At 46.0% G+C, this 72,089-nt stretch overlaps 1 protein-coding gene and 1 long non-coding RNA gene across 2 annotated transcripts; both read left to right on the top strand.

The window, feature by feature from the left end:
• The first annotated feature begins 47,486 nt into the window (after positions 1-47,486).
• LOC142774419 (uncharacterized) lies at positions 47,487-51,357 on the top strand. Its single transcript, XR_012886391.1, has 3 exons — positions 47,487-47,592; positions 48,557-48,646; positions 51,299-51,357. It is a non-coding gene; the product is annotated as an uncharacterized LOC142774419 (long non-coding RNA).
• Positions 51,358-54,435: 3,078 nt separating this feature from the next.
• Positions 54,436-64,848, top strand: LOC142774265 (uncharacterized). The gene is made up of 3 exons (XM_075874656.1): positions 54,436-54,612; positions 60,426-60,670; positions 63,964-64,848. The coding sequence occupies exons 1-3, from the start codon at positions 54,436-54,438 to the stop codon at positions 64,796-64,798; spliced, it is 1,257 nt and encodes a 418-aa protein (XP_075730771.1). The 3' UTR covers positions 64,799-64,848.
• The last annotated feature ends 7,241 nt before the right edge of the window (positions 64,849-72,089 follow it).

Raw genomic sequence — 72,089 nt, 5'->3', positions numbered from 1 at the left:
ATGTGGCACCGGTTCCGAGTGCTGGAGGACACATGGCTGCTTTAACCGGCGGTTTAATGGGAGTGGACTTAGCGCAAGGACTAAGCTTGGACGTAGCTGGCGTAGCCGCCTGGACAGAGGAGGCAATACCGGATGGCCTTGCAGTACACTGTTGTTGGGGTTGAAGTCGCTTATTTAAGAGTTCGAGTTGTTTAGTTAAAAGAGAATTTTGCTTTTGAAGTGCCGCAACTTGCTGGCGAAGGGCCGCAAGTTCGGGAGAAGGAGGATCGACAGAAGGGGGTGAGAGAGGCTTAGAAGCAGCTTTCCCTGCCCAACTGCTCACCTGAGGTACCGCCGCTGGTGCTTCGAGCGGTGGGAATGCTTGAGAGTCGGCGTGGAGTGGTGGAGCCGAATGATGCAGGTTTGTGCTGCTGTCTGGCTGTGACGAACATGAGGTGGTCCCTCGAGGAGATGTTGAGGGCTGCTTGCGTTTCCGATATTTTCGGTATTTTGCCGTGCAGCCACTGGTCCCAGTCTCATGGGCGCCGTGGCAGAGGAGGCACTTGGGGTGGCAGTCGTGGCCATTGAGACCTGCAGGTGCGGGGGTTCCACATTTGGCACACTGGGTTGGAGCGGCGTGAGGGCACTGAGGTGGTCGATGACCGATAGTACCGCACTTGGTGCATACAGGGACCGTTTTCTTATAGGCGCGGATATACGTCGCCACGCAATGGTAGAAGAGGAAGCGGGGTAACTTCGTGCCCTCGAAAGTCACCACCGCCGCCGCGGAATCTCCGAGTTTGCGGACCGCAAGGATAGTACCTTGAGGCCAATACAGTTCAGACTTTATCTTTTCCGGGCTTTCAGCAGGGTTTACATTGATGACGCCCTTGCATGTATCCCCTGGTGCCTTGGCGTGGCCTCGAACGGGCAGCTGCTGATCCCCCACTTGCAGCTGGAAGTCCCCGAGGAGTCGCTCTGCCATAGGCAAAATGGTGGTGCTACAGACCAAGATGTTCTGTTCCCAGATTGGCCACACTTGAATTTGCGTGGTAGTCCGGTCGCCGAGGTAGCTGCGGATGGCGTCGCCCGCGCGATCGGCCGGGACAAATGTGCGTAGCTCGCAGGGAACGCGAGGTTTCAGCACTACGATGTAGTCGTCGCGAGAGAGGCGAGGAGTTTGACGCGGACGCCACTTGCGTTGCTTCGCTGGCTGCGAGGACGGAGCAGAGGTAGGCACACCGCCGGAGGGATGGCGCGCCGGCGTTCCTTGCTAGGCTGGGGAATGGTGGCCCGCCGTGGTGTCTCGTTGTTGTTGAGACGCAGACTTCGATTTCGCTTGCTTGCGTTGCCACAGTTTCACCATGTCGTCGAGGTATTCATCTTCTGATGGCATAGTGTTTTCGGAGGATGAAATCTCCATGGACAGCATTTGGCTTGAGGTAGGATCATAGCCCGTAACCACGTTAGCGGCCGCCATCGCCGGGCTGAGAGCCCTTAGCGAGGCGGCGTTGTAGCCGGGAGTGAAGGACGTCCCTCAAGTTGTCAAAACTGGACCCACCTGGACGAAGGTGTTGTCTAGGCGAAGCGGAGAACTTGGCGGTGACGATAAATCCAAGTTTCAGGGGTACCAAGGTGGATGTCCGCAGAAATAGCAGAAAATCTACGGAGGCGATGTGGAGTGCGTCTGTCACCATCGAGCGCCCGTCGGCGAGGTCCGAAGTAGTATTGTGTTGTGGGCTGGCAACACAATACAGGCAACACCAAGGGACGCTCTCCACGTGTAAAGCTGCATCAGTTCCCTAAAGAGTGACAGCTGGCGAACACAGCCGCGTTTGCGAAAAATAGAGCAAGCATGACACGAAAGCCCAACAAAAAAAAACGAGGCGAGCATTTTAATTAGACTTGCTGCGGTTAAAGCTCGGCTTGATGCTTCGTGGAGAAGTCAGCGACTCATCCTCCCGCTGTACGGAAGACATGTCTCTAAAACTTCTCGCACATTATAATGCCATGACCGTATACCTTTAGACGTTATTTATTTTAGATGCGGAAGCATCTTATCCTCGCGCCTTGTAGTGCGCCGTCCGCACCGCTTCTCGAACATTCGACAGCTGACGCGCGCGCATGCGCCGTCGCGCCGTCGCCCACTCTTCCACCATCTGTGCATCCCTTCCTCCTCTACACACCGCGCGCGCTTCACTCCTCCACCATCTGTGCACCCTTCCTCCTCTACACACCGCGTTCGACATCTACAATTCTCCTGATTCTCCAGTGGACGCGCATGTGGCGTCGCGCTTCGAGAACATTCAACAGCTGACAGTGCATGCGCCGTCGAGCTGTATATATACTCAAGGTCGGCGCTCGCTCGCTCAGTTGCCGCTCGTCGGTTGGTTTGTACGGCGCGTCGACGTCCAAGGTCGCGGTGAAATGAATTCCAAGGAATCCACAAACACAATGATCGACGTCCCTTCGACCAGCGCCGCCCTTTCGCATACGTGTGTACGTGTTCACTCATTTAACACCCCCTCCTACAACCACGTTAACCAATTTAGCCATCGACCCAAGTAAGTCGCAATTTAACACCCCATTTCACAACCACGTTAACCAATTTAGCCATCGACCCAAGTAAGTCGCACTTGAACACCCCGTTAACCAATTATATGCTCCGCATCCTCCTCAGTGTTCCCCCGAGGGAAGCTGCGGGCAATTTTTTTTTAGCACACCGCAAATGTTTCGACATGACAGTACAAAGCTGCTACTTCCAGATGCCACATCAAAACAGCAATTATATGGTTTTAATAAACGTCAATCAAGCACATCAACAGATTACCCGGCTTCATGTCGGCAGAATGAGAGTTACCTCGAAGCGTACGTCATACACGGTATTGTCACGGACCTGAGAAATGCATTTCCCAGTGACTCGGGCGTCTTCGTCTTCCATCGTCTGCTTCACATCATAAACTTGACTAACGAGCTTTGCTTCTTTCGTTAGATTCTCTTCTCGGAAGTGCTTGTCCAGCTCGGCGGTCTTTATGAAGCCGCACTGCAAGCGGTACACTCAAACGCACCGCGCACTCTCTGCATGAGCACGTAAGAGAGGGGCAGAACGTCGGCGGGAAGGGAAAACGTGCAATACACATCCTCGATTTCTACCTTTTATACGAGGGATGGCGCTGTCTGTCCAGAGTCGCAGCACCCCAATGCGTTCCTTTGGCTTCCTATAGGGGGAGTGGGCGCAGGGCTTCAAATCATCATCACGAAGTGGAGCGCCCTCTCTGCTCATTGTGAAATACCACAGTGCCACATCAGACAGCCATGCGCTGAGGCGCTACAACGTGTATGTGCAGTCAGGCCTTAAGTGTGTGCCCGGAGGAAAAAGGGGCGATTGCCATCTGCTCCCTCTCTTAATCATAGGAAGGCGGGCGCGAATTTTGCCTTGTACTTTTACTCAGTCGTACATTCGTCTCTTTTTCAAGGGATGCCAGAGAAGAAGATGATGTTTAGCTTATTCTTAAAATTAGACTTTGACAATACCGAGAACACCGCTCTTATCGCCAGAATACGCAAGGAAGCAAGAAAAGCACGAAAATTGATTGATTGATTGATTGGTTGGTTGGTTGATTGATTGATTGATTGATTGATTGATTGATTGATTGATTGATTGATTGATTGATTGATTGATTGATTGATTGATACGTAGGGTTTAACGTCCCAAAACCACCATATGATTATGAGAGATGCCGTATAGTGGAGGGCTCCGGAAATTTTCACCACCTGAGGTTCTTTTACGTGCACTCAAATCTGAGCACACGGGAGTGCAGCCGCCGCAGCTGGGATTGGATACCGCGACCTGCGGGTCAGCAGCCACTCGAGTACCTTAGCCACTAGGCCACCGCATAATATACGAAAACATTTACGCAGGAAAACATGACAAGATTGTTTTTCAGCAGATTATCATACGTGCTTTTCCAAAAAAAAAAAGATAATGCTTTCGCCGACAAAGAGACAGGCATCATACTGATGCGTAATCAGGGTGTTCACATTCGTGCCTCAACTAAAAAAATGAGGTATATAGTTTTCCAATTATCCTTGACGCCTGTGCGTGAAAACAAGTGCGTGGATCTAATGTAGTCTTCCTAATGTACCGATATCTTTGTTGGTATACTTATGACATTTATTCTTGTTTTGATGGGACTTGAAGCTGTGTTGCTGTTTTTATTACTTTTCAATAATTTTGTGAAATGACGACTGTTGAACACAAACTAATATCTGAAATCGTTTGATTAATACAACCCGTGCACGCTCATATAATTTATTTTCGTTGTACGCTGTCTTCTGTTATATCGTAATGGGAACTCGGGTACTTTCAAGCTGTTTATAACAGCTTTTCTTCTGGAGGAACCCCAGCAAATTGCAACAAAATTTTGCAAATAAAGATTTGGCAGATTGATTGACTGATTTAATTATTTTATATTTATTTATTTATTTATCCATTTGTAGATTTATTATAATAAACTATCATGCGCATTATGGGTGGCCCTAACGATTTCGCGAGAGCACCGGTCCTGATGCCTTCGGCTGATTCCTTGTGTTTCCTCGTTCTGCCGAAGTGGATCTCGGAGGTCATGCAGAAATAGGCGCGTAGTTGAGATCCGTTCCGCCAGGTGATGCAGCAATCCCTATTGCCTACAATTTTTCTGTGAACTCGGTGAGTTAAGGTTCACCGATTATCCCTACAATTATTTGGTCCTTGAGTGATGCTATACTCCTGTGTCGTACATATCGGGTACAGTGTTTAACCTTACTCAGAATCACCAATGACTCAGAATCACAAAACACGATGTAATACACAATGCCTAAACATTGCGAAAAGTGGAAGCAAGATCATTAGCGGTAGTCATTGGAAAATAAAGAAGAAAGTCACTTGGTGCTTGCACCACCAGTAGAAACATCGGATGTTTTAGGCGCAAGAGCAAGCTCAAATTTCGCTTTGTGATGTGTAATCTTTTCAATAAATCAATCAATCAACGAATCAATCATTCAGTCATTACATCAATCATTCGTTCATCTAATGAGTCAGTCACTCAGTCAGTCAACGAACCAAGCAAGCATGCGGTCAAGTTGCTTTTCTGTGACAGGGCTGGAACGTACTTGCTCTCTTCATGCTCAATCAGCCTTGGTTCCGGGAGAACTTCGGCGTCCTCAAGAGCTCCGGTGAGTGTCTTATATTATGCAACCTCGTTTCGGCCACATTTAATGCCTTGGGCGTAGGGGGTCGTCATTGGTACACTATGCGAAACGAATTTTCATAAGTTTCACAATATGAAAGAGTTGTATAACCACGTAGCGCAAAGCTTTGAGTTTGCGTAATGCATGCATCGAACGCCATCCTCTTCCGACCTCCCGTCAAAGGACAAACGCTGCTAACGCTACGCCCGCAAGGCGCGTCAGCTTTCCGTACGGTATTAGTGGCATAACAAATACGGAAACATGCCCAAGAACAAGTCTGGCTCAATACCAAATAATTACAGCAAAGTCTACAATAGGTCAAGAAGAACAAAACTTGGCTTTTTCTCACTCCTCAGAGGATTATAATTATGATTTCTCGACATTTCTGAAGGAATGCATGATTTAGGATTCGTAGTTCTTGCCTGAATACCAACTGTGACCTTGGGCGCATTTCCTGTTCATTGCGTAACATTATGTTTGGTCAGTGTACACGGAAATATAAAATGTGGTTGCGCGCAATATGAAACTTCTTATGAAAGCAGCTGAAGTGAATTTCCTACACTCAATTTTGTACAAAAACAGCGTACGTACAACCTATATCACAAATGTGAGATCATACTCAATTTTTTTTTCCTGCTTGAGATATTCACGTGTATAACCATGCACAGTCAAAAAACTCGATCACGTACTTCGCATTCTTTTTTTTTTTCGGATAACTAATAAAAGTACTCACAAATGAAACGTTAAGTAAGTATGCTACAAGGCGAACTTGATTATGTCAGAAAACCACTGTGCGACATGTTAGTACAATTATGGGCTCGTTCGTTTAGTAAATGGAACCGAATCATTTTTTACACTAACGTAAAATGCCACGCGCTCACTTGCTTGTCATCTACGTCACTGCGGATGAGTGTCGTCAATGCAGGGGCGTAGCCGTGGGGTGGCACACCAGGCCCTTGCTCCCCCTAAATTTTGCTTTTCGTGGCATACAGAGCGAAAAATGACCACAGGAATCGGGTGCCCTCTCCGAAATAAAGGAAGTGCGCCCCCCCCCCCCCCGTAATATATTTCTGGCGACGCCCCTGCCTCAATGCTATCACATGCAGTAGCTTGCTGAATGTCCCGCTTACGAAACTGCACATAAGTGTGTTCTTTTATGTCCAAAAGATATTTTGTAGTTTTTTTATAAACAACGTAACCGTACGTGCACCTATCAAAATAACGTAGGTTATCTAGTGCACAAAGTAAAAGATGGGATAGGAATTGTATCGTTCACTATCAAAACTCCGTACCGGAGACACACGTGTGAAAGAGCTGTGATTTCTAGAATATAATAAATTAGAGTTAGTTAGGATGCAATTTTTTAGTCTGATGGTGGGTAAGTATTTTTATTTATTAACCAACGTGGCATAGAAGAACAGCCTTGAGCTATCTCTACATTCGTCTGTACAGCTGACTTCGATGCCATCTTTGAACATCAACTATTTGATGACTTTTTTTTTTCTGTAGCCACAGTGGGAATCAACGTGATCTCCGACTTTGCTATCATCACCAACATAGCGAGCGACATCCTCCTGATTTGGATTATTTGCTACGTGAGTGGTTGCTTCTCATGGCGCAGAAAGAGTGGGTGATTCTTTATTTATTTATTTATTTATTTATTTATTCATTCATTCATTTACTGCCCCGCCGCGGTGGTCTAGTGGCTAAGGTACTGGGCTGCTGACCCGCAGGTCCCGGGGGCTGCGGTGGCTGCATTTCCGATGGAGGCGGAAATGTTGTAGGCCCGTGTGCTCAGATTTGGGTGCACGTTAAAGAACCCCAGGTGATCGAAATTTCCGGAGCCCTCCACTACGGCGTCTCTCATAATCGAATGGTGGTTTTGGGACGTTAAACCCCACATAGCAATCATATTTATTTATTTATTTATTTATTTATTTATTTATTTATTTATTTATTTATTTATTTATTTATTTATTTATTTATTTATTTATTTATTTATTTATTTATTTATTGAGTGAGTGAGTGAGTGAGTGAGCGAGCGAGCATGCCATCGTTTAGCTTTGCACTGCTGTGCCACCATTCATTCACCACACTGCACTGTGTTTTTATCAATGGAAGAAAGAGTTGTTTTGCACTTCCTGTCTTCAAATATTCTCTATTGTCTGGTGGAATCACTTTAAGATTGCAGATTAAAATTTCCCTGGCAATGCTTCTCCACTTGTTAACGACATCGGGTAACCGTGAAAACTATCAGTCACGAATGAGTATCAGTCACTACACTTCTTATGTCGCATTACGAAAATAAATATAGCTAGCTTAATTTTTGTTAGTAATATTGGATGTTTAAGATCGCGAATGCTCATGATTATGAGAGACAGTCATAAAAAAACAACTTTACCCGATTATAGGCCTCCGGGACATTTAGGTACAACACTGCGGATCACACCGAATCAGTCTCCGATACACTTAAGTACAACACTGCGGATCACACCGAATACTTGGCTTTACCTCCGACACTCCGGAATTCTTGTGCTGCCCCGTGAATAATGGAGGCCAACGAGCTGAATTATATTTGTTTAACATCAGGCGAATACATCATCCAGTGCAATGCGATTTAATCTGTCTGAAAGAAAAATAAGTTTACTACGTGGCCGACCTGCCTTGGTAGTACAGGGAACACGACACTCGCTGAACACGTACAGTGAACATGGTCTAAATTTAACCCAGCACCGAGATTCAACCCACTATCGCGGGTTCAGCCCCAGCGGTTTTATAGCGGTGGCAGCGAAAGGCCCCTGTGAAGTGCTGCGTAAGAACCGCAGTTGTTCGTTGATTCACAATCCCTTCAGTACGGTGTGACTAATTTTTCTATCGTAGTATAAGGCACGAAAAATCGCAGATATTACGGCACCCTACTTTTTCGTCTTTTTATAATATATAGTAGTGTGTCTTTTAGAGACACCATTACATAGGCCGCCTTCATTGTGATTCACATCTGCGTGCGCTGGTCGGGCGCCTATTCGAAATAAATTTGTGATGATGAAATTTCAGAATCCTATAACAACTTGTTCCACTACCTTTCTGAAAAACTGTCGCCTCAACTACTGACAACGAAATTTTTTTTTACCTTATACAGAGCATTCGAGACACCGATGTCGATACTGACACAGCGGTAAGATATCCAGCGTTTTCAAGTTGTACAGATTTTTCGCTTGCGTAACCGAGATTTGTGAGCTTGGTTGGACTAAATTTTTTGTGTTTTGCGGGACAGTTTTACGACATTAAAGAAGAACTCGAGGCCTATACGCAGTAAATCCTAGCTACCTCAATAGGTGTATTTGCTTATGGGATGCTCTTTAACAGAATTGCTCAGCACAGCTACAAATAGCAAACAGCCAATCAATATTCTTAATGCCACAAATGCATGCTATATAGAACCCAAATGATTTATTAAAGTAAAAATCTGAAGGCACAATAAAAACTGAAGCCACGAAAAAGGTGCAACCATCTCCGCTCCGCAGACAACGATGAAATAGAGAGGTTGATGGCGTCCTCTTCTTCTTCAGGCTAATGCGTTGCTATGTTTTGTAAATGTTTCAGATATGTTGTAGCATTGCATTTCAATAAACACTCTCTCTCATTCTAAGCTTTGAAGTTGTAGTATAGATTCATTTTATCGTGACTATACCTATCTAACACAGGTTTCCAAAGAAGCCTCCGCTTAAAATGCTTTGGTATGCTGTAGCACTGCTCTTTATTAAACACTCTTTGTGAAGCCTTCAGATGGTCGTATAGCCACCACTTTTTACAACCACCAAGTAATACGTGACAATGGTCTGACTATGGTTAGCGCATGCCGTTTTTTGAGCTAAGTGCAGAGTCTTTCTTTTTTAGTCGAAGTGCATTATCCCAACTTGTGTGGTCCACTTGTTAGGCTACATTAATAGCTGCCTTGGTTCTTGAGTAATATTTTTGTTGACATACCATCCGAGAACAAACAAACCTCGTCATCAGCTACAGTTTGGCTAGCTTCAAGATTGTAAAAAGGGGTAACGCCAGAAACTGCATGCGGGCTGCTGTCCAAGTCATCCATTCATGAAGTCATGTGCAGATCCAGGTGCTCCACCTACGCAGGGCTAGCTTCCCCGTCGAATTGCTGGCTTCTATATATCACCGAAACTTGATCGAAGAATTGAATACCGGGAACCACACTGGCCCCAACCAGCCAGACACCAAAGTGTGTCCAGGCCGTGGTTGTGCAGCGCACGACCTTTCTCACCACTTCGTGAAGGTGGCTGGGAAAAGTGGCATTTCACTTGTTTTTTCGTCACTTGGTGAGCTTGCACATGTGTGTAGTTGTGTGAATGGGACTGTCGAGGCTTGCTGCACAAAAAATCACGCCACAAACTTCATTGACTTCAAAGTGGGCCTACCTACTTTTCGTTCGTGCTATCTTGCCACACTGGACGTTGCTTAAACGACAGACTGAGGGAGCATCGCGTAGTTGTAAATTCGTTGGCCGGGGGTGGACTTTTGGCAGATCACTGCAGCAGCTGTTCTCGCATGCCTCACTTTAAGGGCTCTCATATTATGCGTAAGCTTACGAAAATTATGAAGCATACAGCGTCAGTATAGATGCTTATCAATGTTTGAACACACTGTATCAGGCTTTTTCAAGTGAAATAAACGGCCTGTCTGAAGCGACATTGCAAATACTAGTGTTGTAGCACCGTCGCGCCTCTTCCTGGGTTCCTTACATGTATGTATACGCGTGACAGTATTTTCTACGTGTTATGTCAGTAAATTATCGGCAGATGTCTAGCGTGCATCCGTTATGTCAGTATATTTTCGGCTGATGTCTAGCGTGCATCCTGTTTACATGCGTCCTTGCTTTGTATTTGTTTCGTCGCGCTTGCTAGAATGCTGAACTTGTACACCCACAAACCAGCCCAAATATCTGCGTTGAAACGTCATCGTACTGCTTATGCAGCCCGTACTAGGTGTCTTGCGGTTCTTCATCGCCTGGAATGCCTTCACCATCATCCTGCTCTGGCTCACGTCCTGCGCGGTGGCATTTGAAGAGAGCCAATCATACGTGAGTGGGATTTTTTTTTCTGTTAATAATATATGTGGAGTGGTGATCTATCTTAACACAGTACTGTGTTAGTGGGCGTATACGGGTGAGCGCATGTTCTGACATTTAGCGAGGATAATGCCTTCAGGTAGCGTTAATTTGCGTGAAAATTTGCCCTTGTAGCCTCTAGGTACCCCTCTGTAGCTCAGTGGTTAATGCCCTTGTAGCCTCGGAGTAGAAAGAACTTAGATACTGCTGAAGATTTGAATTTACGAGTAAAACACCATAGACTGATTCAGCAGATTTCTCATCACTTCCTCTTTCACTTGGCATGCTTTACTTTCTAAGGGGCACCCCAACGATGCCGCGAGATAAGTAACGTGCGTAGATATAAGAGTGGCAATTTTAAATTTTCCTTTAGGAAAGACCATGGCTTTACAGAAGATTCTTCGTGATAATATTCACGTAACATTCTCTGTGAAAGATTTCCCGTAAGATTCTCCAGCAGAAAAAAAATAATGCATTAACACTATAATCACCAAGATGCCGGCTCATGTGAAGTCTCCGAAAGGAGGTAACCAAGTGACACACGGGTTTACCACTTCAAGTGCTGGACTGATGTCTTATCATCTTCATCCTTTCTTAAATAGATCTCCCCAACTCGTTAACCATTGATACGAAAATTTTTTATCCAACCTTGACTTTGGGTTGGCATTCCGGTCTCACTGACCGGAAGAAAGGCATTAACACTTTGGTCTTCTTCACATGCCCATTGAAAACAAAAACGAACCCCATCTTTTCATACCCAGATTTGGGAACTGTACAAATTCGACTGGATAAACTTTTATTTGGTCCTCCAAAACACAGATCACTGTGTCGCGGGCCGCTCCCACGTGGGGACTGAGATGCCGAGCTCGTCATCTGCCTAAACTGTACAAATGAACATGCTGAAATGCCACGAATAGCTCGTTACATTAGCCTTCTCTAAAAATACCAGTGGCTTAGCGCGCTGGAGTGTGGGCCTATTTCCGGAGTGGAAGGTAAGAAATTGTTTTGTTGCGATAGCAATTATATTCACATTCTCGGCTGAATTTCGCCGCCCGCGTCATGCACCGTATATGTATGCGTATCTGTAACTATGAAAACACGACAAAGAAAAAAATTCAGAAAAAAGACTCCGGCACGCGGAATCGAATGTGGGACCTCCGCGTTATGAATACGAGTTGTTAAACACTGAGCAACCGAGGGGTACCTCTTTCAGCGTTAAAACGGCAAGTTTTTTATATCTACCACGTACCGCTGTTGGCGGGCATCTCGGGGGGGGGGGGGGGGGGGAGCTATTGTGTTTTCAGCATTATCAGCAAGAGGGCGCAATGAGCGCGTGGCGGCTCGCACCTCTCACACGCACTTTGGCCCGTGGAGAGGAGGGGAGTGGATGACCTCTCGCGTGGCCTTATCTCCAGGCCTGACGATAGTTATAGCGCCAGAACAAAACAACGACACAGAGACAAGAAGGACACGAAAGACACGTGCGATCATGTCTTTCGTGTCCTTCTTATCTCTGTGCCGTCGTTTTGTTCTAGCGCTATACCTATCGTCATGTCATACCAACTAGCCCAAGCTTCCACACTTCTTATCTCAAGGTTGGGAGAATCATACGTCTTGGCTGCTGTTGGGCTTTCACTAGAACGGTTATGTTGTAGTTACGGGGCCGCAAAAAGGTCACTGCAATCATTGCACAGCCTCCGTTTGCGAAAAGAGCGCGCTTATCAGACACAGCAATGTAACAACTGAGACGCTTATTTGCGTCTTTACCGGTAAGTACGTTTCGTGCGTAATTTGTGTGCGAGAAACGCGGGCCACGTTTCGATCTCCTTAACATTCAGCGCGTGACCTTCCGAATGGTATCTATCGCGTTCGTTGCTTTGCTTTTGCGGAAAAGCTGTGACTTTTTTGTTTTCTTTTTCGGACCTTCGCACCTTTACCTGCTCGTTTATTTGATATCCCCTGGCATACTTGAATGCTGGACACGATGACGTTAGAGCGCTGTACCTATAGAAGCATGAACCATTTCCTTTTCTTTCAATTCAACACTGAAATTCGGATACCGAAAAATTAGACTCTACTCTAAGAAATGTTGATAAGAGTCACTGCTTAATTTATTATCACGCTTTGCTTTGATCAGTGTAAAGCGAAATGTGCATCTCCTCCTATTAAGACGGCCTTCACACAATCCGCAGTTGCCGAGCTTGAAACCGCAGCTACTTGTCAACGGCAGCCATGAAGTGGCCAACGACACCAGTGTGCCTGAAGCTCACCGAGGTTTCGAGGTAAAAACATTTCGCCATCTCACATAGATAACTTTAGTGTTGTACATAAGTTGGATTAGTGTCTTGGCTACCTGCTGACGTGATTCTTGTTTGCATGCAGTTTGATGTTCCAGATGCTAACACCCGTGTTCCTGAACGCTCCTTGACTTGAACTTGACTTGAAACCGCCTTGATGCATCGCGTTTGAAACGCGTCTTTGCGTTTGTGCTGCCTTGGCACCGCTTAGAGACAGTGCGTTCGAAACGCGTTTGTGCTGCATTGAAGTAGGTGGCAAGTCAAGTTCAAGTCATGCAGCGTTTCTGAATACGGGGATAAGCTCCTATGGTAGAGTTCAGTCCGCTGTGCGTGCGGCGTGACCGCTCTTAATGCGCATGTACGTCCCCAACCCCCTCTCTCTCTATTTCAATGCTCCCCTCCCCTCTTTCGCCTCGCAACGCCGACAAAGGCAGCGTCTGCTGGCCTACGCTCGCACCCCTCACTCTCTCCTTTAGGCATCCCTCCCAGCGACGTTTACACCCCATTTCGCATGCGCGTTCCCTCCACCTATCTCTCCTTCGCTTCCCCTCTCTTGACTCGTTTGCACCTTTCATTTTCTTTTTTTTTTTCAGCGGAGCCACGTGGCACTCAGAGGGAGGGTCCCCGCCACTCACATATCCAAACTGCCAGAAAGCTATCTATGTACCTGAGTCTCAAGCTGATATATACCTTTTTATGGCAGCCCCCTATGAAACACTTGGGATTAAATATGATCACATGAGGTTTTCTGACATGCGCCTAAATCTAAATACATGGTTCCACGTGCGTAGCATTTATAAGGAACCGGCTTTTCGTCCACGCAGGGATCCCATGTGGCATGGTCACGCTCAAATTAAACGCTCTATACGAACCATTACAAGGCTAGCAATGCAGAAAACTGGCCTTATATAAGTAACACGATAAATATTTTATGGTTATGAGAAATTACAAAAAAATATTCAGAATAATTACCATTGCTGCAAATGATTCCAAAACATGTGGCTAACGCTAGTGCCGCGCAAGAAAGCGTGCCACCGCCTAGCAGAGCTCGCCTTTTCTCCTCTCACCATATCTCTAAGACGCTACACATAAATGGACCAACACCTTCACAAAACTCTGCATATTTCACGTATTTGAAGTTGCCGGTAGAAAAAGGAAGTGGACGACGCGCAGCTAAAAGGAGCCAGCTTGTCGCGTTGGACAATCTTCCTGACTATACTCTATACTCGTGCAGGGGAACATTACATACGCACATCAAACATTGGCGTTATCGAATGGATGGTTGGGTGAGCGAGGCAGTTGGTTCTTTACGAATGCGTATCACTGGGTGCCCGTCCTATGAACTTCCTCTGGTTTTACAGTACTGAAGCTGCTGTACGTTTAACTTTCTGTTTTATTTAACCGAGAACCTGTATTGTTATACACCCAAACGGTTTCGCGTTCACAAAAACAAACTTCCTCATGTTTTAACACTCAGTTTAAAATGTGTTAATTCCAAATTTATAGGCGTTCTTCTCTAAAGCCCGCGCTACAAATTTTACGTTCACTTCGAACGTTTCTTGGATGAAAGGGAAATAGGCGAAGACGAGCTCGATGGGCTGATGAATGTCGACTACTTGGATGAACAAAGTCGTGCGTCATTATTATGCACCCATCGAGTGAGATGGTTTTATGAGCTGTGTTGTGTAACTGCTCGGGTAATTGGGCTAATTGGTGTTGATTCATTTTAAGACTGAATAAGGGGTTTATTCAGCCTTGAAATATTCTCTTTATACATTCGAGGCTGTTAAACTAATGTTTTCTGCGTATTGTACATAATGACGTGAAATAATAGGACCAAGAAACATCGCATGCACTAATCTAACAGTTTTCATGCATATGCGTACACCATAACGCCAGTTGTTTAGTTATAAAACTAAACGCTTAACAGCCTAATTTAGTGGAACTCAGTCACATCCTTAACGTAGTCTATCGATGAAAACACGCTTGGCTTGTCTGCAAAAGTATCACACTTGGCGTTCGCTCGTGGTAATCAGGAGTCTGTCTTACTTTCCAATATCTTAATGCGAAAGGCCATTAAGGTGACATCGCAATCGGCAACCGTTCCGAGTGCATATTATGGCTTCGAAGTCCAGTTACCTTCATAGGGTGAATTGTACTCATAATGCTTTATTTCCCTTGTTGTCGACCGTTTAGGAGGGGAGGGGGTGGGGCATTGCGTCATTAGAAACCAACTGTCCTGACCGCAAATATAAAGCGCGTTTTTTGACTTTTTCCTTAACCACTTTGCAACCAAGGTGGGTTATGGCTGAAGTAGTTGCTTAACGTGTTGCTACAAAATGGCGGGGAAAGCAACAACGTGAAACACTCAACACGAGACAATGAAAAACACATGTAACAGCGACAAGTTACACCTATTCTCCTTTGAGTGTTGTTCATAATATGTTTGGTTTCTGGCCAGTGGTGTGTGAGCAATGTGTGCGCGTGCATATCCCGCATGCTTAACTCATTACCCCGGCTTATCTGAAATATGCTTCAGAGTCACACCGCTCAGTTCACTATAGAAGCAGATTGCTGGACAGCGTTCAGTTATGTTTTCTGCCTTTTCTCATTGTATTCTGCACAAGCGTAGCAACGTTCGATCACGTGTGGCAGATCGAGCTTATGACTGAACCCACTGTTACAGGACGGTCTCACTTCCTGGTCGTCACTCGCCACTGCTACCTGTATCGCTGTGGTCCGGGTGAGTTCGCAATTACGTTCTTTGCATGCAGGTATCCCAGCAATCGTCATGATCACTGTCACTAAGGCAGTTTATCGTGTCGTACTCAATTAGGCATTCGGCCGCTTTTACCCACGCGAAACACTTAGCGACATTGTTGTTGTGACGTCAAAGAATCAACTTCTCGCATTGTGAAATTCGCACAAACGGTGCTTTATGTGTTGTAATAGTAAATTTTCAACGATATCATAAGTGAAAAAATACATTGCGGTCGAATTACACGTTGCGTTGTCATAGTATCTTATTGCATCATAAGAATCGCACGTAGCGTCATTATGACATGTAACTGCTTGTTGTCATATTGACGCCACTCTTAGCACCCCTAAATTCGATCCGATGCCTGCTAATATTAAATGTTTATCTGCACGACTACCATATCTACGCGCTAGCCGTAAAGACCTCCTTTCACTAAAACTTTTGCACGCGAGTGAGGATCAAGCCCTCTTTCTTTGCTTGGCAAGCAGTTCTATACCACACAGCCAAGCGTCTGCTTGAGAATATAGGGGAAATAACTTCCTCTGCTTGAAAATGCAGTGAAAGTAGCTTTGATTCTTTACAGACACACGCGTCTTATATGCATGCTTCGCAATGCACCACGAAATATGACTGTATTGTAATACTTGGCACAAGCCTACATTGCCATTGGGCGTCAGAACATGTTATTATCATAATGACTTCAAGGTTTAAAGCCAGCCACCAACTAGAAAATGTACGCACGTTACTTCGCGTATTCTCCTAAGGCCACGTAGTGGGTGCATTGTGAGTTCTAAAATGTTTTACGCGCATAATTGCCCGTTGTTTAAAGCTTGGTACTCCTTACACATACAAAATGCTGCTGTATGCGAAAGCTCTACTGACACATGCCAGTTTCGACTTCGTAGATTAAGCGTACATTGCAGGAATCCACAATTTAAAGTACTTGAGTAACCTCATACAATAAAGAGTATGGCCTAAGTGTTTTAAGTGCGCACTAAGGACAGGATAATGCTATTTCATTCAACTTTTCAAGGCGAATGTTAAGTATCTTTCTTTTTTTTTCTCCGTTGTCATTGATCGCGTTTTCCTCACCTTGGCAACAAATATGCGACTTATAGTAGCTCATCCGCTATCGAATCTGTGTGTTATAATGCTCACTCTGTATGAGGTCCACCAATATAGTTTTTTGACTTGCGTTTCGTTACGTGTAGCGTTCACATGCCGGTCACACTATTGTTGCGTAAATCTGCACATTCATAAAACAATGTGCGTGTTTTACTAAGAAGAAAAAAAGCAAGCCAATGGTTTTCACCTTTCAGTCGTTTTAGGTAAATGCGTAAGGCACCGAGTGACTTTTTTAAAAGTGAAGAGCACTTCAGGGGCCCGCACTGCTTATGCGGAGGCATGCTGCAGCCGTCGCTTAGCGCGACGTGTAAAAAAACCATGTGTATAACGCAGCCATCTCTAGCATATTGATCGCGCGTTTGCGCCAAGGAGAAGAATTTTTCCTCTTGCTCTTCAAGCGGCCTGATGATGATATTGACGCAAGGCAAACGCAGTATTCAAACTACGCGCGCTAGTTCGTGCGCCCCCTAAGAGATCAGCGGCTTGATGATCAAACAAGAAAAGGCCGTGACGGCGTGAGCCTCCTCAGCACGGGATTTTGGTGAAAAAGAAGTGGTGCGCCGCTCGAGGGTTTTCTCTCGGAGACTGATCCCTTTTGCTGATCGCCTGTTAGAGACGCCGCTACATTTTCTTTTACTTTTCGGGCACAAGTTCGCCCCAATAAACAGTTATTCGTACATCGTTTGGGTTGTACATAACAATTCTGGTGGAGGAGCCGGGTAATGATCCCAAACCCGGTTGGACTTCGAGGAAGCAGCCCGGAACCACGAGCAGTCGAACCAACTGAGCTCACGCCAGTTCATCAGCGCTCCAGCCATCGTCTACGTGGTGAGCCGCCGGAATTTCCCCTGCCACGAGAGCCCAGACTGTCTCCAGCTGTCTCCGGTGAGAGTACCGAAATGTCGTCTCCAACCGCTGCCGCACACGCCGTTTCCTCTCCAGTCGCTGCCACGCACGTCGTTGTCGATGAGCCACGGACGCCGGACCCTTTCATGGCGATCCTCATGAAGACGCCGAGGAATGGCTGGAGGGTTTTGAGCGCGTCGCCAACTGCAACGAATGGACCGAAGAACGGAAGCTCCACCGAGTTTATTGCGCATTGCAGGACAGCGCACGAACGTGGTTTGAAAACCATGAAGGTACCATTCGATCGTGGGATGATTTCCGATGGGAGCTACTGGCCACATACCCGAGTACAGACCGCAAGGAAAGAGCTGAAGCTGCCTTGCAAGCAAGAAACCAGTGCAACAATGAAAGCGTCGCAGTGTATGTGGAAGACATGTGCCGGTTATTCAGCCGGTCTGATCAAAATATGAGCGAGGACAAAAAACTTCGGCACCTGATGCGTGGGGTGAAGCAGGAGATTTTCGCTGGTTTGCTCCGATGTCCGCCGTGGTACGTCACTGAATTTCGCACCGAGGTGACAGCGGTTGAAAAGACTCTGCAACAGCGAGCAAGGCACTACATTCGAGATGTTGATGTCGCCTCTGTAGACGCGGTGTCAGCAGTCTTCGGGAATGACATCGACGTATTACGAGAGCTCATTCGATCGGTTGTTCGAGAAGAGCTCCAGAAACTAAACGGTAACCCGTCAACGGTCTCGTCATTCGCGGAAGTTGTTCGGGAGGAGGTGAGACAGGCAGTCCGTGAGCAGCAGCCACAAGCCTAGCCTGTTCAAGCGTCGGTTCCGTTGCAGCCCGCGGTCTCGTACGCCGAGGTACTGAGAAGCGCCCCGGTACCTCATTTCATCGCCTCTGGACCTCCTTTCACCGCCGCTGGACCTTATTTCGCCGCAGCAAGCACGCATCTGCCGAAACCTCGATTTACGCCGTCCCCAGCCGGAACTAGGATCCGAAAAGCTGATAAATGGCGCACTCCTGATCGAATTCCGCTTTGTTACCACTGCGGCGAAGCCGGCCATCTTTACCGGATGTGTGAATATCGCCGAGCTGGACTTCGGGGTTTTCCTGTTAACGCTGCCTGTCCACGGAATGGGGAGCGACCTTTTGAAATCGAGGAGTACTTGACAACGCGTCAAGGTGCTCACTCCTCGCAGCAGCATCAGTCTCGGTCGACAGCGCCACTGAGGTATCGGTCACCAAGTCCGCGCCCATCTTCAAACTCTCCGAGGCGACTTCCCCAAAGCCCGCTTCGAGAAAACTAGAATCGGCGACCTGGAGAGGTGAGGCCGCTGCCGACGCAAGAAAACAACCTCCAGTGCCGATTTCAAAATGTGATGATGGACACGAGACTACGTGCGGAAATGATAACGTCGCTTCCGATTTGTCGGTAATTGTAGACGGCTACGAAACGAATGCTTTAGTAGACACAGGCGCAGACTATTCTGTCATGAGCAGGGGACTTGCCAGAACGCCGAAAAAAGTACTGACCCCTTCGATAGGACCACAAGTGCGAACCACCGGGGGACACCTTATTGATCCGGCAGGCATGTGTACCTCTAGAGTCGGGATACGCGGCTTCACCTACGTCGCCAGCTTCATTGTCCTGTCGGAGTGTTCAAGAGATGTAATTATGGGAATGGACTTTTTGCAGGCCAATGGTGCAGTGATAAACTTGCAGGAAACGTGCGTTTCGTTCTCGACGAAACACGCCATCGCGACATTCGAGAGTGAAAAACGATTCAATGCGCTCCAGATTGCAGGTGATGATGTAACAGTACCTGCAAGATCCATCATCGTTGCCACCGTAAAAAGCAACGTGTACAACGACTATGAAGTAATGGCAGAAAGCAATACTGGGCTATTACTCGAGAAAGGGATCTGTGCAGCAAGAGGTATTGTACGACTGCGTGATGGGTGTACGAGTGTCTTCCTGACAAATTTCCGAAATGAGGTGCAGCACCTTGCGAAGGGAACTGTTGTTGGTCCCTTGCACGACTACGTTCCGATTACAGATTTGAATTCTTCCGAGACTGCACCACTGCACCCTGACGGTATAGACTCCATACTCGCATCTATCCACATCGAAGCAGCCCTATCACCGAACCAGAAACAAAAAATCGAGAGCCTTATACGGGAGTACGCCTCATGTTTTTCCACGTCATCGAAAGTGCAAAGAACATCTATAATCAAACACCGCATCATAATCGATAAATCTGTTAGACCTATTTGCCAGCACCCGTACCGAGTGTCACCAAAAGAGAGAGAAGTCATCAGAGTTCAAGTTGAAGAAATGCTCAGGGACGACGTAATTCAACCGTCGGTCAGCCCATGGGCCTCACCTGTAATACTGGTAAACAAAAAGGACCAGACCTTGCGCTTCTGCGTTGACTACCGAAAATTGAACGTCGTCACAATGCGGGATGTCTATCCCCTTCCAAGGATCGATGACACTTTTGACAGACTACGAGACGCGAAATTCTTCTCCTCTCTAGACCTCAAGAGCGGATACTGGCAGATAGAGGTGGACGAACGAGATCGCGAGAAAACTGCTTTCGTGACCCCAGATGGGTTATACAAGTTCAAGGTACTCCCATTTGGCCTGTGTTCCGCACCCGCCACATTTCAGCGGATGATGGATACTGTGCTGTCCGGGTTAAAATGGCAGCCCTGCCTTGTTTATCTCGATGACGTCGTGATCTTTTCGGCCACCTTCGATCAGCATGTGGAACGATTACGGACTGTGCTCGAAGCGATTAGTTCAGCAGGGCTGACGATAAAACCCCAAAAGTGCCATTTTGGTTTTCATGAACTACTTTTCCTCGGTCATCTGGTTAGCGCTGAAGGCATTCGACCTGACCCCGAAAAGAAAGCAGCTGTAGAAAAGTTTCCTAGACCGACAGATAAAAAGGCTGTGAGACGATTCTTAGGACTTTGTGCCTATTACAGAAGATTCATCAAAGATTTTTCGAAGATTGCGGAGCCACTAACCCGACTGACGAAACAAGACACGCCTTTCACCTGGACAAGCGAGCAAGAAGAGGCGTTCATTGAGCTACGACAGCGACTCCTACACCACCCCGTCCTGGCACATTTCCACGAAGAAACCGAAACAGAGATTCACACGGACGCAAGCAATTTGGGACTAGGCGCCGTCCTTGTGCAGCTGAAAAACGGAGAGAAAAGAGTGGTCGCATATGCTAGTCGAACTCTTTCGAGAGCTGAAATAAATTATTCGGCGACGGAAAAAGAATGTCTGGCGGTAATATGGGCCATACAGAAATTCCGACCGTACTTATATGGTAGACCATTTCGAGCAGTGAGTGACCATCACTCGTTGTGCTGGCTTGCAGGCCTAAAGGACCCTTCTGGGCGACTTGCTAGATGGAGCCTCAGGTTGCAAGAATACGACATAACAGTCGTATACAAGTTGGGTCACAAGCACAGCGATGCTGATTGCCTGTCACGCGCACCAATGAAATCTGCACCTGTGGAAGATCGAGACGACTTTCCGTTTCTTGGGGCCGTCAGCACCGCAGACATGACTGAATAGCAGCGATCTGATGCGGAGTTGCTTAAACTGATCAAGCATCTGGAAGGGCAACCCGTGCGTGTTCCTCGAGTTTTCGTCCGGGGATTGTCCTCGTACCTCATGAGAAATAACGTTTTATACAAGAGAAACTTCAAGCACAGCAAGGAGAAATTCCTACTCGTCGTTTTTTCGGCCTTGCGACCCGCAATCCTGGAAGCCTGCCACGATGACCCAGCAGCAGGACACCTCGAAGTGAGTAGAACATTGGCTCGCATCCGCACCAAGTACTACTGGCCAAAGTTACTGGATGCTGTACAGCATTATGTAAGAACATGTAGAGATTGCCAGAGACGCAAAACGCCTCTATTGAAACCTGCAGGATTTCTCCAACCAATCAAACCACCTGAGTCTCTGTTTGAACAAGTAGGAATGGATCTACTTAGTCCAATTCCTACGTCATCAATGGGCAACCGATGGATAGTAGTGGCAACAGACTACTTAACCCGGTATGCCGAGACAGCCTCTCTCACCAGGGGCACGGCTATAGAAGTAGCTGAATTTTTCGTCACTAACATTGTACTACGGCATGGTGCCCCAAAGGTGGTTATCACGGATCGCGGAACTGCATTCACAGCCAATCTGACGCAGTCCATTATGAAACTTGCCCACACAAGTCATAGAAAAACAACGGCTTACCACCCCCAAACAAATGGGCTAACCGAGCGACTCAACAGAACTCTAACCGATATGTTGTCCATTTACGTTGACTTGGAGCACCGTACGTGGGACAAGATACTACCGTACGCCACTTTCGCTTACAATACTGCTGTGCAGGAGACTACTAAAGTGACGCCATTCCAGCTAGTCTATGGTCGAGTAGTTACCACACCATTAGATGCAATGCTGCCTGTAGGCGACAATACAGAGCACAAGCCTGACATCAGCGAATTTATTCAGCGAGCCGAAGAAGCACGGCAGTTGGCGCGACATCACATAAAACAACAACAACGCGTGGATGCAAACCGTTACAACCTTCGTAGGAGAGGAGTCGACTACGCACCAGGTGACCTAGTCTGGATTTGGACTCCCGTGCGGACGCATGGCCTTTCCGAAAAGCTCATGCGCCGCTATTTCGGCCCTTACCGAGTCCTTCATCGCGTCAGCTCCTTGAACTACGAGGTGTCACCGGAAGGACAAGTGAGCTCATCAAGATGCCGAAGGAGCACAGAAATCGTGCATGTAATCAGAATGAAGCCATACTATGACAGGCAATGAACATCGAACTATACACACCCGATTATGAGGAATACCTATTTCTCCAATGGAAACCACGCATTCAGACCATCTCAGCAACACTGCTTTTACGCATCGGGACGATGCGTTTTTGGAGGAGGGATAATGACGCAAGGCAAACGCAGTATTCAAACTACGCGCGCCAGTTCGTGCGCCCCCCAAGAGATCAGCGGCTTGATTATCAAACAAGAAAAGGCCGTGACGGCGTGAGCCTCCTCAGCATGACATTTTGATGAAAAAGAAGTGGTGCGCCGCTCGAGGGTTTTCTCTCGGAGACTGATCCATTTTGCTGATCACCTGTTAGAGACGCCGCTACATTTTCTTTTACTATTCGGGCACAAGTTCGCCCCAATAAACAGTTATTCGTACATCATTTGGATTGTACGTAACAATATTAAGTGTGGGAGAACTGTAGGGACCCGGGTTGTCGTAGGTTGCTGTCATATGGCGTAACGCAGGGGAATCCACGTACAAAAATAGGAAAAAAATTGGCCCGAATCCGCATGTTACACTGTAAATGTCGTCGAAAGACGATAGTCTTGCGTCTGGAGGGAGTGAACAAAACGTTTATTTAATGTTCTGCGCAAGAAAATCGGTGAATGGTATTCTGAAGGCGCTGTGTTAGAGTGCCTCAAGCGTGTAATGGAGGCGAACAAGCGCATCTAGGCACGTTAGACACGAGCGCCCTCTGGCAGTTATCTTCGAAAACGAAGGCATGCGTGACCGCGCACAAAGATGCGCGCCAGTCACGGAGGTGATAAGGCGTAGAATGCAAAGCGACGGGCAGGTGCCACCACCATGCCTTCATAGTAAAGCGTTGGAAACACCTTCTTGAGCATCGCGTTGCACTGTCAGCGCAGCACGTTAAACGCTACAGTCATTATAGTTACTTGTGTGTGCCTCTTCTAGTATGAAAGCAGGCATACAAAACATAGACATGTTGTTATGGCGCTTCAGATATGCGCAATATTTGCTTTTTTTATTGACAATCGCACAACTATGAACGCTAAACCTTGATCAATATTGGTGGGGGCTGAGGATGGGGTTGGCTGTTTAGTGCCGTTTGAGGTATCGTTAAGGCGGACAAACAGACAAATGCGCAGACAGACCAAAATTTTTCCGTCGAAGGTTCCAAGAAAGACTATCGTCTTTAAAATGATAGAAATCAAGCGAGGAATGGTAAGAGCATAGTGCCTGGAATATAGTAAGAAAGCAATCGAGGAATGGTAAGAGCATAGTGCTTGGAATATAGTAAGAGATAGAAAAGACATAGAAAGGTATATTTATAGACAGACATGAAAAAAGTCGATAAAACATGAGAAAAGTGTAAGAGAGAAGGAGAGAAAAAGGAAGCCGAAGAGAAACAAAGAAGGCTGCCAAGCACCGCACTTACCTCAGGCTTGGCACCACACGGGCAAAGCCACCCTGACAATGCGTTGGCCCTGATTTCGTTGACCGATCGGGATAGGGTCACTTAGCGACCAACTGTGTTGCTTTCTCGCTATATCGGGCGGCCACTCGAGGCGCATTGTTGAAATTCACCATTAGCCCCGCTTGGAACCACGGTTTTGCAGGTCCTAATACTGGTCGTCTTTTTCGTCGGCTACTTGAACTTCCTCTCGAAGAGTGCGGACGAGGAGGGCTTCTTCGGCGTGCCGGTGAATGCGAGCTCCGTGTTGACCTGTGGCTCCTGGTCCTTCAAGTCCAGCCCGTTCGCGTCCCACAGCAAAGCGGCGTCGCGTCCCGCGTTTCTCGGAGACGCGACCAAGGGGGCGTCCACACCCGAGCAGCAGTGTCAGGTCAAGTCAGGCAGTACTCTGTAAGTTTACTTTAACCCTTCATTCATCTTTATCGCGTATAGCACATGGAGAATTCTTCTGGAATGTTATTGAAAGGTAAAAAACTCAAAGAAATGCGCTTAGAATCCGCAAGCCAACCTCCTCTTCATTGGCAATTTCCTAGTGCACCATACTATATTTCTGAATTCCGCGTATGTTTCCGTTTCAATATTTTATGGTTGGTGCTGACTGAACTTCAGGAATGTCTCCTGGCGCTTCCTCCAAATTTATTTCTTTTTCCTCTATGCGAACTGTGTACCTAGCTGACTTGTTTATTTCAGCAGAGGACATTTAGTTACTCGAATACGCCACAAGCCGTGACGCCATCATGCTCCCAACTTCATCAATGCTCCCGTCTCGCACCATAGCCGCACAGCAAATTCTCAGAATTGAAGTGGGTGAAATGTACGTAGTCACTCATGGTTTGATCAAACTTGACATGTCCGTCCTTCCACATCAGCGTGTTCGAGATACTTGCAGACGACGTGGGGCAGTGGTCTCAAATATGTGGCTCGACAACCATTCTACAACGGCCTTCGTCCCCCACATGACTCACTCCACCTCACTTTTTTTTTCACTTCTCGATAAGTATGCCTATGAGCTGCAGAGACATGGCTGGTTTCAAGCATTCTTTTCGTGACGCAACCCATGTCGTTACTATGTGCCAAAAAATTACCGCGAAACAAAAACTACTATTAGCCCCGAGAACAAACACTGGCGTCACTGCGGTCGCGGTGATGTGACGTCACGGCACGGACTCGCCTGCTCCACCGGCGCTTGTCGCCTCTTCCTGCGCCTTCCGTGTACACGCTCTTTGGCGATACGTTGGTGGTTATACCTCAATTTCGTTACGAAAATTTCTCAACATACAAGGTGTAAGGTTTCACAACTAGTGAAATCTTTTTTAAGTTGCAAGAAGTTTACCTAATTTAGCTTACGATAGGTAGATTATGTCCAAACGGAACATTTATTGGGAACATGGTGGCGCAATAGAAGACGTTCGTTGTTTTCATCGCGTACACCACAGAATGGGTGCTAGGAAAATATGACAAGTGGTACTAACGTTATTATAAGTAGGCATAGACTTCTCGCCGAACACAACTTCCTCCAATAATACTATACTGTATACACTATACTATACCATGTTATAACATACTACACCGTTATACTATACGGTAGTGCACTGTAGTATAATATACCATATACTGGGGAGTAGAAGCACGCGCCCCAGTGGTCTAGTGCTTATAGGGCTCTACTGCTGACTCGAAGGTCGCAGGATCGATTTTCGCCCAAAGCAACCGCGTTTTCGATGGAGGTGAAAATGTTTGAGGCCCGTGTACTTGAATTTAGGTGCACGTCAAAGATCCTCAGGTAGACAGAATTTCCGGAACCCTCCAATATGGTATCCCTAGTAAACATACCATGGTCATCATCATCATCTTTATCATCATCATCATCATCATCATCATCACCAGCCTACTACGTCCACTGCCGGACAAAGGCTTCTCCCATGTTCCGCCAGTCAACTCGGTCCTGTGCTTTCTGCGGCCATTTGACACCCGAAAACATCTTAATCTCACATGCCCACCTAACCTTCTGGCTCCCTCTAATCCACTTGCCATCTCTGGATATTATTAAGTTACCCTTCAAGGGGCCCTGAAACATTTTTTGAGTAATCATGGAAGTAATTCACTGAGAGAGCTTATTGCCTGTCAAATTCAACGCTGCGAAAATTTTAGGAATCAGTCCAGTATACGACTGGAGTCACAAAGATTTGTCATGCGTTGCAATCGCATTCTCTCTTCTCTCCTCACGACGAAAGCGTTGGAAGCTAAACAGGGAGAAATGGGAGGGGCAAACAAAAAACGTCACGCATGCCTCGTGACCTTGAGCACTTTTTTTTTCCTCAAATACGCGGCTTTCACAGTTGCGCGCGCACGCGTGGACAAGTGACGGCCTCCCGCGGTGATCTCTGTAACGACCGAGCACGCCATGTTCAAATCAGCCAATGGCTGATAGATGGGCAATCTACGTGTGATTATTGAGCATCTTCCGTCATTTGTAGAGGGAAGAGAACACAATTTTCAGCTGACTTTCATAATTTATTGTGATATCCAGGCCACGTGCTGCGCTTTAACATATGGCTCGCGTGTTCTCGGGAGCCTCTACTACCAATCGGCAGTGTTTTTTGACCATGCTCAAAAAGTATTGCAGAGCCCTTTTAATGGCCAGCGGTTATCTTGTCTACACGCTGCATGCCCGGCCCATGTCCCTTTCTTCTTCTTGATTTTAACTATGATATCCTTAACCCCAGTTTGTTCCCTGATCCGCTCAGCTCTTTTCTTGTCTCTTAAGGCTACACCTACCATTTTCCTTTCCAATGCTCGCTGCTTCGTTTTAAATTTAGGCTGAACCCTCTTTGTAAGTCTCCATGCTTCTGCTCCATAGCTAACTACCGGCAAGATGCAGCTGTTATATACCTTTCTCTTGAAGGATAGTGGCAATCTACCTGTCATTAATTGAGAGTGCTTGCCAAATGTGGTGCAACCCATTCTTAGTCTTCTAGTTACTTTAATCTCGTGGTTCGGCTCCGCTGTTATTACCTGTCCCAAGTAGACCTGGCCTTTTACAACTTCAAGAGCACTATTACCTATCTCGAAGCCATATCGTGGTATTAGAACGTTAAACCCCAACAGTTGTCATAATCGATATAGGCGAAACAACAATGCGCCCTTTCACACTGCATCTCCAGAGTCGCACGTTCCCCCCCACTTGCGCGCAGGAGCGTGGTCCCGGTTCTGGCGACGGTGCACTGGCGACCGAGTGTACGAATAGCCACCACGCCCGAAATGGTCTCGGACACCGAAGCCATTCCCCTTGAAGTGGTGCCGAACACCAAACTGCGGCGCCACTCGTACGTCTTCGCGGCTTCCTTGACACAGGCCGAGTACTCCGATTCACAGAAGCAGGGCTCCAAGGCCACCGTCGGAGACGGTAGCGACGGAGGCGCTGGTGCTTGCCCGGCTGGTACCTTTGACGCCATCCACGGCGCCGAGCAAGCGGCATTCTACCGCTCTTGCAGCAAGAGGCCCAGTTGGGAGCCTTCGATGGTCGTGCGTGGCTGTTCCCGGATTTCGATCTTCGACGAGCACAAGCACCTAGCTCCTTGCGCGGCGCTGACAATCAAACAGGCCTCCGCCGAAGACCAGTGCGAGAACGCCAGCAGCAACAAAGCCGAGAACGCAAAGACTGTCGAGGAAGTGGGGAGCATGGAGGCCATGGTGGCTTCCATCCTGGCACCGGAACCAGCCACCCCTATTATCCCTGCCAGCCCTGCTTCACCTACTAGCCTTGCCTCGCCTGCCAGCTCTGCCAGCTCTGTGAGCCCTGCCTCGCCTGGCAACTCGAATTGTGGCGTCACACCGTCGGTGACGCCTTTCTTCTTTCGGTCTCGCGAGGTTCGTAGACACAAGGGCGAGACAAAAAGACAGCATGCGAAGGCATCCTCGGCGCGCAACGTACGCACTCTAAACTTCGCCGCACCAAAGGTTGCCCACAAGGACGAGGCGGTTCAGGCCAGCACTCCGTAACCTTCCCAGATCTGAAGGTTGTGTACACGGACGAAACTGTTAGAGTCCCCGCGCATTACAGTATAGAAAATTACGAATGTAAAAAGTTAGTTTTTTCTTCGAAATTAATATTTCTATTAAACGCGAAATACAACGCCTTGTCGAAACAGAAAAAAGGCAGCCGTCTTTACAAGCTGCATCTCGGTAAAAGTAATTTTCTTTCTGCGAGATGCTGAGGCGCGCGCGTAAAACGGCATAAAGACTGAGTGCGTTGAAGCTGCATTGGGAGATTCGTGCGAACCTAGCATACTCAAAATGCACTTCACATACTTTTTATAGTCGGTAAAAATACAACAGTGCGTAGCAAATCAATGCTCATTTTCACTAAATATGGCTGAAAGAGCGTGTCTAAACAGCTCCTGCTTCGCTCCGCGTGTGTTATGACTTCGCAATTTGAATCGCTTTCGATTAAGTTTGAGGATTGAAAAAAAAGTTTCCCTGCTCTGTGCTATGGAAGCGAGGAAGTTAACTGCTTCCTGATGTAACTCATTCCCAATTGTTCAACGTTCGGTCTCCGCAATTAAAAGATCAAAAAGTAACACTTATCTTAGGCCTACTTCAAGAAGTCCTTCGAAAGCTAAATTCTTCTGCGATCTTTGCATTTGAACATTTATTCCTCAGGGTCTCGAAAACGGCATATTGTGTCTTCCATATACATCTCGTAAAAGAAGAGCTCAAGCCTGAAACCTTGACATTGCGTTCTTAGCTGCTCAAGGAAACAAGGTGTTGATAAAAAGGTATTTTGTGTCTTTTATTTAAATTTCGTGAGTGAATAACTAAGGCTTCAAGTTCGGATGTTTTGTTCGTATGGGCTGTTCTGAGAAATGTGCTGGTTTTGTTAAGTTGGACTCACTTTGATATTGTAAAAATTATTTTGATGAAAGCATTCTTTTTGGGTTGTGATCAACTGTACTACAACAAAGAAAGTGAGCTTGTGCACATTGCATTTTGCTAATCTTTAACGTTAAAAATCGGAGTTTACGCTTATACTTGACTTGAATATGTAGTAGTATCACTTGCACCTCGTCAATTCTGCACGTGTGTACTCCTTGGGTTAACCTAGGGTCTCGTCGCTCTGCTGAAGCTGATCTTAGGGGGCCACACAAAACAAAGTCCGTGGTTGAGATTTACTCCCCCAGGTGCCTCAACATTCCCAAATGCTCGCCTTAAAAAAGTCTGCCCTTTCAATGAACTAATCCAAGTAGGCGTCTTCATTCTAATCGTTGAATGACCCTTATCTACGAAATACTACACTCAAAATTAATAATAACCACAAATGTTGTGGTTTTATTCCTTGGAGACGTTTTTTGCACAATATGTGAACTGGGAGTACATGCTCGACCAGAAGTTGTAGAAGAGCCAGGGTACGGGCCATTTGGTTGTTCATCGTGTAAACTTTTTGCCAGCTATAATGAAAGAAAATTCACGAAGACAGAATGAAAAGTAGAACAGAATTGCGAACTGACAACTGTTTATTCTTACAGTATCACGACACATTTTATGCACACAAAGAAAGGGGGTAAAAAACAACACGAAACACCACACCCATGCGTAATAACTACATCACGGAAAAAACTATCCTCGATGATTCTGTAAAAATAAGCAGTTGTCAGTCCGTGCTTGTGTTGTTCCGTTTTATTCTTTTTCCTTCTATTTTCTTCCACTGTAGAACACAAAAAGTTTACGTTGGATCGGAAGTGCTTTCAAAAAAAAGAAGAGTCACTAGTGTCTCGCATTACCAAAAATCTCTGGGCAATCATCATTTTCTCCATTTTTTCCTCGACCTCACATTGCCTACACTTCGCGTCAGCCTCTTCTCCATCCGCTTCTACGCTTGGGTCCACTTTCAAACCCACTCCACATCCTGAACACTTTACAGTCTCTTTAACCATACCTTTCTGACACCAATTGTCCCTATACTCAATAATTACTAAACTCGAGCCCTGCACTTCGAAAAAAAAGGAAAGTCCAAGCTCTACTACAAAAATTTGCGTGTTCAATGAACGCGCACCTCCCCCACGGGGTGGCAAAAAAAAACAACAAAAAATTTCAAACACACACACCCGCACTAACTAATAAATACCTGGTGTCTGGCCCCCGAAAAAGCCGTACCATAAAATAAGTACTACGAAGATTTCAACCGCTGCCTTATAATTATAAAGACAAGCTCAAAACATGCAAAAACACTTATCTGCGCAGTCGATCCGGAGCGCTCAAAAAACACGTCCATGGAAGAGCGTGCCACCTGCAGATGGAAGAGCGTGCCACCTGGCGGACAAAAAAGCTTCTTTTTCGTTGGTCGCTCTTACCTTCCGACGTCACTTGACGTGTTCGAGCTTGTTTTTACTAATTATTTAAATATTTCGAAAATTTAGCAGTAGACGCACATAACAAAAAATTGGCGAAATGGTGCGCTGTATAAATGCGCGCAATGATGTTCGGAGCACCCTTTTCCACCATCCATGGGTGTCTAGGGGATTCGGTTTTAGCATGACCTCCCTATTATTTCGATAGACTTTCCCTCAAAGCATAATAAGGACGGGCACTCGTTTGTTTGTTTGTTTGTTTGTTTGTTTGTTTGTTTGTTTGTGTGTGTGTGTGTGTGTGTGTGTGTGCGTGTGTGTGTGTGTGTGTCAACATGAAGGCCTTCTTCCTGCATTCATCCGCGTGTTTATGAGCGTAACCAACGAATCACCAGGCACGCGCGTACGCGCTTCACCAACGCCTCCTCTATTTAGATCCCTGCCACGTGACAACAAAGACGGCTGCCACACCCTTTCTCTTCTCCCTTTCTGATTCGATGGATGGATGGATGGATGGATGGATGGATGGATGGATGGATGGATGGATGGATGGATGGATGGATGGATGGATGGATGGATGGATGGATGGATGGATGGATGGATGGATGGATGGATGGATGGATGGATGGATGGATGGATGGATGGATGGATGGATGTACGCTCAATGTCGCCGAAGTTCGCTATGAAATAATAACAATATAGAGTACTAGGTGTGTTCAGAAAAAGTAGTTGGCGATTTTTCTAAAACCAATGAAGTTATGCCAGCTACCAGGAAATGGAAGCGCATGATTTGATATTAAAAATAAAACAAGCACTCATCGTTAACTTGGTTGTTCGATATTGTCAAACAACAATTTATATACATATTGGTTTTCCAATTCGAGGTAAAGCGATTTGTATTGAGTACAACCAGTTCGCAAATAATACACAAAGCGGGACTGCCACGCATGTCCTGACGTAATCATCTATAGCATTTTGCCAAGTTTCACATACGTTACCTCTGTAAACATGTCGGATGCGTATGAAAACGAGTCATCAGGTGAGTTCATCTTAATTTATGCATGCACATCGGTAACCCGGTTATCTCTCCTACATACTTATAGTTGTAACGAGGCAGAAACAACGGAGGCTTTCCTTGCTGAACGATAATGCGGCAACTTGTTCTGCCAGTTATTTCAACTCTACAGTGTCAAATTTTGTGAAAGGGAACACGGGAACGCGTGGCTTGCTCGATCCGGTGGCTGCTGGCCGCGCGTTCAAGGGAAAATGAGCGCAACCACAGTCTCTTTTTGCGTCATCTCGCAGCGAGCAGAACAACTTGTTGCTGATATGGTACCAGCAGCAAGATTGCAACCCCCTCCCTCTTAAGGCGATTTCTCGAGAGCCGGTAATTGCCTCGAAGGGGGAGGGTTTGCAATATTGCCGTTCTATATCAGCAACGGAAGGTTGTTTTGCTCGCCGCTAGAGGACGCGAAAACAGACTGTGGTTACTGTGGCGGGTCAGTTCGGGCTGTCAAGGTGGATGGACGTGTGTTTTGAGCGCTTCGGATCGACTGCGCAGATAAGTGTTTCTGCATGTTTTGAGCTTGTCTTTATAATTATAAGGCAGCGGTTGAAATCTTCGTATCCCTTATTTTATGGTACGGCTTTTTCGGGGGCCAGTCACCAGGTATTTATTAGTTAGTGCGGGTGTGTGTGTGTTTGAAATTTTTTTGTTGTTTTTTTTTCTTTGCCACCCCGTGGGGGAGGTGCGCGTACATTGAACACGCAAATTTTTGTAGTAGAGCTTAGACTTTGTTTTTTTTTCTTGTAGTGCAGGGCTCGAGTTCAGTAATTATCGAGTATAGGGACAATTGGTGTCAGAAAGGCATGGTTAAAAAAGACTGTAAAGTGTTCAGGTTGTGGAGTGGGTTTGAAAGTGGATTCAAGCGTAAAAGCGGATGGAGAAGAGGCTGACGCGAAGTGTAGACAATGTGAGGTCGAGGAAAAAATTGAGAAAATGATGGTTGCCCAGAGTGAACTGCTGATGAGAATCGCCGAGCTCGAGGCTGCGTTGGCGACAGAGCAAGAGAAAACGAGGGCAATGGGAGAAAGACTGAAGTCCGCCGAGGAAGCGCTAGCGAAGCTGAACAAAGAAGCGACCTACCGAGAGAACAAACAGTAGGGAACCGGCAACCAGAACGGTGGAGAAGGAAAAGCAAGCAAGTTTGGAAAAAACAGGTTTAGCCGGTTCAACTGTCGCAAGGCCCAGCTTCAGCGAGGTAGTGGTGGGGCAGGGAGGGAACAAAGCAGCCGGCGTCACAGGTGCAAGTAGCCCCCAGGTGCAGAACGCTCAAGCTGAAAAGTCACAGCATGTGATAACCGCCGGGGACTCGAATTTAAATCGATGCACATAAGCCATCAAAGAGAGGGTAAGAGGTGACAAGAGGGTTGCAGTAGGGGCGTTGCCAGGACGCAAGCTGGGAGCAGTCATGAGGCAAGCGAGCGCAAAGCTCAAAACGACAGCTGATAGACGAAACATCGTGATAAATTCAGGCGGTTTAAACGATGTCCTAAATGCAGATGCAGCAGGACTAGCAGCCACACTGGCGAAAGGCGTCGATGACATGCGCGCCACTTCTCCTAAAGTAGAGGTGGTGATATGCACGATACCGGAGGTACCGGTGCGTAATAGCAACCTGCAAAGAGCGGTGGTCAACGCAAACCAAGAGATATGGTGGATGAGTCGAGAGAAAGGCTTTGAGGTGGTGGAAATAAACAGAGAGGTGCATAGGTGAGGGGGTTTTCAACGAGACAGAATTCACTTCGATGGGCGGCTAGGTCATGAGGTGGGTTGGCGACTTGCAGGACGCGCGGTAGCTTTTTTGGGGGGCAAGCGAGCCCTTCGGGGTGCAGGATAGCTAGTAACGAGGAAAACAACCAGGGAGACTCTTCGACAGGTGGTATGGACAGATACGATTCCAAAGTGGCACCAATATCAAAGATAGGTAGAGTCCGGGGCATAAATAGACGTAGCCACGAGCGCCGAGCCAATTCAGACATAGGGTATATTAACATGCAGAGTGGTAGGAACAGGCTGAAGTGGGAAGAGATAGAAGAACAGCTAAGGGAAGAGAGGCCGATGGTATACGGTTTTGTAGAAACACATCTCAGGGACATGGAACAACCTCCCAACAATCCGGACTACGCGTGGGAATATTGTAATAGAACAGAAGGCAGCAGAAATGGGGGTGGTATTGGGGCATTCTTTCATAAAAGTACCGACTGGCAAAGGGTCAAGCAGGAGTGCAAGGAACTATTATGGCTAAAAGGGAAAATGGCAGGTCAAATGACACTCCTTGGTTTTGTGTACTTGTGGATGGGAGCAAAGGCCAGAGAGGAAAACCAGACAATGGTAGAGTGTATATGAAAGGACATTCAGGAGTTAGGAAGAGAGTGTGAGATAATTATACTAGGAGACATGAATGCGCACATAGAAGATATAGATGGGTATACCGACCCGACAGGCAAAATGATCATGGATATGTGTGAAAGGCTTGATTTGATCATTTGCAACACTACCGAGTAGTGTGAAGGGCAAATAACATGGGAGGTAGGAAGGCTTCAGTCGACGATAAATTATGCACTGATGTCACATAGGATGTATGATAAGCTCAGGGGAATGCACATAGATGAAGGTGGCTCCAGAAGTCTGGGTAGCGATCACAAACATATCAAGCTAAGTTTTGGGAGAGCAGTGAAAGTGAGAAGGAGACAAGATGAGCAACTACAGGAAAATTTTTACCAGAAAGGCAAATTGAAATAGCCACTAAACAAATTGAGAAAGTAATCACGGAGGATAATAAGACAGCGTGGACATGCACGAATCTAATTAGACTCTTTGAGCTAGAGCTTGCTAAGACGCGTGACAAGTCACCCTGGAAAAGAAGACACATACCCAAAAGTTGGTGGGATGAGGAAGTTAAGACAGCCATAGCAAAACGTCAGGAAGCCTCTAGGGAACACAGACATGCTAAGCAGCGGGGTGAACCGACAGATGATGTTGAAAGAAAATGGGCAACCTTTCTAAGCTGTAGAAGGGATGCATCCCTTCTGATCAATGAAAAGATTAGAAGGAAGGGAGCTCAGTGGCTGGCAGAAGTACATAAAAAAGATAGAAACGCAGCTGCGAAATTTTGGAACCATCTAAACTCTCTAAGAAATGAGACGAGCCTAGAGCAGAGTTTTATAGCTACAGCCCAAGGTGCTAGGCTAGAAGTGGACGAAGCTATTGTATATATAAGAAGAAGGGTGACAGAAAAATTTCAACAAAGAAGTACTTTATGCACCACAATAGACAAGGACGAATCAAGTGGTGCAATGGCTCCATTTTCACAACAAGAGTGGGAAAGGGCTGAGAAAAGGGTTCCTAGTAGTACATCAACAGGCCCAGATGGCATTCCAATTAGGCTGATAAAGACATTAGGTCCGAAGTCTAAGCGGGCTTTGAGAAAGGTAGTGATCACAATAATAATCGATGGTGAAGTTCCAGATGAATATAAACTTAGCAGAATGAGCATGATCTATAAAAGAAAGAGGGACAAAGCTGACATAAACAACTACCGTCCTATAACAGTGACATCAGTGGTCTACAGGCTGGCGATGCAGATTATAAAGGAAAAACTTCAGGCGTGGATAGAGGATGAGGGGGTGCGGGGGGAACTGCAGAATGGGTTTTGAAAACACAGGAGGTTGGAAGACAATCTGTTCTCACTGACGCAGTGCATCGAAATAGCAGGAAAGGAACACAGGCCCCTGTGGCTAGCATTTTTGGATATCAAGGGAGCGTACGATAGCGTGGTTCAAGAGGAATTGTGGGGAATACTGCACACACTAGGCGTGGAACATGTAGTCACTAATCTTTTAAAGGGTATCTATAAAGGTAACAAGGTAGTTATAAAATGGGAGAAACAGGTATCTAAGCCTGCAGAGGTAAAACGGGGGCTTAGGCAGGGGTGCCCCCTGTCACCCTTATTATTCATGATGTACCTACAAGGATTAGAGGCAAAATTACAGCGAAGTGGACTGGGCTTCAACCTCTCTTTAGTCAAACAAGGAAAACCTATTGATCAGGCACTACCAGCATTAATGTACGCATATGATATAGTGCTAATGGCCAACAACAACGAAGAATTGCAGAGAATAATGGACATCTGCGGTAATGAGGGAGATAGGTTAGATTTTAGATTCAGTAAGAAAAAATCAGCAGTCATGATTTTCAATGACAACGAATGTAGTGAGCTTAGAATACAGGAGGTCACGCTAGATATAACAGATAAATACAAATATTTGGGCGTATGGATAAGCAATGGGACCGAGTATCTGAGGGAACACGAAATATACGTGATGACTAAAGGTAAGAGGAATGCAGCAGTCATGAAAAATAGGGCACTGTGGAATTACAATAGGTATGATGTTATGAGAGGAATATGGAAAGGGGTCATGGTTCCTGGGCTGACGTTCAGCAGTGCAGTCTTGTGCATGAGATCAGAAGTTCAAGCAAGATTAGAAATTAAGCGGCGTGGAATAGGCAGGCTTGCTTTAGGAGCTCACGGGAATACACCAAATCAGGGAGTACAAGGTGATATGGGATGGACATCATTTGAGGGCAGGGAAGCTAGCAGCAAGATAAAATTTGAGAAGCGATTGAGAAAAATGGGGGAAGAGCGTTGGGCTAGCAAGGTTTTCCGCTACTTGTACATGAAAATTGTGGATACAAAATGGAGGAAGCGAACCAGGAAGTTGACTGGTAAATACTTAGAAAACAGCAGGTGGCCAAACCAAAATAAACTATCGGTTAAGAAGAAAGTGAAGGAAACGGAGACTGACATGTGGAGAATGGGCATGATTAAGAAGTCCACACTAGAGATCTATCGAATTTTTAAGCAGGAAAATGCCAAGGAAAGGATCTATGCTAATACTCGGGGTAGCTCTCTACTGTTTGAGGCCAGGACGGGAGTACTGCGAACCAAGACATATCGGGCCAAATACGAAGGGGTAGACACAGTATTCAGTGCGTGTGGAGAGGAAGAAGAAACTGCCGAACACTTGATAATGTTCTGTAAAGGGCTTCACCCTATAGTTCGGGATGATGGCACAGAGTTTTTCAAAGCAGTGGGGTTTAGAGACCGGGAGGGAAAAATAAACTTTAAGCGGGTAGACTTAACTAGAAGGAGGTTATCTGATTAGTGGCTAAAGTCAAGGCACGAATGAAAATTAAACTCTTCACTGCAAAGTAAGAATCCTCAAACTCACTTTTTAAGGAAAAAAATAATTATAGTTTTTGGTTCATTAGGTATTACGGCTTGGTGGCACTAGCCACCACCCGATCTAAAGGGTACAGCCATATCCATCCATCCATCCATCGTTACTCTCGCTCCCGCTTGAACGCGCTGCCAGATGCCGCCGGAGTGCGCTGGCCACGCGCTGCCATGTTTCCTTTCATAAAAATGGACACTCTACATATTTGTCATTTATGGCTTTTGAGCGGGTACAGGAACACTCGAACGGGAAGTTAACAGTGCTGTGGAGAAGTTCATACGCGATTTAAATTATTGCATTCTTTGCATCAACCACTGTTAATTTTACAACATGTCGTCCAGGTAAAGTTATCTTTGGTTATTTGGTAACTGCATAACATTACCTACGCTAAAATTTGAGTTTATTATAATTACTACTTTATTATATTAGCACTTTGAAAAAAATAAGGTTATAATGCGCTTGATTTCAGGGTGATCTCTCTGAGTTGGTGTGCCAACCATCCCGCAAGTATCATCATCATCGTCTTAGCAAACGCTGGCAGAAGAAGAAGCGACTTTTCGTGGACGGCCGTAGGTAACGATCGCAGGTTTGTTGACGCTCTGCTCCTCTTTAATTGTGCCCGACGAATCACATTTATTGAAGAATTCATGCTTACTCTCTTCCTGCCACTCATATAGATTACAATTAGATCAGCTTCAGGGGCGTGGTGATTTGCAACGCTTTTTAAATGTGTCGGGTAGAATGGCGATCCGTTGGTTTTTCTGGTCCTACGCTTTTGTTTTTCCAAGCGGCGCGTGATATCGAGTAAGTAAGGTTTTTAACGTCTATCTCATGATAACAGAATCATCTCTGACCTTTTAGAATGCAGACGTGTGCGGCTATGCTCTGGCGGATTGTGTCTATGGACGATATAGAGGTCGAGAAGAAGTTTTCGGTGGTGCGAAATCGCTAGACGACCTAGTTGGAACGAATTAATGTTTCACCCACTTAGCCCAAAACAAACATGCACAAAGAAAATTAGAGCACAGGCAAGGTTGTGTTTGGTGTCGCAGAAATCTGTTGACAGATTCGGGGCTCAGTGTTGCGAAACCGCTACCAGATTTGGCTGATACATATGCCCTTGTAGCTGTGCCTTTCCTGTGAGAGCTCTGTGCTATTCACAGTGCATTTTCGTGGGCGCCTATGCGACGTCAGCCATTTTAATGAACATAATAAATGTAGCGCGTTCTTTTCGTGTATTCGCAGCTCTTCCATAAAGATCGTGCTTCAGAGTTATAAAATCAACGCGTAACGACGCATTTGACATATTCAAGAGGAACTGAATTTGTACGCCACGTTTCAATACATCGCACTCGTGCCCCCGAAACATGGAATATGTACGTAGCTGTGTTCGTCGGAGTCGCAGAATCGGCGAGAGCAAACAGAGCCTTGCCAGAGTACACTCGGAGGAACGTAATCTAACGACTGGCTTATCTTTTGAACATACATCTGCTCAAATACCCAATGTGATATGCGCGATCTCGTCGAAGAACACATCACCCGCCAGTCGGATTGCGCTCGTTCATGTCCGCTCTTTCCTTCGCCCTTGTTCGTTTCTTTCAAAGTGGATGAAATATGAACTTTCGGCGAACCCGTTAACTGAATAAATCCACCCTTCTTGCGTCGAGAAAACGGACATGGCGTAAAAAGTTCCCACAAAGACATGGTATTTCACGCTCATTGCAGAATGATCTCAATGATGTTGTATCCAAGGCAAGACCACTTGCGTGACAAGCGAGTGGCGCAATTTTGTAACTTTTGAAACAATGAAGTTTCGTGTGTACTAAAGGATTTGTGTTTGAGACCATCATAGGGCGCCATTGGGGAGGTAATATGGGTCATGCACAGATGAAAAAAAGATTGGGTTGTTACAGTGTACGTCTCTTTATATGCCCAATATACTCGATTATTGATCTTCTGTACTTTAATTACATTGATATTCACCATAACAGGTCAATTTATCTGCATATTCAATGGCTTTTATCTTTACAGTATATAATGGAACGACTTCGGTTTTCTTTTTTTGTCAACTAAATCATGCATTTTCTGATTTTTTGAAGGGCCAATGTTTGTAAAGAAGCACCTAAGTTTAAAGGTACAATACTCCGAGCACTTCAATTCTGGTAATCTCCTTAAACTTTTGCACACAACAATCTCCCCCAACAGTATCTGCATTCTGAGAACAAATTCAAAACTATTGAACGCCGATACCAACTAGAAAGCCGGCGTTGCTTCTTTAGAAAAATAAAATGTTCGGAGGCCAGAATATTTCATAATCCTCGACTGTTTTTTTTTTTTTCACCTCTCCAACGCTGCTGCTTATTGGGCTTCTATTGTCGCCTTTAGAGCATCTGTATCTGCAAATTCCCTCAATCTCGCTGGTAATGTCACATCTTATTTCAATTCCTCGTGCAAGTTTGCCATTAAACATTTGTTCTTTCGGTATAGCTGTTTTAAAGAATGGCTTGTATTACTTGTGCATTTTATTAGTGCAACTACCCAATTTTAAAGTGAATCACTCTGGAATAACATCGATATTTCACTGGTCCACCCATGTGTGTGTAGTTGTCAACGTTAATCATACTGTCACTATCATTGCCTGCAGAGTCTGGACACATCGTGGTCGGTTCCTCCCCGTGTCCTGTGCCTGAGCGACGAGCCGTTGTTGTTGGAGTCATGTCCAACAACATCGTTTGGGCCCGAGTCGTGCAAGGCGTCACTTGCTCCTGCCTGGTGAGGGAAAGAGAAAGACACAAATCAGCTCAAAAATTCAACTTTTACATTTTCCTCCACTGCTGCTTGCCGCTTGCGCAGGGCTCGGTACGCAGGGGTCATGAACAAACGCCAAAACGAAAGCTTCCGAGACATAAGGGCCTTACCATACGAGCGCGTTGAAGTGCGTCAGCTCGTGGCTTTTCTACATGGTGCCACGCTTCTATAGGGAACCGAAGCTCAAGTTTGCGTAGCGACGGCAATGCTGCGCCGGACCCTGGCGGCGAGCTCCAGAAAACTTGAGGAGAGGCGCGGGAGAGGGCGCAGGCGAGTCAATTGTGTTTCGCCGAAACGTGAGCGCGTGCGACATGAGCGAAACGCGTTTCGGAGCCGGTGCGGAGAACGTCGGCGCCGTCTCGTCAGCTTGGCGCGCTAAAACGAGACGCTCGCTGTGCGAAGTTGCCTTTCCTTTTTTTTCTTTATTTATGCGAAGTTGCCTTTCCGCGATGGAAGAAGTGGCCTCAAGGGAAGCGTCGGCGAGGTGCGAAGTGTTGTTGTTTTGTGGGCTGGCACAACAATGCAGACAACACCAAGGGACGCTGTCCACGAGTAAAGATGCATCAGTTCTCCAGCGAGTCACAGCCGGTGAACACAGCCGCGTTCGCGAAAACTAGAGCAAGCATGACACGAACAAAAAAAAAAACAAGGTGGCAAGGCAAAACTAACAAAAAAAAAAGCGAGGCGAGCCCTATAATTTGACTCGCTGCGGTTAAAGCTCGACTTAATGCTTCGTGGACAAGTCAGCCGATCATGCTCCCGCTGTACGGAAGACATGTCTCTAGAAGTTCTCGCACATTATAATGTCATAGCCGTATACTTTTAGATGTTATTTATTTTATAGCACATTGCAAATGTTTCGACATGACAGTACAAAGCGGCTATTTCTAGATACCACATCAAAACAGCAATTATATGACTTTTCATAAACGTCAATCAAGCACATCAACAGAGTACCCGGCTTCATGTCGGCAGAATGAGAGTTACCTCGAAGCATACGTCATACACGGTATTGTCACGGACTTGAGAAATGCATTTCCCAGTGAATCAGGCGTCCTCGTCTTCTGTCAACTGCTCCGCATCATAAACTTGACTAACGAGCTGTACTCCTTTCGTTAGATGCTCTTCTCGGAAGTGCTTGTCCAGCACAGAGATATTTATGAAGTCGCACTGCAAGCGGTACACTCAAACGCACCGCGCACTCTCTACATGAGCACGTAAGAGAGGGGCAGCGCGTCGGCGGGAAGGGAGAACGCGCAATCCACATCCTCAATTTCGACTTTTCTACCAGGGATGGCGCAGCCTGTCCAGAGTCACAGCACCCCCATGCGTTGCTTTAACTTCTTATAGGGGAGTGGGCGCAGGGCTTCAAATCATCATCGTCATCATCATCTTCTTCTTCATCATCATCAACATCATGACGAAGTGGAGTGCCCTCTATGCCCATTCTGAAATACCACAGTGCCGCATCAAACAGCCACGCACTGAGGCACTACAACTTGTATGTGTGGTCAGGCCTTAAGTGTGTGCAGAATGGAAAAAGGGGTGGTTGCCCTCTATTCCCTCTGTTAATCATGATATAGAAAGACAGGCGCAAATTCTGCCTTGTATCTTTACTCAGTTGTACATTTGCCTCTTTTTAAAGTCTCTTTTTAAAGAAACGCCGAAGTGGGTTTTTAGGTTATTAGTAAATTTAGATGTTGACAATACCGAGAACACCACTCTCATTGCCATAATACGCATGGGAACGAGAAAAGCGCGAAAATTGTTTGATTGATTGATTGGTTGATTCATTGCATGATTCATTGATTGATTGATTCATTGATTGATTAATTGATTGGTGGATATGTGGGGTCCGACGTCCCAAAACCGGCATATGATTATGAGAGACGCCGTAGTGGAGGGCTCCAGGAATTTCGACCACCTGGGGTTCTTTAACGTGCACACAAATCTGAGCACACGGGTATACATCGTTTCCGCCTCCATCAGAAATGCAGCCGCCGCAGCCGGGATTCGATCCCGCGACCTGGGGGTCAGCAGCCGAGCTACTTAGTGCACTAGACCACCGTGGCGGGGCGGAAAAGTGCGAAAATAAAATGTGGTTGGGATGCCACTACTCGCAAGCAGCACCCCAAACCAATGGCTGAAGTTTAGCTTGTCCTTGCTGAGGTGTGCGTTTAAAGGCGGCATAGAGGCGCGGAATGATTAGAACGCACATCCCGCTGTTGCAAGTCTGACGCGTTAAAGTTACTGCACCACAAGTATAGTATATCATGGGCGCAACACAAAAAAAAAAGTTGTTCACCCTAATATTGACTATGAGTGTCTCGTAAGGGCACTCGAATTTTGGCGTTCGTGCGCCCCAGTGTGTACCTTGCAATAAATTTGTAAGGTGAAGCTTTGGGTTAGTTGGTTTTGCAATATGAAGTAGGAACAGCGCAATATTCTGCATGGAGTCACACGAAAGAAATGCCAGAGGCAAACACTGACTTTCAAATGAACGTTTATTTAACACAGAAGGAAAATTTATACGGAAACATTTAAGCCGAAAAACATGACAAGATTGTTTTTCAAGAGATTATCATACGTGCTTTTCCAAGAAAAAAAAGATAATGCTTTCGCCTACAAAGGGACAGGCAATATACTGATTCGTAATCAGGTGCTCACGTTCGTGACTTCACTCGAAAAAAATTAGGTATTTAGTTTTCCAATGATCCATGACGTCTGTGCGTGAACACAAGTGCGTGGATCGAATGTACTGTTCCTGATGTAACGATCTCTTTCTTGCTATACTTATGATATTTATTCTTGATTTTGTATGACATGAAATCGCTTTGTGTTGCTGTTTCTTTTACTTTTCAATAACTCTGTGGAATGACGACTGTTGGACACAAACTGATATCTGGAATCGTTTGATTATTACAACCCATGCATGCTCATGTACGCTATTTTTGTTGTATACGCTGTCTGCTTTTATATCGTAAAGGGAACTTGGGTACTTTCAAGCTGTTTATAACAGCTTTTTTCTTGAAGAAACTTCAGACAGTTTTAACGAAATTTCGCAAATAAAGATTTGGTTGATTGATTGACTGATTTATATATTTATTTATTATTAATAAAATATCATGTGCAATATGGGTGGCCTGAATAATTTCGCGAGTTGAGATTCATTCCGCCAGGCGTCGTAGCGATCCCAACTGCCCACAATTTTTCAGTGAACACGATAAGTTAAGGTTCTTCAATTATCCCTGCAGTTATTTGGTCCTTAAGTGATGCTATACTCCTGTGTCATAAATATCGGGTACAGCGTTTAACCTGACTCAGAATCACCAATGACTCAGAATCACCAAGCACGATGTGACACACATTGCCTAAACGTTGCGAAAAGCGGAAGTAAGACCATGAGCGGAAGTCACTGGAAAAGAAAGCAAAGTCACTTGGCGCTCGCACCACCAGTAGAAACATCGGATGTTTTAGGCGCAAGAGCAAGCTGAAATTTTGCTTTGTGATGTGTAATCTCTTCAATAAATCAATCAATAAACGAATCAATCATTCAGCCAGTCCATCAATCATTCATTCATCTGATGAGTAAGTCAGTCAGTCAATCAATTAATCAATCAATCAAGCATGCAGTCAAGTTGCTTTTCTGTTGCAGGGCTGGAACGTACTTGCTCTCTTCATGCGCAATCAGCCTTGGTTCCGGGAGAACTTCGGCGTCCTCAAGAGCTCCGGTGAGTATCTTATATTATGCAACCTCGTTTTGGCCTCATTTAATGCCTTGGGCGTAGGGTGTCGTCATCGGTACACTATGCGAAACGAATTTTCATATGTTTCATAATATGAAAGAGTTGTATAACCACGCAGCGCAAAGCTTTGAGTTTGCGTTATGCATGCATCGAACGCCATCCTCTTCCGACCTCCCGTCAATGGACAAACGCTGCTAACGCTACGCCCGCAAGGCGCGCCAGCTTTCCGTACGGTATTTTAAAACTACCTATTGTGTGGCATCTACATAGTGGCATAACAAATACGAAAACATGCTCAAAAACAAGTCTGGCTCAAGACAAAATAATTACTGCAAAGTATACAATAGGTCAAGAGGAACTAAACTGGGCTTTTTCTCACTCCTCAGAGGATTTTAATTATGTTTTCTCAACAGTTACGAAAGAATGCACGATTCAGTGATACGAGATTTTGTCTGAATACCAACTGTGACTCTGGTTCCATTTGGTGTTCGTTGCGTAACATTATTGTTTAGTCAATGTATACACGAAAAAAATACCTGGTTGCGCGCAATAAGAATCTTCTTATGAAACCAGATGAAGTAAACTTCATCAATTCAATTTCGTAAAAGAGAGCATACATACAACCTATATCACACATCATGTGCGATCGTGCTCAATTTTTTTTCCTGCTTGAGATATTCCCGAGTATAACCATGCAAAGACAAAAATCTCGATCACGCATTTCGCGTTCTTTTCTTTTTTCGGATAATAACAAAGGTTCTTACAAATTGAACGTTAAGTAAGTATGCTGTAAGGCGAATTTTATTATGTCAGAAAACCACTGTGCGACATCTTTAGACATATATGGGCTCGTTCGTTCTGGATTTGAACCGAACCAACCTTTTTACTGACGTAAAATGCCACACGCTCACTTGCTTGTCAGCCATGACATTCAAATATTATCTACGCCACTGCAGAGGAGTGTCGTCAATGCAGGGGCGTAGCCAGGGGGGGGGGGGGCACACCGGGCCCATGCTTTTCCTAAATTTTGATTTTCGTGGCATACAGAGCGAAAAAATCACCGTATTAATCGGGTGCCCTCACCGAAATAACTGAAGTGCTCTCCCCCCCCCCCCCGTAAGATATTTCTGGCGACGCCCCTGCCTCAATGCTATCACATGCAGTAGCTTCCTGAATGTCCCGCTTACGAAACTGCACATATGTGTGTTCTTTTATGTCCAAAAGATCTTTTGTATTTTTTTTTATAAACAACGTAACCGTACGTGCACCTATGAAAATAACGTAGGTTATCTAGTGCACAAAGTAAAAGATGGGATAGGAATTGTATCGTTCACTATCGAAATTCCGTACCTGAGACACACGTGTGAAAGAGCTGTGATTTCTAGAATATAAGAAATTAGAGTTAGGTATAATGTATTTTTTTTAGTCTGATGGTGGTTATGTATTTTTATTTAATAGCCAACGTGGCATAGGGGAACAGCCTTGAGCTGTCTCTACATTCATCTGTACTGCTGACTTCGATACCATCTTTGAACTTGAAGTACTTGATGACTTCTTTTTTTCTGTAGCCACAGTGGGAATCAACGTGATCTCCGACTTTGCTATCATCACCAACATAGCGAGCGACATCCTCCTGATTTGGATTATTTGCTACGTGAGTGGTTGCTTCTCATGGCGCAGGAAGAGTGATTGTTTGATTGATTGATTGATTGATTGATTGATTGATTGATTGATTGATTGATTGATTGATTGATTGATTGATTGATTGATATATTGATGTGAGTGAGTGCGTAAGTGAGTGAGCATGCCGTCGTTAGGCTTTGCACTGCTGTGCCACCATTTCTTCGCTACACTGCACTGTATTTTTAGCAATGGTAGAAAGACTTGTTTTGCACTTCCCGTCTTCAACTATTCTCTATGGTCTGGTGGAATCACTTTAAGATTGCAAATCTAAATTTCGCTGGCAATGGTTCTCCATTTCTTTACGACATCCTTGAAAACCTTGAAAAATATCAGTCACGAAAGGTTATCCGTCACTACAATTCTTATCTTGCATTAAGAAAATAAATATAGCTAGTTTAATTTTTGTTAGTAATATTTGATGTTTAACATCGCGAATGCTCATGATTATGAGAGACAGTCGTAAAGAACAACTTTATCTAATTACAGGTCTCCGATACACTTGAGTACAACACTGCGGATCACACCGAATATTAGGCATTACCTCCGAAACTCCGGAATTCTTGTGCTGCCCCGTGAATAGTGGAGGCCAACGAGCTGAATCAACGTTATATTTGTTTAACATCAGGCGAATACATCATCCAGTGCGATGTGATTTAATCTGTCTAAAATAAGAAGTAAACGTGCTTCTTTGCCGACCTGCCTTGGTAGTGCAAAAAATCCGACACTCGCTGAACACGTACAGTGAACATGGTATAAATTTAACCCAGTGCCGAGATCCAACCCACTATCGCCGGTTTAGCCACAGCGGTTTTATATTGGTGGCAGCGAAAGGGCCCCGTAGAGTGCTGCGTAAGAACCGCAGTTGGTCGTTTATTGACAAGCCCTTCAGTACGGCGTAACTAAACTTTATATCGTAGTATAAGGCAAGCAAAATCACAGAAATTACGGCACCATACTATTTCGTCTTTTTTCATAATATATAGTTGTGTGTCTTTTAGACACACTACTATATAGGCCACCTTCGTTGTTATTCATATCTGCGTGAGCTGGTTTGGCGCTCATTCGAAATAAATTTGTGATGATAAAACTTCAGAGCCTTATAACAACTTGTTCCGCTACCTTTCTGAAAAACTTTCGACTGACCTACTGACAACGGGTTTTTTGTTTTTTTTACCTTATACAGAGCATTCGAGACACCGATGTCGATACTGACACAGCGGTAAGATATCCAGCGTTTTCAAGTTGAACAACTTTTTCGCTTGTGTAACCGAGATTTGTGAGCTTGGTTGGACTAAACTGGTTGTATTTTGCGGGACACTTTTACGACATTAAAGAAGAACTAGAGGCCTATACGTAGTCAAACCCTAGCTACCTCAATAGGTGCACTTGCTTATGGGATGCTCTTTAACAGAATTGATCAGCACAGCTACAAATAGCAAACAGCCAATCAATCTCCTTAAGGCCACAAATGCATGTTCTAAAGAACCCAAACTATTTAATAAAGTAAAAATCAGAGGGCACAAAATAACTGAAGCCACGAAAAAAGGTGCAACCATTTCCACTTCACAGAGAACCATGAAAAAGATAGGTTGATGGCGTCTCCTTATTCTTCAGGCTAATGCGTTGCCATGTTTTGTAAATGTTTCAGATATGTTGTCGCATTGCTTTTCATTAAACACTCTCTCTCACTATAAGCTTTGAAGTTGTAGTATAGATTCATTTTATCTTGACTATACCTATCTAACACAGGTTTACAAAGAAGCTTCTGCTTAAAATGCTTTGGTATACTGCAGCACTGCTCTTTATTAAACACTCTTTGTGAAGCCTTCAGAAGGTCGTATAGCCACCACCTTTTACAACCACCAAGTATTACGCGACAATGGTCTGACTATGGTTAGCGCATGCCGTTTTTCGAGCTAAGTGCAGAGTCTTTCTTTTTTAGTCGAAGTGCATGATCCCAACTTCTGTGGTCCACTTGTTAGGCTGCATTAATAGCTGCCGTGGTTCTTGAGTAATATTTTTGTTGGGATACCATCCGAGAGAAAAAAACTTGCCATCAGCTATGATTTGACCCACTTCAAGATTGTAAAAAGGGGTAACGCCAGAAACTGCATGCGGGCTGCTGTCAAAGTCCTCCGTTCATGAAGTCATGTGCAGTTCCAGGTGCTCCACCTACGCAGGGCTAGCTTTCTCGTCAAATTGCTGACTTTTATATATCAACGAAACTTGATCAAAGAATTGAATACCGGGAACCACTCTGGCCCCAACCAGCCGGACACCAAAGTGTGTCCAGGCCGTGGTTGTGCAGCGCACGACCTTTCTCACCACTTCGTGAAGGTGGCTGGGAAAAGTGGCATTTCACTTGTTTTTTCGTCACTTGGTGAGCTTGCACATGTGTGTAGTTGTGTGAATGGGACTGTCGAGGCTTGCTGCACAAAAAATCACGCCACAAACTTCATTGACTTCAAAGTGGGCCTACCTACTTTTCGTTCGTGCTATCTTGCCACACTGGACGTTGCTTAAACGACAGACTGAGGGAGCATCGCGCGGTTGTAAATTCATGGGCCGGCGGTGGACATTTGGCAGATCACTGCAGCAGCTGTTCTCGCACACTTCACTTTAAGGGCTCCCGTATTACGCGTAAGCTTACGAAAATTATGAAGCATACTGCGTTAGTATAGAAGCTGATAAATGTTTGGACACACTGTATCTGACATTTTCACGTCGCACCCCTTCGTAGATTCTGCACATGTCTGTATACGCCTGACAATATTTTCTTCGTGTTCTGTCAGTAAATTTTCAGCTGATTTCTATAGCGTGCATCCTGTTTACGTGCTTCTTTGCTTCGTATTTGTTCCGTCGCGATTGCTAGGATGCTGAACTTGGACACCCTCATACTAGCCCAAATATCTGCGTTGAAACGTCATCATGCTGATTACGCAGCCCGTACTAGGTGTCTTGCGGTTCTTCATCGCCTGGAATGCCTTCACCATCATCCTGCTCTGGCTCACGTCCTGCGCGGTGGCATTTGAAGAGAGCCGACCAGACGTGAGTGGGTTTTTTTTTTTCTCATAATAATTTATGTGAAGCGGTGATCTGTCCCAAAACAGTACTGTGTTAGAGGGCGTATACGGGTGAGCGCATGTTCTGACATTTAGCGAGGTTAATGTCTTCAGGTGGCCTGAATTTGAGTAAAAATTTGTCCTTGCTGCCTCGGAGTAAAAAGAACTTAGACACTGCTGAAGATTTGAATTTACGAGTAAAACATGCACGTCCCCGACCCCCAACGAAAGACACGAGCGCTTGTGTCTTTCGTGTCCTTCTTGCCTCTGTGTCGTCGTTTTGTTCTCGCGCTATAACTATCGTTCTTCCACACCAACTAGCCCAAGCTTCCACACTTCTTATCTCCAGGTTGGGAGGATCATACGTCTTGGCTGCTGTTAGGCTTTCACTAGAACGGTTATGTTGTAGTTACGGGGCCGCACAAAGGTCACTGCAATCATTGCAGAGCCTCCGTTTGCGAAAGGAGCGCAGTTTTCAGACACAGCAATGTAACAACCGAGACGCTTATTTGCGTCTTTACCGGTGCGTACGTTTCGTGCGTAATTTGTGCGTGAGAAACGTGGGGCACGTTTCGATCTCCTTACCATTCAGCACGTGACCTTCCGATTGGTTTCTATCGCGTTCATTGCTTCGCTTGTGCGGCAAGGCCGTGACTTTTTCTTTGGTTTTTTTTTCGGACCTCCGCACCTTTACCTGCACGTTTATTTCGATATCCCGGGACATACTTGAATGCTGGACACGATGACGTTAGAGCGCTGTACCTATAAAAGGATGAACCATTTCCTTTTCTTTCAATTCAACACTGAAATTCGGATACCGAAAAATTAGACTCTACTCTAAGAAATGTTGATAAGAGTCAATGCTTAATTTATTATAACGCTCTGCTTTGATCAGTGTAAAGCGAAAGGTTCATCTCCTCCTATTAAGACGGCCTTCACACAATCCGCAGTTGCCGAACTTGAAACCGCAGCTACTTGTCAACGGCAGCCATGAAGTGGCCAACGACACCAGTGTGCCTGAAGCTCACCATGGTTTCGAGGTAAGAAACATTTCACCACCTCGCATAGATAAGTTTAGTGTTATACATAACTTGGATTAGTGTCCTGGCTACCTGCTGACGTGATTCTTGTTCGCGTGCAGTCTGATATTCCAGATGCTAACACCCGTTATCAAGAACGCTCCTTGACTTGAACTTGACTTGAAACCGCCTTTAATGAAGCGCGTTTGAAACGCGTCTTTGCTTTTGCGCTGCCTTAGCACCGCTTAAAGACAGTGCGTTCGAAACGCGTTTGTGCTGCATCGAGGTAGGTGGCAAGTCAAGTTCAAGTCATGCAGCGTTTCTGAATACGGGAATAAGCGTCTTATGATCGAGTTCAGTCTGCTGTGCATGCGGCGTGACCACTCTTAATGCGCATGCACGTCCCCAACCCCTCTCTCTCTATTCCAATGCTCCCCTCCCCCTCTCGCCTGGCAACGCCGACGCAGGCAGGCATCCCTCCCAGCGGCGTTTACACCCCATTTCGCATGCGCGTTCCCTCCACCTATATCTCCTTCGCTTCCCCTCTCTTGACTCGTTTGCACCTTTCATTTTCTTTTTTTTTTTCAGCGGAGCCACGTGGCACTCAGACGGAGGGTCCCCGCCACTCACATATCGAAACTGCCAGAAAGCTATCTATGTACCTGAGTCTCAAGCTGATATAGACCTTTTTATGGCAGTCCCCTATCAAAAACTCGGGATTAAATATGATCACATGAGGTTTTTTGACATGCGCCTAAATCTTAATACATGGTTCTAAGTGCATAGCATTTATAAGGACCCGGCTTTTCGTCCATGCAGGGATCCCATGTGGCATGGTCACGCTCAAATTAAACGCTCTATACGAACCATTACAAGGCTAGCAATACAAAAAACTGGCCTAAAGTTAACTAACAAGATAAACATTTTATGGTTATTAGAAATTAAAAAAAATATTCAGAATAATTACCATTGCTGCAAATGATTCCGAAACGTGTGGCTAACGCTAGTGCCGCGCAAGAAAGCGTGCCACCGCCTAGCAGAGCTCGCCTTTTCTCCTCTCACCATATCTCTAAGACGCTACACATAAATGGACCAACACCTTCACAAAACTCTGCATATTTCACGTATTTGAAGTTGCCGGTAGAAAAAGGAAGTGGACGACGCGCAGCTAAAAGGAGCCAGCTTGTCGCGTTGGACAATCTTCCTGACTATACTCTATACTCGTGCAGGGGAACATTACATACGTACATCAAACATTGTCGTTATCGAATGGATGGTTGGGTGAGCGAGGCAGTTGGTTCTTTACGAATGCGTATCACTGGGTGCCCGTCCTACGCACTTCCTCTAGTTTTACAGTACCGAAGCTGCTGTACGTTTAATTTTCTGTTTTATTTAACCGAGAACCTGTATTGTTATACACCAAAACGGTTTCGCGTTCACAAAAACAAACTTCCTCATGTTTTAACACTCAGTTTCAAATGTGGGAATTCTAAATTTATTAGGCGTTCTTCTCCAGAGCCCACGCTACAAGTTTTACGTTCACTTCGAACGTTTCTTGGATGAAAGGGAAATAGGCGAAGACGAGGTCTATGGGGTGATGAATGTCTACTACTTGGATGAACAAAGTCGTGCGTCATTATTATGCACCCATCGAGTGAGATGGTTTTATGAGATGTGTTGTGTAACTGCTCGGGTAATTGGGCTAGTTGGTGTTGATTCATTTCAAGACTGAATAAGGGGTTTATCCAGCCTTGAAAAATTTTTTTTATACATTCGAGGCTGGTAAACTAATGTTTTCTGGGTATTGTACATAGCGACGGACAAAGAAACATCGCATGCACTAACCTAACAGTTTTCATGCATATGCGTACACCATAACACCAGTTGTTTAGTTAAAAACTAAATGGTTAACAGCCTAATTTAGTGGAACTCAGTCACATCCTTAATGTAGTCTATCGATGAAACACGCTTGGCGGGTCTGCAAAAGTATCACACTTGTCATTCGCTCGTGGTAATCAGGGGTCTATCTGAACTTTTTAATATCCTAATGCGAAAGGCCATTCAGGCGACATCGCAATCGGCAACCGTTCCGAGTGCATTTTATGGCTTCGAAGTCCAGTTACCTTCATAGGGTGACTTGTACTCATAATGCTTTTTTTTTTTCCTTGTTGTCGACCGTTTAGGAGGGGAGGGGGTGGGGCATTGCGTCTTTAGAAACCAACTGTCCTGACCGCAAATATAAAGCGCGTTCTTTGACTTTTTCCTTAACCACTTTGCAACCAAGGTGGGTTATGGCTGAAGTAGTTGCTTAACGTGTTGCTACAAAATGGCGGGGAAAGCAACAGCGTGAAACACTCAACACGAGACAATGAAAAACACATGTAACAGCGACAAGTTACACCTATTCTCCTTTGAGTGTTGTTCATAATATGTTTGGTTTCTGGCCAGTGGTGTGTGAGCAATGTGTGCGCGTGCATATCCCGCATGCTTAACTCATTACCCCGGCTTATCTGAAATATGCTTCAGAGTCACACCGCTCAGTTCACTATAGAAGCAGATTGCTGGACAGGGTTCAGTTATGTTTTCTGCCTTTTCTCATTGTATTCTGCACAAGCGTAGCAACGTTCGATCACGTGTGGCAGATCGAGCTTATGACTGAACCCACTGTTACAGGACGGTCTCACTTCCTGGTCGTCACTCGCCACTGCTACCTGTATCGCTGTGGTCCGGGTGAGTTCGCAATTACGTTCTTTGCATGCAGGTATCCCAGCAAGCGTCATGATCACTGTCACTAGGGCAGTTTATCGTGTCGTACTCAATTAGGCATTCCGCCGCTTTTACCCACGCGAAACACTAAGCGACATTGTTGTTGTGACGTCAGAGAATCAACTTCTCGCATTGTGAAATTCGCACAAACGGTGCTTTATGTTTTCTAATAGTAAATTTTCAACGATATCATAAGCGAACAAATACATTGCGGTCGAATTACACGTTGCATTGTCATAGTATCTTATTGCATCTTCAGAATCGCACGTAGCGTCATTATGACATGTAACTGCTTGTTGTCATATTCATGCCGCTCTTAGCACACCTAAATTCGATCCGATGCCTGCTAATATAAAGTGTTTATCTGCACGACTACCATATCTACGCGCTAGCCCTAAAGACCTCCTTTCACCAAAAATTTCGCACGCGAGTGAGGATCAAGCCCTCTTTCTTTGCTTGGCAAGCAGTTCTATATTACACAGCCAAACGTCTGCTTGAGAATATAGGGGAAATAACTTCCTCTGCTTGGAAATGGAGTGAAAGTAGCTTTGATTCTTTACAGACACACGCGTCTCATATGCATACTTCACAATGCAACATGAAATATGGCTGTATTGTAATACGTGGCACAAGCCTGCATTGCCAATGGGCGTCAGAACATGTTATTATCATAATGACTTCATGGTTTAAAGCGAGCCACCAACTCCTAAGGCCACGTAGTGGATGCATTGCGAGTTCTAAAATGTTTCACGCGCATAATTACCGTTGTTTAAAGCATGCTACCCATTACAAATACGAAATGGTGCTATGTGCAAAAGCTGTATTGACACAAGCCAATTTCGTTTTCATAGAATAAGCGTGCACTGTTAGAATCCACAATTTAAAGTACTTGAGTAACCTCATAGAATAAATAGTTTGGCCTAAGTGTTTGAAGTGCGCACTAGGGACAGGATAATGCTATTGCATTCAAATTTTTAAGGCGAATATTAAGCATCTTTCTTTTTTTTCCGTCGTCATTGATCGCGTTTTCCTCACCTTGGCAACAAATCTGCGACTTATAGTAGCTCATCCGCTATCGAATCTGTGTGTTATAATGCTCACTCTGTATGAGGTCCACCAATATAGTTTTTTGACTTGCGTTTCGTTGCGTGTAGCGTTCACATGCCGGTCACACTATTGTTGCGTAAATCTGCACATTCATAAAACAATGTGCGTGTTTTACTAAGAAGAAAAAAAACAAGCCAATGGTTTTCACCTTTCAGTCGTTTTAGGTAAATGCTTAAGGCACCGAGTGACTTTTTTAAAAGTGAAGAGCACTTCAGGGGCCCGCACTGCTTATGCGCAGGCATGCTGCAGCCGTCGCTTAGCGCGACGTGTAAAAAACCATGTGCATAATGTAGCCATCTCTAGCATATTGATCGCGCGTTTGCGCCAAGGGGAAGAATTTTTCCTCTTGCTCTTCAAGCGGCCTGATGTTGATATTGACGCAAGGCAAACGTAGTATTCAAACTACGCGCGCTAGTTCGTGCGCCCCCCAAGAGATCAGTGGCTTAATGATCAAACAAGAAAAGGCCGTGACGGCGCGAGCCTCCTCAGCACGGCATTTTGATGAAAAAGAAGTGGTGCGCCGCTCGAGGGTTATCTCTCGGAGACTGATCCCTATTTTCCCTCATACAGTATACATTACGGTGGCGCGATTTCGCACACTTAAAACCAGGCAAAATTTATCAGACCCTGCACTGACGGCTTTTCCAGAGTACAAACACTTGTTATTTCCCTGGCGCAGTGAACTGACTAATTCAAGGATGATGGAAGTTGTCATCACGAAATTTCGTTGCCGCGTTACCTCCCTCAATTTTTACTTGCAGAGATCAGGCATATTAAATTCCCCTATGTGCATTTACTGTAATCAAGAGGAAACGATCAGTCATTTTTATTACATTGTCGCCGTTTCGATTTATTCAGGCAAAACATACTAGCACCACCTCTTCAAAGACTGGGCTTCCAACTATCACAACCTGATCTTCTTTCATTTGGAGCCTCTACACTGGGTTTCAGCCACAGGGATGTTTTATTCGCCGTTCAAGAATAGATCACTGCGACTAAACGATTTTCTTGCTAAATTGCTGTCTCACTATTTTTCTTCTTTTTTTTCTGCAAACTTCATATCGGTATTTCAAATCAAAATTAGGTTAGAAAAATAAATTGTAGGAATGACGCAATGCTAAAAGTTTAGGGCAAATTCACCTTATAATCGGCCAATCCCCTTTTTTGGGTACGAGCCATGTGCACAGGAAAACAACAACAACAACAACGACTGATCCCTTTGCTGAACGCCTCTTAGAGACGCCGCTACATTTTCTTTTACTTTTCGGGCACAAGTTCTCCCCTATAAACAGTTATTTGTACATCATTTGGATTGTACGTAACAATTTTGGTGAAGGAGCCGGGTAATGATCCCAAATCCGGTTGGACTTCGAGGAAGCAGCCCGGAACCACGAGCAGTCGAACCAACTGAGCTCATGCCAGTTCATCAGCGCTCCAGCCATCGTCTACGTGGTGAGCCGCCGGAATTTCCCCTGCCACGAGAGCCCAGAGTGCCTCCAGCTGTCTCCGATGAGAGTACCGAAATGTCGTCTCCAACCGCTGCCGCACACGCCATTTCGTATCCAGTCGCTGCCACGCACGTCGTTGTCGATGAGCCACGGACGCCGTACCCTTTTCATGGCGATCCTCATGAAGACACCGAGGATTGGCTGGAGGGTTTTGAGCGCGTCGCCAACTGCAACGGATGGACCGAAGAACGGAAGCTCCGCCGAGTTTATTTCGCATTGCAGGACAGCGCACAAACGTGGTTTGAAAACCATGAAGGTACCACTCGATCGTGGGATGATTTCCGACGGGAGCTACTGGCCACATACCCGAGTACAGACCGCAAGGAAAGAGCTGAAGCTGCCTTGCAAGCAAGAAACCAGCGCAACAATGAAAGCGTCGCAATGTATGTGGAAGACATGTGCCGGTTATTCCGCCGGTCTGATCAAAATATGAGCGAGGACATAAAACTTTGGCACCTGATGCGTGGGGTGAAGCAGGAGATTTTCGCTGGTTTGCTCCGATGTCCGCCGCGGAACGTCACTGAATTTTGCACCGAGGTGACAGCGGCTGAAAAGACTCTGCAACAGCGAGCGAGGCACTACATTCGAGATGTTGATGTCGCCTCCGTAGACGCGGTGTCAGCAGTTTTCGGGAATGGCATCGACGTATTACGAGAGCTCATTCGATCGGTTGCTCGAGAAGAGCTCCAGAAGCTAAACGGTAACCCGTCAACGGTCTCGTCATTCGCGGACGTTGTTCGGGAGGAGGTGAGACAGGCAGTCCGTGAGCAGCAGCCACAAGCCCAGCCTGTTCAAGCGTCGGTTCCGATGCAGCCCGCAGTCTCGTACGCCGAGGTACTGAGAAGCGCCCCGGTACCTCATTTCGTCGCCTCTGGACCTCCTTTCACCGCCCCTGGACCTTATTTCGCCGCAGCAAGCACGCATCTGCCGAAACCTCGATTTACGCCGTCCCCAGCCGGAACTATGATCCGAAAAGCTGATATATGGCGCACTCCTGATCGAATTCCACTTTGTTACCACTGCGGCGAAGCCGGCCATCTTTACCGGATGTGTGAATATCGCCGAGCTGGACTTCGGGGTTTTCCCGTAAACGCTGCCTGTCCACGGAATGGGGAGCGACCTTTTGAAATCGAGGAGTACTTGACAACGCGTCAAGGTGCTCACTCCTCGCCGCAGCATCAGTCTCGGTCGACAGCGCCACTGAGGTATCGGTCACCAAGTCCGCGCCCATCTTCAAACTCTCCGAGGCGACTTCCCCAAAGCCCGCTTCGGGAAAACTAGAATCGGCGACCTGGGGAGGTAAGGCCGCTGCCGACGCAAGAAAACAACCTCCAGTGCCGATTTCAAAATGTGATGATGGACACGAGACTACGTGCGGAAATGGTAACGTCGCTTCTGATTTGTCGGTAATTGTAGACGGCTACGAAACGAATGCTTTAGTAGACACAGGCGCAGACTATTCTGTCATGAGCAGGGGACTTGCCAGAACGCTGAAAAAAGTACTGACCCCTTGGATAGGACCACAAGTGCGAACCGCCGGGGGACACCTTATCGATCCGGCAGGCATGTGTACCTCTAGAGTCGGGATACGCGACTTCACCTACGTCGCCAGCTTCATTGTCCTGTCGGAGTGTTCAAGAGATGTAATTATCGGAATGGACTTTTTGCAGGCCAAAGGTGCAGTGATAAACTTGCAGGAAACGTGCGTTTCGTTCTCGACGAAACACGCCATCGCGACATTCGAGAGTGAAAAACGATTCAATGCGCTCCAGATTGCAGGTGATGATGTAACAGTACCTGCAAGATCCATCATTGTTGCCACCGTAAAAAGCAACGTGTACAACGACTATGAAGGAATGGCAGAAAGCAATACTGGGCTATTACTCGAGAAAGGGATCTGTGCAGCAAGAGGTATTGTACGACTGCGTGATGGATGTACGAGTGTCTTCCTGACATATTTCCGAAATGAGGTGCAGCACCTTGCGAAGGGAACTGTTGTTGGTCACTTGCACGACTACGTTCCGATTACAGATTTGAATTCTTCCGAGACTGCACCACTGCACCCTGACGGTATAGACTCCATACTCGCATCTATCCACATCGAAGCAACCCTATCACCGAACCAGAAACAAAAACTCGAGAGCCTTATACGGGAGTACGCCTCATGTTTTTCCACGTCATCGAAAGTGCAAAGAACATCTATAATCAAACACCGCATCATAATCGATAAATCTGTTAGACCTATTTGCCAGCACCCGTACCGAGTGTCACCAAAAGAGAGAGAAGTCATCAGAGGCCAAGTTGAAGAAATGCTCAGGGACGACGTAATTCAACCGTCGGCCAGCCCATGGGCCTCACCTGTAGTACTGGTAAAGAAATAGGACCAGACCTTGCGCTTCTGCATTGACTACCAAAAATTGAACGTCGTCACAATGCGGGATGTCTACCCCCTTCCAGGGATCGAGGACACTTTTGACAGACTACGAGACGCGCAATTCTTCTCCTCTCTAGACCTCAAGAGCGGATACTGGCAGATAGAGGTGGACGAACGAGATCGCGAGAAAACTGCTTTCGTGACCCCAGTTGGGTTATACGAGTTCAAGGTACTCCCATTTGGCCTGTGTTCCGCACCCGCCACATTTCAGCGGATGATGGATACTGTGCTGTCCAGGTTAAAATGGCAGTCCTGCCTTGTTTATCTCGATGACGTCGTGATCTTTTCGGCCACCTTTGATCAGCATGTGGAACGACTACGGACTTTGCTCGAGGCGATTAATTCAGCAGGGCTGACGATAAAACCCCAAAAGTGCCATTTTGGTTTTCATGAACTGCTTTTCCTCGGTCATGTGGTTAGCTCTGAAGGCATTCGACCTGACCCTGAAAAGAAAGCAGCTGTAGAAAAGTTTCCTAGACCGACAAATAAAAAGGCTGTGAGACGATTCTTAGGACTTTGTGCCTATTACCGAAGATTCATCAAAGATTTTTCGAAGATTGCGCAGCCACGAACCCGACTGACGAAAGAAGACACGCCGTTCACCAGGACAAGCGAGCAAGAAGAGGCATTCAATGAGCTACGACAGCGACTCCTACACCACCCCGTCCTGGCACATTTCCACGAAGAAGCCGAAACAGAGATTCACACGGACGCAAGCAATTTGGGACTAGGCGCCGTCCTTGTGCAGCTGCAAAACGGAGAGAAAAGAGTGGTCGCATACGCTAGTCGAACTCTTTCGAGAGCTGAAATAAATTATTCGGCGAAGGAAAAAGAATGTCTGGCGGTAATATGGGCCATACAGAAATTCCGACCGTACTTATATGGTAGACCATTTCGAGCAGTGAGCGACCATCACTCGTTGTGCTGGCTCGCAGGCCTTAAGGACCCTTCTGGGCGACTTGCTAGATGAAGCCCCAGGTTGCAAGAATACGACATAACAGTCTTATACAAGTCGGGTCCCAAGCACAGCGATGCTGATTGCCTGTCACGCGCACCAATGGAATCTTCACCTGTGGAAGATGGAGACGACTTTCCGTTTCTTGGGGCCGTCAGCACCGCAGACATGACTGAATATCAGCGATCTGACGCGGAGTTGCTTAAACTGATCAAGCATCTGGAAGGGCAACCCGTGCGTGTTCCTCGAGTTTTCGTCCGGGGATTGTCCTCGTACCTCATGAGAAATAACGTTTTATACAAGAAAAACTTCGAGCACAGCAAGGAGAAATTCCTACGCGTTGTTTTTTCGGCCTTGCGACCCGAAATCCTGGAAGCCTGCCACGATGACCCAGCCGCCGGACACCTCGGAGTGAGTAGAAAATTGGCTCACATCCGCACCAAGTACTACTGGCCAAAGTTACTGGATGCTGTACAGCATTATGTACGAACATGTAGAGATTGCCAGAGACGCAAAACGCCTCCATTGAAACCTGCAGGATTTCTCCAACCAATCGAACCACCTGAGTCTCTGTTTGAACAAGTAGGAATGGATCTACTTAGTCCAATTCCTACGTCATCAATGGGCAACCGATGGATAGTAGTGGCGACAGACTACTTAACCCGGTATGCCGAGACAGCCTCTCTCACCAGGGGCACGGCTATAGAAGTCGCTGAATTTTTCGTCACTAACATTGTACTACGGCATGGTGCCCCAAAGGTGGTTATCACGGATCGAAGAACTGCATTCACAGCCAATCTGACGCAGTCCATTATGAAACTTACCCACACAAGTCATAGGAAAACAACGGCTTACCACCCCCAAACAAATGGGCTAACCGAGCGACTCAACAGAACTCTAACCGATATGTTGTCCATTTACGTTGACTTGGAGCACCGTACGTGAAACAAGATACTACCGTACGCCACTTTCGCTTACAATACTGCTGTGCAGGAGACTACTAAAGTGACGCCATTCCAGCTAGTCTATGGTCGAGTAGTTACCACACCATTAGATGCAATGCTGCCTGTAGGCGACAATACAGAGCACAAGCCTGACATCAGCGAATTTATTCAGCGAGCCGAAGAAGCACGGCAGTTGGCGCGACATCACATAAAACAACAACAACGCGTGGATGCAAACCGTTGCAACCTTCGTAGGAGAGGAGTCCACTACGCACCAGGCGACCTAGTTTGGATTTGGACTCCCGTGCGGACGCCTGGCCTTTCCGAAAAGCTCATGCGCCGCTATTTCGGCCCTTACCGAGTCATTCGTCGCGTCAGCTCCTTGAACTACGAGGTGTCACCGGAAGGACAAGTGAGCTCATCAAGATGCCGAAGGAGCACAGAAATCGTGCATGTAGTCAGAATGAAGCCATACTATGACAGGCAATGAACATCGAGCTATACACACCCGATTATGAGGAATACCTATTTCTCCAATGGAAACCACGCATTCAGACCGTTTCACCAACACTGCTTTTACGCATCGGGACGATGCGTTTTTGGAGGAGGGATAATGGCGCAAGGCAAACGCAGTATTCAAACTACGCGCGCTGGTTCGTGCGCCCCCCAAGAGATCAGCGGCTTGATGATCAAACAAGAAAAGGCCGTGACGGCGCGAGCCTCCTCAGCACGGCATTTTGATGAAAAAGAAGTGGTGCGCCGCTCGAGGGTTTTCTCTCGGAGACTGATCCCTTTTGCTGATCGCCTGTTAGAGACGCCGCTACATTTTCTTTTACTTTTCGGGCACAAGTTCGCCCCAATAAACAGTTATTCGTACATCATTTGGATTGTACGTAACAATATTAAGTGTGGGAGAACTGTAGGGACCCGGGTTGTCGTAGGTTGCTGTCATATGGCGTAACGCAGGAGAATCCACGTAAAAAATAGGAAAAAAAATTGGCCCAAATCCGCATGTTACATTGTAAATGTCGTCGAAAGACGATAGTCTTGCGTCTGGAGAGAGTGAACAAAACGTTTATTTAATGTTCTGCGCAAGAAAATCGGTGAATGGTATTCTGAAGGCGCTGTGTTAGAGTGCCTCAAGCGTGTAACGGAGGCGAACATGCGCATCTAGGCACGTTAGACACGAGCGCCCTCTGGCAGTTATCTTCGAAAACGAAGGCATGCGTGACTGCGCAGAAAGATGCGCGCCAGTCACGGAGGTGATAAGGCGTAGAATGCAAAGCGACGGGCAGGTGCCACCACCATGCCTTCGTAGTAAAGCGTTGGAAACACCTTGTTGAGCATCGCGTTGCACTGTCAGCGCAGCACGTTAAACGCTACAATCATTAGAATTACTTGTGTGTGCCTCTTCTAGTATGAAAGCAGGCATACAAAACATAGACATGTTGTTATGGCGCTTCAGATATGCGCAACATTTGCTTTTTTTATTGACAATCGCACAACTATGAACGCTAAACCTTGATCAATATTGGTGAGGGCTGAGGATGGGGTTGGCCGTTTAGTGCCGTTTGAGGTATCGTTAAGGCGGACAAACAGACAAATGCGCAGACAGACCAAAATTTTTCCGTCGAAGGTCCCCAAGAAAGACTATCGTCTTTAAAAATAATAGAAAGCAAGCGAGGAATGGTAAGAGGATAGTGCCTGGAATATAGTAAGAAAGCAATCGAGGAATGGTAAGAGCATAGTGCTTGGAATATAGTAAGAGATAGAAAAGACTTAGAAAGGTATATTTATAGACAGACATGAAAAAAAGTCGACAAAACAAGAAAAAAAGTGTAAGAAAGAAGGAGAGAAAAAGGAAGCCGAAGAGAAACAAAGAAGGCTGCCAAGCACCGCACTTACCTCAGGCTTGGCACCACAAGGGCAAAGCTACCCTGACAATGCGTTGGCCCTGATTTCGTTGACCGATCGGGATAGGGTCACTTAGCGACCGACTGTGTTGCTTTCTCGCTATATCGGGCGGCCACTCGAGGCGCATTGTTGAAATTCACCATTAGCACCGCTTGGAACCACGGTTTTGCAGGTCCTAATTTTGGTCATCTTTTTCGTCGGCTACTTGAACTTCCTCTCGAAGAGTGCGGACGAGGAGGGCTTCTTCGGCGTGCCGGTGAATGCGAGCTCCGTGTTGACCTGTGGCTCCTGGTCCTTCAAGTCCAGCCCGTTCGCATCGCACAGCAAAGCGGCGTCGCGTCCCACGTTTCTCGGAGACGCGGCCAAGGGGGCGTCCACAACCAAGCAGCAATCTCAGGTCAAGCCAGGCAGTACTATGTAAGTTTACTTTAACCCTTCATTCATCTGTATCACGTATCGCACATAGAGAATTCTTCTAGAATGTTAATGGGAGGTAAAAACTGAAAAATATGCGCTTACCATCCGCAAGACATCCTCCTCTCCAACGTCAATTTTCTAGTGCACCATACAATATTTCTGAATTCTCCGTATGTTTCCGTTTCATTATTTTATGGCTGGTGCTGACTGAATTCAGGAATGTCTTCTGGCGCTTCCTCCAAATTTTTTTTTTCTTTTTCCTCCATGCGAACTGTCTACCTCGCTCACTTGTTCATTTCGGCAGAGGGCATTTAGTTACTCGAATACGCGACAAGCCGTGACGCCATCATGCTCCCAACGTCATCGGTGCTCCCGTCTCGCACCATAGCCGCACAGCAAATTCTCAGAATTGAAGTCGGTGAAATGTCCGTAGCCACTTAAGGTTTGATCAAACTTGACATGCCCGTCCTTCAACATCAGCGTGTTCGAGATACTTGCAAATGACGTTGGGCAGTGGTCTCAAATATGCGGCTCGACAACATTCTACAACGGCCTTCATCCCACACATGACTGACTCCGCCTCACCTTTTCTTTTTTTTTGCTTTTCGACAAGTATGCCTATGAGCTGCAGAGACATGATTGGTTTCAAGCATTCTTTTCGTGACGCAACTCATGACGTCACTACGTGCCGGAACATTACCGCGAAACAAAAACTACTATTAGCCCCAAGAACGAACACTGGCGTCGCTGCGGTCGCGGCGATGTGACGTCACGGCACGGATTCGCCTGCTCCGCCGGCGCCTGTCGCCTCTTTCTGCGCCTTCCGTGTACACGCTCTTTGGCGATACGTTGGTGATTATTCCTCAGTTTCGTTACGCAAATTTCTCAACATACAAGGTGCAAGGTTTCACAACTAGTGAAAGCTTTTAAAGTTGCTAGAAGTTTACCTAATTTAGCTTACGATTGGCAGATTCTGTCCAAACGGAATATTTATTGGGAACATGGTGACGCAATAGAAGACGTTCATTGTTTTCATCGCGTACAGCACAGAATGGGTGCTAGGAAAATATGCCAAGTGGTACTAACGTTATTATAAGTAGGCATAGACTTCTCGCCGAACACAACTTCCTCCAATATTACTATACTATATATTTATTTATTTATTTATTGTACCCTCAGGGCGCGGGTTCAAATCCCGGCTGCGGCGGCTGCATTTCGGATGGAGGCGGAAATGTCGTAGGCCCGTGTGCTCAGATTTGGGTGCACGTTAAAGAACCCCAGGTGCTCAAAATTTCCGGAGCCCTCCACTACGGCGTCTCTCATAATCATATGGTGGTTTTGGGACGTTAAACCCCACAAATCAATCAATCAACCCTCAGGGCATACAGCATTATAAAGGGGAGTGGGTTTAGAAAACAAAAAATACAATTGAAACGTGAAAAAGATATCACATTCAGTACATGCGTACAACACTCGAGAACAACGTGTAAATGACAACGCTTACACAATATCTACAGGAAGCACCGCGACAAATCAAACAAAGAATCAAAAAAATCAAACAAGGAAGCACCGCGACAAAAAAAATACCGTAATACCGATCTAACACACAAAGAAACTACTATACTACTATACTATACTATACTATACTATACTATACTATACCACGTTATAACATACTACACCGTTTTAATATACGGTACTGCACTATAGTATAATATACCATATACTGGGGAGTAAAAGCACGCGCCCCAGTGGTCTAGTGCTTATAGGGCTCTACTGCTGACTCGAAGGTCGCAGGATCGATTTCCGCCCAAAGCAGCCGCGTTTTCGATGGAGGTGAAAATGTTTGAGGCCCGTGTACTTGAATTTAGGTGCACGTCAAAGATCCTCAGGTAGACAGAATTTCCTGAACCCTCCAATATGGTATCCCTAGTAAACATACCGTGGTCATCATCATCATCTTTATCATCATCATCACCACCAGCCTGACTACGTCCACTGCCGGACAAAGGCCTCTCCCATGTTCCGCCAGTCAACTCGGTCCTGTGCTTCCTGCGGCCATTTGACACCCGAAAACATCTTAATCTCACATGCCCATCTAACCTTCTGGCTCCCCCTAATCCACTTGCCATCTCTGGCAATTATTTAGTTACCCTTCAAGGGGCCCTGAAAGATTTTTTTGAGTAATCATGGAAGTAATTTACTGGGAGAGCTTATTGCCTGTCAAATTCAACGCTGCGAAAATTTTAGGAATCAGTCCAGTATACGACTGGAGTCACAAAGATTTCTCATGCGTTGCAATCGCACTCTCTCTTCTCTCCTCACGATGAAAGCGTTGGAAGCTAAACAGGAAGAAATGGGAGGGGCAAACAAAAAACGTCACGCATGCCTCGTGACCTTGAGCCCTTTTTTTTTCTTCAAATACGTGGCTTTCACAGTTGCGCGCGCACGCGTGGACAAGTGACGGCATCCCGCGGTGATCTCTGTAACAACCGAGCACGCCATGTTCAAATCAGCCAATGGCTGATAGATGGGCAATCTACGTGTGATTTTTGAGCATCTTCCGTCATTCGTAGAGAGAAGAGAACACAATTTTCAGCTGACTTTCATAATTTATTGTGATATCCAGGCCACGTGCTGCGCTTTAACATATGACTCGCGTGTTCTCGGGAGCCTCTACTACCAATCGGCAGCGTTTTTTGACCATGCTCAAAAAGTGTTGCAGAGCCCTTTTAATGGCCAGCGGTTATCCTGTCTACACGCTGCATGCCCGGGCCATGTCCATTTCCTCTTCTTGATTTTAACTATGATATCCTTAACCCCAGTTTGTTCCCTGATCCGCTCAGCCCTTTTCTTGTCTCTTAAGGCTACACCTACCATTTTCCTTTCCAATGCTCGCTGCTTCGTTTTAAATTTAGGCTGAACCCTCTTTGTAAGTCTCCATGCTTCTGCTCCGTAGCTAAGTACCGGCAAGATGCAGCTGTTATATACCTTTCTCTTGAAGGATAGTGGCAATCTACCTGTCATAATTTGAGAGTGCTTGCCAAATGTACTGTAACCCATTCTTAGTCTTCTAGTTACTTCAATCTCGTGGTTCGGCTCCGCTGTTATTACCTGTCCCAAATAGACCTGGCCTTTTACAACTTCAAGAGCACTATTACCTATCTCGAAGCCATATCATTGTATTAGGACGTTAAACCCCAACAGTTGTCATAAACGATATAGGCGAAACAACAATTCGCCCTTTCACACTGCATCTTCAGAGTCGCACGTTTCCCCACACTTGCGCGCAGGAGCGTGGTCCCGGTTCTGGCGACGGAGCACTGGCGACCGAGTGTACTAATAGCCGCCACGCCCGAAATGGTCTCGGACACCGAAGCCGTTCCCCTTGAAGTGGTGCCGAACACCAAACTGCGGCGCCACTCGTACGTCTTCGCGGCTTCCTTGACGCAGGCCGAGTACTCCGATTCACAGAAGCAGGGCTCCAAGGCCACCGTCGCAGACGGTAGCGACGGAGGCGCTGGTGCTTGCCCGGCTGGTACCTTTGACGCCATCCACGGCGCCGAGCTAGCGGCATTCTACCGCTCTTGCGGCAAGAGGCCCAGTTGGGAGCCTTCGATGGTCGCTCGCAGCTGTTCCCGGATATCGATCTTCGACGACCACAAGCACCTAGCTCCTTCCGCGGCACCGACTATCGAACCGGCCTCCGCCGAAGACCAGTGCGAGAACACCAGCAGCAACAAAGCTGAGAACGCAAAGACTGTCGAGGCAGTGGGGAGCATGGAGGCCATGGTGGCTTCCATCCTGGCACCGGAACCAGCCACCCTTATTATCCCTGCCAGCCCTGCTTCACCTACTAGCCTTGCCTCGCCTGCCAGCTCTGCCAGCTCTGTGAGCCCTGCCTCGCCTGCCAGCTCTGTGAGCCCTGCCTCGCCTGGCAACTCGAATTGTGGCGTCACACCGTCGGTGACGCCTTTCTTCTTTCGGTCTCGCGAGGTTCTTAGACACAAGGGCGAGACAAAAAGACAGCATGTGAAGGCATCCTCGGCGCGCAACGTACGCACTCTAAACTTCGCCGCACCAAAGGTTGCCCACAAGGACGAGGCGGTTCAAGCCAGCACTCCGTAACCTTCTCAGATCTGAAGGTTGTGTACATGGATGAAACTGTTAGAGTCCCCGCGCATCACCGTATAGAAAATTACGAATGTAAAAAGTTAGTTTTTTCTTCGAAATAAATATTCCTATTAAACGCGAAAGACAACGCCTCATCGAAACAGAAAAAGGCAGCCATCTTTACAAGCTTCGTCTCGGTAAAAGTAATTTTCTTTCTGCTAGATGCTGTGGCGTGCGTGTAAAACGGCATAAAGACTGAGTGCGTTGAAGCTGCATGGGGAGATTCGCGCGAACCTAGCATACTCAAAATGCACTTCACATACTTTTTATTGTCTGTAACAATACAACAGTGCGTAGCAAATCAATCCTCATTTTCACTAAATATGGCTGAAAGAGCGTGTCTAAACAGCTCCTGCTTCGCTCCGCGTGTGTTATGACTTTGCAATTTGAATCGCTTTCGATTAAGTTTGAGGATTGAAAAAAAGTTTCCCTGCTCTGTGCTATGGGAGCGAGGAAGTTAACTGCTTCCTGATGTAACTCATTCCTAATTGTTCAACGTTCGGTCTCCGAAATTAAAAGATCAAGAAGTGACACTTATCTTAGGCCTACTTCAAGAAGTCCCTCGAAAGTTAAATTCTTCTGGGATCTTTGCATTTGAACATTTATTCCTCAGGGTCTCGAAAACGGCATATAGTGTCTTCCATATAGATCTCGTAAAGGAAGAACACAAGCCTGAAACATTCACATTTCGTTCGTAGCTGCTCAAGGAAACAATGTGTTGGTAAAAAGCTATTTTGTGTCTTTTATTTAAATTTAGTGAGTGAATAACTAAGGCTTCAAGTCCGGATGTTTTGTTCGTATGGGCTGTTCTGAGCAATGTGCTAGTTGTGTTTAGTTGAACTCACTTTGATATTGTAAAAACTTTTTTGATGAAAGCATTCTTTTTGGGTAGTGATCAACTGTGCTACAACAAAGAAAATGAGCTTGTGCACATTGTTTTTTGCTAATCTTTAGCGTTAAAAAATCGAAGTTGACCCTTATACTTGACTTGGATATGTAGTAGTATCACTTGCACCTCGTCGTTCTGCCCGTGAGTACTCCTTGGATTAACCTAGGGTCTCGTCGCTCTGCTGAAGCTGATCTTGGGGGCCACACAAAACAAAGTCCGTGGTTGAGATTCAATCCGCCAGGTGCCTCAACATTCCCGAATGCTCGCCTAAAAATGTCTGCCCTTTCAATGAACTAATCCAAGTAGGCGTCTTTATTCTAATCGTTGAATGACCCTTGTCTACGAAATACTACACTCAAAATGAATCATAACCACAAATTTTGTGGTTTTATAACTGAAGACGTTTTTTGCACAATATGTTAACCAGGAGTACATGCTCGACCAGAAGTTGTAGAAGAGCCAGGGTACGGGCCATTTGGTTGTTCATAGTGTAAACATTTTGCCAGCTATAATGAAAGAAAATTCACGAAAACAGAATGAAAAGTAGAACAGAATTGCGAACTGACAACTGTTTATTCTTACAGCATCACGACACATTATATGCACACAAAGAAAGGGGGTAAAAAACAACACAAAGCACCACACCCATGCGTAATAACTACATCACGGAAAAAACTATCCTCGATGATTCTGTAAAAATAAGCAGTCATCAGTCCGTTCTTCTGTTGTCCCGTTTTATTCTTTTTTCTTTTATTTTCTTCCACTGTAGAACACAAAAAGTTTACACTGGATCGGAAGTGCTTTCAAAAGAAAGAAGAGTCACTAGTTGCTCGCGTTACCAAAAATTTACAGTTTTTTCACTCATACACGCCCTCGGATTTCGTGAGTAGAAGCGGATAGAGCCAGCTTTAGAGCTACATTTGCGCGAGTGTCAGGGTGGTATCACTGTGGCTTGGCCTCCTTGAACTCAAAAGTTACCGTTAAGTTATAACGTCGTAAATATAACGGACAACTGCGCAACGGCCTGTTTATAGATGTCCTCTGTCGCAACCAGGCCGGGCTGCTTTAATTGGAGACTAAAGGGCAAAGCGATTTTTTTTCGTATAAGTGCATTTTTCTTTCACGGTACCAAACACCACGCTTGCGGTGAGGAGAAACTTTGTAAGCGAGAAAACCCGCGAGAAGGAAGTGTGGGCAGGGACACAACCTTGAAGTTTTCGCGCCATTCGTCGTGTCGTCATCTGTTTTGACGGTGCCCACTGAGGCCTACGCAGTTTCTGATCGGTATAAGCGAAGTAAAGTGTCTTTATGTGGAAGCCCTAAACCCAAAGGGACACTAAAGTCGAACATTAGGTCGACGTTGCTCTCTGAAACAGTGGTGCAGAAACCTGGCAGCGGTACTTTTGTGCCAATAGAGTGTTCATTTTGAAATACAAATTACGTTTTAGTGGTCCTCATTCAGTTAGCACGCCTCGAATCCTCCGACCTGAAAATGGCCGCCTCACGTCACTGCTGCCGTGCACAACGTTGCGCAACTTCACTGCATGGCCGCCGACACTAGTAGCTGCAGAGAGAAAGTAGCGGTAGCCACAGCAGCAACAACGGCATTAAACGATTGCCCGTCATGACCTCCGATATGACAGGCGTGCTTTGTTCAGCTGGGTCCCGCTGGATGGCACGGCCTACCCAGTGTAACGAGGCGAAAATTGAACTTTTCATTTACTCACGTCGTTCTCCATATTAACGTTCTGCACTTCTTTTTTCCATGAATCAAACTGGTGCGGACAAGCAGCATTTCAATACGTCTCTTGATGCACGAAAGGTTCTTTAGTTTGTGCAGCTAGTTCGATTTCTACTGAATAATTGTAAGTGGCAAGTCTGACGTCATCGGGATGATTTTGAAAATGTTCTAGTCGTCGCGAATGTGTTAGAGTGCACTTACCTGAATTTCTTGGGGACAGCTATTGGTAATAAGGTCGTTTTAAACATTGTAGTACACTGAACATTAAGTGACATAAATAGTTGTTTTCTTCTTGTGTTCCTTTAACATACCAAGTTTCAATGACTTATTAGGAGCCGATGACGCCAATTTACGTTATAGTGTACATTTTTCTATCCGTGACAATTCACGTTGAGTTTTTGGCGTAAAATAATAAAATAAAACTTTGACTAGGTTTTTTCTCTAGTATAAAGCTATGCTGATGAAGAAACTACATTAGAGTTGTCATAAGTCTAAAACGAATCATTCTTTGTTTTTGGTATCTCTTTAAGGGCATTACCATATTAAAATTGAGTGGAGCCACGACGCAGACAAACAAAATAAAAGGTGAGATGGTTAGGCTGTGTCTCAATAAATTTAATAACAGTCAGGAGGTGGCCCAGCCTTTATTTCTGCTTGTGGTTTGAGCGCGTCATAACGACGCCCGAAACGGCCACAGCTGTGGCATGAGAGCGCCACGGAGCGTATCTTGTACCTCTTGCTGCTGGCTTTATTTACGACATCAAAACAATAGCTATGCGAGGTCTATATGGGCTCAGGTTTATTACTTCTACTGCATCGCGAGAACGGCTCCAAAACGTTTAAATTAGCAGAAAGAGGAAGCCTATCCAAGATGAAACATAAAACTCGACTGCGCGAGACAGACTTTTTAAACGTCATTTAAAGGATTTTTTTTATTTCTCTCGTCATTTACACGGACGAGTGAAAGAGAATAAAAATGAATAATTCAATTGATGTTTAAGCGATCCTGCAAGGTGGATGAACTGTTAATAAAGGTAAATTGACGACGAGCCATTTGTATGGCAAAGTCACAAGTATAAATTCATACAAATTTATCAGAAAGAAAGCCTTATAGTTGACGAAAAAATTTCTTTTTGTGTAGGGATTGAACTCTGGACCAACAAGTTTCCGGATCAGTCGCTATATGAGGCTTAGAAATTTGTATAGATTTTTGTGGCTTATTGCTACAAACGTGGCTGCAAATTTGCCCTTCTTATTTATGAGAAATAGCACTCATTGCTTTAAAAAACGCAAGAAGAAATAAGCTGGAGGAGACTCCAAATAAACTTCTTCCCTAGTATCCGATAGTTCTCTTCGATATGTTCGTGACAAAACGTTCTCCCGAAGCCACAGTGGGTGATGTAATGAAGATACCGCAAGTCATGTGCTCCGGGCGTGTAATAAAGACGCCCCAACAATCAGAACTATGCCATATCCTGGTTTCACACGTCCGAGAGACACTGCTGCGCAGACGAGACCCGCGAACTGATTGCAAGATCCTATATAGGCACATCATTGAGGTCCCGTTAGTGGGCTTGGACTGCTGGTCATCTAGCAGATTCCTGCAACCCGGTTCTAGTTCTTGGGCCAAATAAAAGTTTCCTCACTGTCTTCCCACAACCAGCTACGGCAAGCAAACTCGGCGTGAAGTCATTCCATCTACGCCTTCACGGCAGTCTCGACCCAACAAAAAGCGCACAGACGTGCCCAGGGTCCTCCGTAAGCTTCCGCACAGCGTTCTCCCGCTTCTCGTCCCTGACAAAAACTTCGAAAACGCTCGAGCTCCGCGATCAAGAGTACAGCGCAATAGCGTAATTGGGCCCCACGCGCACCGGCTTTTTAAGTGCTAACCTGCCTTCGGTTCTCGGTGCATACCGCAACTGGGCCACTAAGAAATGCGCGTTAACATCGGTCGTTTCAAACTATCCTATAATATGTCTACGGGAAGTACCGTTGTCAACTTCCCGCTGCACCAGAATTCTGCTTCGTGAGACTCAGCGAAGGGTTCACTACGCATTCAAAAGACAACAGGTGAACCTATACACAGCTGCTCTCTTTTTGGTGCTTTTGAAGCAGGTGGAATGCGCCCGAGCAGATAATTAAATTTTCACATAAAGCGAAAGCTGACTGGCAAGCCGTCGTAGAAGTCTGGCCGTGTCAAGAAGCGAAATCTTCATGAGTGTTTGAAATACCCAGACGACCTCGCTCTACAAATACCTAAAAATTAAGAAAACGTGCATAGACCCCGTGCACGGCGTTACTTCGTCTTTTCCAACTTCAGCTTATATAGATTATATTGAAGAGCCATTGGCTCTATATGCCACGGACCGAATTATGAGTTATGGGAAATAAAACATTGTATATACCGTACACACGCGTGTACATGCGTGAGTGGGCCGGTGATTTAGCTCGGTGGTGCTTTACCCATTCATGAATATTCAATTCGTGAGGGTGCATCATTTTTTTATTGGAAAGGTGGAGGACATTACGAAAGGTTTTGACTATTGGAGGAAAGTGGCTATATTTATTGGGGGCAGAGTCTGGTCTTTAAGCTCCCCCCCCCCCCCCTGCTACGGGCCTGATCATGTAGTGACTTGCACATCGACAACGACGCCGCCTGAACTGTACCCTCTGGCCCTACGAAACATCGGTGCTCAAGTTTGGGCACAAATGCCACTTTTACCGATATGAACTGCGCGCCACATTGCGATGATGTGCATAAATAGACTGTCATAGTTTAGTGGCATAGCGTTTACGTTGCTTACGTGCCCAGCTGGGACGGTTGCACCACCTATCGGATAGTTAATAAGGTAAAGACAATGTAAGGGAAAAGAAAACGAGAATGCTTGCCTAAGGCACCACGCGAAGCTTTGTTAGAAGTTCATTTTACTAATAATAAAAGCGAATAAATACGAACCACGCACCAAACGCGAAAAAAAAATTATGTTGCCGATTTGTTTACATCGATCTTGTAGCTAGGCCTAGATGCGCTCGAAATGGGAAGCTATCTCAAAACGTACGCCAACTTATACGTACCACTTGGTCATCGGAGCTAACTGAAGGCAAGCGAATCCATTTTAAACAGTCGTTTGCTGCAAACAAGGTGATTCTTTCAACAACTACGCCAAGATCAATTCGAAGCGAGTGCCCAAGAGTGCCGCCATGTTTATGTACACTACGTTCACTTACGGTAACCACGGTAACCTTAAATCTGAAAAATACCGTGCGTACAGTAAGTGGTACAGGTAACGTACGTATCTGCGCATGCGCACTTCAATTCCGGTATAACGGTGCGCCTGGTATCCCGGTAAGCCCAGCATACTATAACTGTCTAATAAGCAGCCGTTTTCGCCCTATAGGGAAGTGAAACCGGGCATGTATACGAAGAAAACTTATGCGGCATGCCTTGGTTCGATTCCGTCTTCAGGTGGTCATGTTAGGTACGAACTGCGTTATGGTCTCGGCTTGCCGACGTTTAATGTCACGGTCAGTCATGTGACCGGGGTCCATCGTAAATGGGCATGCGCTACAATTGGGTGAATTCCACTACTCGTGAACGGTCTATTGAAAATAAGGCAAGAGTTAGTTCAACGAATAGTAGAAAACGTTAGTATAACTGAAACACCCTTCCCTACATATTGCCACGTTCCATTTCCCAAGCTTTTGTTATCGTCCCAAAACACCACACGATTCTCAGCGCAAACCGCGCCTGCAGTTTTCGAGAGGGTTCCGGACTGTAGTAGATCATTTCGATAAGATCACGCCCACTGTGCGAATGGTACAGATTGTTCTGGAACGTACGCTGCCGCCAGCGCTAGCGCTAGAACATTCGACGGCGGGAGTATAAATGCCGACGCGCTTCGCCGCTTGTCAGTTGTTGATCGAAGGCCGACGCTCCGTTCGCCGCTATCACTCCGAGACTACTATCTGTGTGAGACTGCTGCTGTAATTGGACTTTCCGTTTACCGGGCACAGGTTCGCCCAAATAAACAGTTAAATCCCAACACGAAGTCTCCTGTCTTCGGCCACGTCACGACCCCGTGACATCTGGTGGAGGTGCTGCTTCGTTCATGTACCGCACGCCCCCGTCAAGCCGTGAACCCAGCCCACGTCGCGGAGAAGGCACCGACGCCAACCAGGAGCAGCGAACAAGCCGCCGACAGCAAGGGCTACCACCGGAGTACGGGATTCTAGAAGACAAGGCGCGGAAGACCAAGGCCATGACCACGACTGCAGCGACAATGACAACGGCCGCATCCCTGCCCACGATGGTCATGCATCAACCCAGGGAACCACCAATTTTCCATGGGTCATCGTTCGAAGACCCGGAGTCCTGGTTAGAAACATACGACCATGTGGCCGCCCTCAACCACTGGGACAACGAAGAAAAGCTCCGGCGTGTGTACTTCTACCTGGAAGACACCGCAAGGACCTGGCTAGAGAATCGTGAGTCCACGCTTCGAACGTGGGATGTCTTCTGCGGCGCATTTCTGCAAACGTTCGCGAGCGTCGCTCGCAAAGAAAGGGCCGCTGCTCAATTAGAGACCCGGGTTCAGCTACCGAATGAGAAGGTTGGA

The sequence above is a fragment of the Rhipicephalus microplus genome, chromosome 10 (genome assembly GCF_043290135.1).
Source record: "Rhipicephalus microplus isolate Deutch F79 chromosome 10, USDA_Rmic, whole genome shotgun sequence".
In the NCBI taxonomy this organism is placed as follows: Eukaryota; Metazoa; Arthropoda; class Arachnida; order Ixodida; family Ixodidae; genus Rhipicephalus; species Rhipicephalus microplus.
Note: the sequence above shows the minus strand (reverse complement) of the source record. Positions and strands in the feature narration are given on the sequence as shown.

Bases quoted from the DNA above. Each gene is read 5' to 3' on its own strand.
- LOC142774265 (XM_075874656.1), top strand. From the start codon at position 54,436: ATGAGCGAGGACATAAAACTTTGGCACCTGATGCGTGGGGTGAAGCAG. The intron at 54,613-60,425 runs GTAGACGCGGTG...ACGGTTTTGCAG, and splicing joins GAGATGTTGATGTCGCCTCC to GTCCTAATTTTGGTCATCTT. The intron at 60,671-63,963 runs GTAAGTTTACTT...ACTTGCGCGCAG, and splicing joins GTCAAGCCAGGCAGTACTAT to GAGCGTGGTCCCGGTTCTGG.